Genomic DNA, 69,839 nt, shown 5'->3' with positions numbered 1-69,839 from the left:
GCAACTGCCCGAGTCCTGGGCCTGAGTCCAGGTTGTCCCAACCCGCTGCACTTACGCAGCGGAATGATGATTATTCTGCTCGTTAATCCCACTCTGCTTGTCTCGTTTCACGGCACCAAACCAACAAAAAAAATAAAAACGGGAAACAAAACAAGACACCAAACCCCTAGACTAAGGTCCCGGGACAAGAATTCGTTTCTCATTCGTTCGCTCCTTTAAAAACTGTGTTTTCCCCCCCCCCCCGGATCTCCAATGCCCAATCTGCAACTCTTTTCAGACCTTGGCCAATTGTTTAGGCGCAGGTCGTCTCAACCGTTGCTCAACCATACTCCAGGCGAGATGTTCGCTGGACGCGTTACCGAGGGCCTTTAAAAGCGTGATTAAACGCAACGGTAGCAGAAGCCGAATGCTAATGCTAAACCATACAAATAGACGCGGCTGGACCATCAATTCTAGATCATCAGCACCTTTTTCTTTTTCTCCAGAAGACATCTTTTGTGTCCCAGATGCTAAATGCTAAAAAGGCAGCTCCCAGAAAACCATATTTACTAGCACGGTTTGGAAATGAATGCAAATCTAGACAATCAACGAGCTCCAACTCCAATATCCAACTCTCCCCCCCTCCTGGGTGAGCTTCCAGAGCTCAGAACTCTGGAGAACATCGTCGTCCAAGATGGCGTCGGTACCGCATAATACAATCGCAACAGCACCGTGAAGCTCAGCTCTAGCGCCCTCCCGCCACAACCATTTGGCAACAGTTCGGCCAAATTTATGCTTATGAAAATCAATAAACTCTGCCGGCGTCTTCCTCCACCGTCCTGGAGCTTCCGTTTGGTCTGTCACGAAGCAGAGGAACGATTCAGTTGATTACAGGCCACTGTGTTCAACGCTCTGACATTTACCATTGTCATCTACCATTGGCTGTTGACACAGGAGGGAAAACGCCATTCGGGGGGGACCAAGTTCTGGGAGTTTCGCGTGGTGGGTTGTGCGCCTTGCGCGATGCTATATTTGTGGAGCAGTTTACCCGTAGATACGGTTCCAGGTTCCGGCATTCCAACGTTTCATGTTTAAAGATCGCAGTAGAAAGATGACTGATGCGGCACAAACTGCTTGGATGGCACAACTTGTGATGGTTTGACGGAACGCAACCTCCCAAAAAAAAAAAAAAACTACGAAGTAAAACCCAAAACCTCACAACAGCTCACCACAGTTGAGCACAGAGCCCCATAAAAGCGATAAGACGTCTGGAGGGCCTTCACGGGTAAACTCGGGGCGCGCCGTGTAACATGTTTTCAACTTAAACCTTTTTAAATATTTACAAGCCCTCGACTGGTTGGAAGAAGTCTTTACATTTCCCCTTCACCTGCTGCCTTACAGCTCCCTATTTCCCCCCTCGGGTTCACCAGATTCCTCGCATCGCATCCTGGCAGCATCCCGCAAAAAGGGACAAACGAAATGAAAGAAATATAAGCTGCCACTTCTGTACTTCAAGCCTTGCGATTGCCTTTGTTGTGCTCGTGGAGGGAAGAGAGGGGGGGGGGGGGGTGGGTGTTGTGGGGAGGTTTGTTGAGAACATCCCCCGCCTCTCCCTCCGCCCCACCTCAAAACCTCACCTTCAGGCGGTAAGTAAACCAGGGCCTGGTAGGATATCTGTAGTAGCTCAGTAGATACCGCAAGAGTATCCGAGGACTGCTCAGGACTTCAGTGAAACTAGGCGAACGACAGCATGCGGGAAAGAAACGCCATCCACACAAAGTTCGCGCAGCTTCAGCGCATCTCTCCCTTACGCACGCACCGTTTTCCAACCCCCCCCCCCCCCCTCCCAAGGGGGAGTTCAGTTTTCCCTCGCCGAACCAATGGGAAACGCCTTTCCGAAAACACCCCTCCCAAGGAAGGAGGAGCTAAGTTCCGTGGAACCGGATTCGTTCGGATTCGGGAGTTTGGTGTGCCGTTTCGCTTCATCCTGCTCAAACGGGTGCTTCAAAGATTCAAAGTGAAGCGAATGGTTCGAAAAAAAAATCCAACCCCACACACACACACACACACGCGCGCGCGCACGCACTAACCGTTTCTTTGTGTCTCGGGCATAAGTCGGGACCGACTGGAAACAATCGGGCATTTCAAGGGGTGACTGAGGAGGGGCAACAGGGGGTACCGTGTGTTTTCACCCCAACTGCCACTGCCGAATTCAAACACAGCTGGTATTACCATGCCGTGTGTGAGAATATATGTGTGTGCGTGTGTATCGCCACTACCCCGGGCCAGCGACTTTTGCGAGTCATTGTGCGAGACCATGTTTTCCCAAGTTTTCTGCTACGAAATAGCAGAAATGTGCGGAAAATTTTCCATCAAATCAAGGCAAACATTTGCCAAACTTTTCTTCACTTTTGGGGAAAAGTTTTTCGTTTGGGGCCTTTTTTTGTGTACGTGTTACTACTGTTCACAACGTCGTCAAAGTGATACAATATTACACCATTGAAGCAGCATCAAATAGCATCCCGCAAATGATGAAGTTGAAGGGAATATTCCTGATGTTGTTAGATTTTACTGTCAGTTGAAGGAAAGTCCAGTCCACAAAACAAATGTCCACATGTTTAAAACACTAAACGATTTTGGCTTAACACACATCACTAAGCAATCTTCATCTTATTGTTGTGTGGGTGATATATACATAAGAAACTCTTTAAAGCTTAAAAAGATCCAAAATTTCTAGGAAAGTCTTAAAAATCTGGATAAAATTGAATAGGCTTAGCCAAATTCAAAATAATCCTAGAGCGGTTGACGTAACAGTAGCTTAGTAGGAATCTAAATGCGCCTATTCTTAGGCAACGTGCATTACATGGCTTTAAGTACATCATGGTATATTATTAGTATCAAGATGAGAGAAGAATTGTTTAAATGTAATTGCAGCGTATCAATATAGCAAATGTCAAACGAGGAGCTCATCTATTTTGAAAAGAGCTAAGGGAAATTCTGGCAAGGCTAAGTAAATTATAATTATTATTATTTTCTCTACGAGAGCTAGCTGTACGGAGCTCAGCGCATTGAGTTTGTAGTTGTAATTACTTGCTTAAAAAAAGTCCTATGTGAGAATCTCTTCTCTCAACTCCATAGCAACTTCAAAGTATAGAATTCTTGTTAAGATAGGTATTAGATACATCATAATATCGGATTTTAAAAGAAACATCATGTACAATGAAGAAGAATATCTTAAATGAATTTCTCTCCTAAAATAGTAAACTTTGAAGTACTGCTGACGGAAACCTTGCTCCAGAAGTCGTACGTTGTTCGATTGACGGCCCCCTACTTAACGTTCCATTAAACTGATGATGTTTTGTCCTGCGGAGGCTCACCGGGTTTTCCTGAGCTAGCGATTAGCAACCGATCGGTTGCCAAAAACCCTCAAGAAACGTTGGCAGCGAGCTTTGGTTCCAATATCATTACCCAGTCTCAGCACTTACACGAAAATGTTTTCCCTGTTGCACAATAAACACCAGCGAATGGGAAAATCTTGTACACCCGCTAGTGCTGGTGTACAGTTTTGTCCCATCGAATTTGCATCCACCAAACTGCAGTCGTCGTCGTCGTCGTGGTGGTGGCGTTCTCTGACAGAAGTATCTCGTTAACCTTACGAACCTGCTACCAATTCTGCGCCACACACCATTATCCTGCTAGTCGGCTAATTATGCCGTAAAGGAACGGTGGGTTCTGCCCTCCCACTCACCAGCAAATTGCCGACAACTGCACCGACGGCGATAAAGGCGATAAACATCATTAGCTGCCAGGGCGAGCACACTCGCTCTCTGTGTCTCACTTGCTCACTACCTCGATGAAGTAACAGCAAGGATCACTGGATACGATGCGTCGGCATGATAAGACAGTTGGTCCGGGGGCCCACTGTGCCTCCTTTGATGTGTGTGCCGGTTTACCATTTTCCCGGGACTGGTTCACGCCGTAAGGGGCGATTGTTTCGCTACCTGCTTGGTTGGCCATGGGGACTTAGCCTAGTTATTAAGCGCAGTTTAATAACGTAAATGATGTTGTGCCGTTTGGTACATGCGGGAAAATTAATTTATACAAATGACTAGCTCGCCCAGCGACCGAGCAACGAAATTGAATCGTTTCAGCTCAAACAATTGAAACGGAGTATGTTTCAATAATTGTGATATTAATATTGAAATCCAGTACATCTAAGGATTCTGAAGAATTTATTCTTACTTTAATAATTTTATTTTTTTCACCTACTCCTTTTGAGTGTTCATTATAGTTCATTTGATAATGAATCTTTATAATATCTTACAGCACATATCTTCAGGGTTCTTCTAAGGCTCAACAGAGGCGGCCTGGCCTGCCATTTCTGGCTTTTTGTGACTTGATTTTACCCGTTGCAAGGTAGTCAGGCCTGCGTACCCGTGAGGTGGTCTGGATGGGATTTGAACCCCGGTCCTGCAGTGTGAAGACTGGAGTCGCTATCGTCTCGTCCACCGGGCTGCCACAGAGACAAGAAATTCTGTTTAGTTTTATCATTAAAACAAATTATAAATTTTGAATCCAAAGTGAACTAGAGCTTAATCAGTCTGTAACGCTGTAGTTCACTATAGAAAATCAACAGCTATTACCCCAAATTGAACTTCGTTGAAGACTGATAGCAGGCTACGGAACTAGAATAGAGTAGATCAACTATAACGAACATTAAGGAGTGTAGGAGCGCTCGGTAAATAAAAGTAGCTAGTTGCTAGTTGAGCATCAAGAATATTCCATGCCATGTTTGAGGTCCAACAGTCAGGAAACGACTTTAACAGCTATAACTCGCGACAAGAAATGGCATATGGTTAATCCTTTGCTATGGACTGCAAAATATTTTTCTTAATTCAAATTGCTCATAAGCGACGGCCATGTATGACGTAACACTCATCTTGGTAAACACTCGTAATCATATATTTATAGAGGCTTTGAGCCCTTATTAGCCTCTTTAAACGCTCGTCCAACAACCAGAACCAAAGATAGCCGAAACTAGTCTTTTGCTACCTGACAAAGCTCCCGAAGTGCAATTCACTAAAGCCATTGCTATCATCAACATCCATTATCAAATGAGCTGGTGGCGCTCAGGAACATTTTCTATCAGTTCTTCAGTCATCAGTCATCAGTTTTTGGTGTCCTGAGGTATTCAATGCGTGATTCAGCTTCTATGCCTGTACAAGTACGAAATACTGATCTGCCTACAAATATCTCACCAGACAGTGATGCTTGGAGCTCCAAATCTCACTTTATTTCGTACAATTTATTTCCAGTACAAAGAAAAAGCGCTTAGAACATCCACTACACGTCTCAGTTTACTGCCTGCCAGAAGCTAATAAACTCACCATTGTGGATCAAAATGGAAAAAAGTTTTAAATAAGAACTATATACCGATAAAACGTTAAGCATTAAGTGATGTTTATCGGCTGGACAGCACTGTTGAATCACCAATGTTCTTCCATAGTACCCAGAGCTCAAGAGACTGTTTGACTTGCCCTGGCTTTTACTGTACTGTAGAACAAATCAAACCAGAATAACGCAATACCTCAACATCTCGTTAAATAGATCAATTTCAATATGCCTTAGCAAATAAATATCTCAGCAATACGGGTTCTATTAGAATAATGCCATCAACGTCTCGATAAACTTGCCAATTAAGCGCTCGAAAACTCTCCAGACTAGTCTCCAGAACAAGGTACTATATAGGACACACTTTTTTAACTTTTGTCCTATTTTTGCTGGGTTTCCAATGAAGTTCTTTGGCGCTTATAATCAAATCAAATCGATTTGAGTTACACAATAAATGGACTTAACCAGCTCAACATATCAGCTTGAATTTTTTTTAAAAAGATATTTCTCAAACATTCTATAGATTTCTACATTCCTGAAGAGCTGAGCCGAAATAATGCGAACCGTATCACTTTAATTAAGATATCCCTTAACTCGATCCGCCACCGTCCCCGGCATCACCCATTAACAAAGAGCCAACCAGTGTTGAGCCAAAACGGTAGTCTCGTGTGAAGAAGAAAACACGTAGATTATCTGCAAATAAAATATAAATCAACCATTCGGAAGGGATGGGTAGCCCTGCCGTCCAACCGAAGACGTCTCGCACCCGGGTCTCGTTCTTGGCCACTACTAGCCAGCAAACCGATTCGCTTATCGTACTCTCGCCCGCACGAACGCGTAATTGATATTAACAAGCCGGGCTAACAAATGCACCCTGCGGTGCGAGCAAAAGCAAAAAAAAACCGAGGGGGCCTGCTACTCCAGCCATGGGCGCGTGGACCATATGGTCACAAAAGTCTCGAAGTGCGCTGCTGTTTGCTCATTTACGATTCATTTATTCGGGTACTTTGGGGTGGCGCACATATTTTCACTATCAAATCAAAGGTCTCCTGCTTGGGTGGGCGGTTTGGCACGGGAAAGCAAACAGGGCCGAAGTCCTCGAGAGTCGAGTGTCCTGTAGCAGCGTGCAAACAACCGACTTGGACACAAATACCCATTCGTGCGCTTCCGTCCCCTGAAAACGGCCGTGAAAAGTGACGCGAGCGAGAGTGATTTGCTCCCAATCAAACATTTGTTCATTTAACTTTGATATCCGATGTGTGTGTGTGAGTGTTTTTTTCCTGAAGTCAGCCTGAAGTAGTAAATCGATACCGTCCAACACTCCGGAGGGTACTCACTCAGCCACCGGGGAAAACAATGGGCACGCGCGTGAGTCTGTTGAAACAGTGACGTTTCTTTCCGCTGTTCCAAATATTCCTTCGGTTTTTAAGGCCGCCACCAACTGAAACTGCTTCCGATTCCGAAGAGTTTGTTTCACCGGCAATTGCTTTCCTTCCCCGACAACCCGATACCCGCGCACACAGCAGGGACAGACCCCCCAACCACACTGCACACCGACGCGAAAGCGTGTGTAATATGAGCCGTGTGAGTGGCACACTTCGCTCACCGGGTGGTGTGGTTCGGTTTCCTCTTCGCTTTTTTTGCTTTCTGCTCTTGGCCGGTACTCACACTCGAGGGCCCACTCGTCCGCAAAAGGACTGCAAACAATCGCGCAATAATACGCGAATCGGCAGGTTCTTTCGCGCGGCCCAAGGACATTCGCCCACATGGGGCGAAAAATATTGCGGCTCGGGACGTCCCTTTCCACAGGCTGGTCAACACTTGACTACCGCGACTCGAGCAGGTTTGCGACGTTCGGTTATTGCGATCCAAAGAGGTCCTTTCCAGAGAACAAGGACTGGCACCAAATTGTCCTGGCCCTGGTGGCCCGGGCTGGCACTAAGCTGCTAAGCAGCTAACCTGTTCCTTGCCCGCTTTTCGCTGTGCTAAACAACCGTTTTAAAGCCCCAGTTTTATGGCTGTGCTGAGCAGGAGGTACTTTAAACCTTGGCACAGCACTTGGCACAGTTGGCTATTCTAATGTCGCTTCTAGTTTTCTACCGTCTATAAAACCGATTTGCGTCTTCGGCCCAGTAGGCCCGCTCTTTAACACACCACAAATGTCACATTTATCTTCGGACAGCAGGTTCCACATTCCTGGTGCGTTGCTCTAAACCCACCGCCGTTCGAATGCTTCCGTCACGTATGATGAAGCTTCCGGGCGCAAAGCGTTTTACTAATTTATGTTCGTTTTGGATTTTAATGATCGGATCGTAAAAACGTTAGCAGCACACGCGCCAAATGCACTTTGATGCACAGCGTGCTGCTGCCGTGCGACGGGGCTCGTAAAACTGGGCAACCCGGTATAATTGAGGCTGAGTAAAGCGACGGCAAACGATCGATTTGACTGTGGGACAAGTTATTTAGGATGCGAGGGAAGAAATATGTTAAGCACGCCCGGTAATAGCACGGTATACACGGTATGCGGTGGCTTAAGAAATGAAGGAACAATTTTGCAGGGTTTTTCGCCTGGAAATTAGGGATGTCGGTTGACCAGTTTTTTATGTAGATAAGAGTCATGTATATTAACTATAATAGAAACACACCAAATTACAGCAAATAATAAAATAAATTTAATAGTGATTTAGTTATTTATACAAAAAAATATTATTTTTTTATAATTTTAGATTCAATGGTTTTGCTGGAAAAAAATCGGAGCATTTATCAAATGACAAGAAGAAACATAAAAAACAATCTGTCAACGATTGCATTCAATGCCTTTCATAGTTTGTACCAGCCGAGTATAACCACTGAGTATGCGGAAGAGAGATGATTCTATACCGTTGGTGTCGTTGTCCTTGTCAAGAACAGATTTTAACTTGCTTGCTCATTTTGACATGCCGAATGCTGTACATTTGTACAATCACCTCACTTACTCAAAAGAGACTTACTATCTGATTACAAACCACTTGTTGCGAAATTGAGATACGAAATATTATTAGAATAAGACAAAATTTTAAAAAATGAGCCCTTATCATCGATGCTTCTTCTTCTTCTGCCTCTGCCATTTCCGGCTTTCTGTGACTTTGCTTGTAGCTGGATAGTCAGTTTTGCGAACGCGGAGGTGGTCTGGATGGGATTTGAACCTCGATGCTTACCATCACCAATATTCAGTTAAAGTGGCTTTTAACTACCTTTAAAGATCGAAGATGTGATAGTGAATGAATCTGGATGTTTCAAAAGGACAATCCTCAAGTACAGGGTAAACGACTATCGATTTATTTTACGTTTATTTTCAAATATTTTTAATTCGTTATCTTACATGTAATAGTTTGCTTATAATGTGGTCCAAAATAAGTATGTTTGATAAATAAATCAGAAATTGAGTGAAAAAAAATCTAGTTATATGAATCAGTTTGCCTACTTTTAAGTATACATATAAGTTTTTTTCAACAGGGATCTGAATTAATCTATATAAAATATAAAGACCTGGGGGTACCTTATGTCAATTTATTCTCTTTATTTGATCCGGAAGAAATACACAACATTTATTGATTTTGACAGATTATATTATAACAATTTATTTATTGCGATGTTAAACAAAAATTAAAAAAAAAATAATAGAATAAAGTACATGTACCCACGGTTATGAATAAATTATTTTATTGATTTTCAGTCGATAATTAATCAGGACGTCGAACCCTGTTATTTTTATGTTCACTGAAACCGGTAGTTTGTTTTTTTTTTTTCGAACATGTTGCTGCCTTACTAATGCGGGATGGCATATGAAATGAGCCTAGTCTAGTTTAGTTGGTCAAATATTTACTATAGTTTATTTTAATTGAATAAATTATTAGGTATATTGAGTTTTTTTTTATTCATAAAGAACGGCCTGGCCGTATTGCTATATTGAGTATTATAAACGATTAAAATATTTAAGTGAAGTTGATTTAAAAAACCATTTAATATTAGTTTTTACAGTAACGAAAGAGTTCTAAATTTGTGATTGATTTGTTGAATAATTATAATTTGCTTATTTTTTATTTGCTTTCACTGTTTCCAATAATTTCTCTAAAGAACTAGTGTAAAATATTGCGTAAAACTTGAAAACTTCGTAAATAACTTTCAATTTCTTACGAATGAGCTTTAATAACATTCTCAAAGCTTTCTGAAACTCTCTCTTTGAATGTGGAAATTTAACAAATCATTCGTCAAATTAATTGCTTTCTTAAAAATATTTCATGTAAATTGATTTTTTGTAATAATTTAAAATAGTTCTTTACATTATAAAAGGAAAATTTGATTTTTTTATACGATTGTTACGAAATCTCCTTCTGTCGTGCAGCGCCATCTATTGCACCCTATCCCTACTACTTGCACACAATTTCTTACACAATGTTGAATGCAAGAGTGTGGTGAGCACAGGGTATCGTGGATTTTTATTTCGATTTCTGATTTTTTTGAGGATTTCGGTTTTAATTTTTCGAATATGGGTTTCAACATCTTCTTTTTGACATTGCATTTTTTGCGGATTTATGTTTGGATACCATAAGTTTTGTTCTATATTTTAAGAAATATTTCTGTGATTCGATGAGCGGATTGGTGGCCGAGATGGTAGTTCTTCTTCGAAAGAAAACCAAAACTTCGGGTAATGGGTGATGTTGTAGGTAAACATGATGTTGTAGTAGGTGGACAAAAATAAAATAGCACGTTTGTTAACTATTTTTGCATACATTTAAATAAAATGTTGAACAAAATTCCGCGATGCTCTGAATGCCTGCTGATGACATAACATTGACCAAAAGTTAAGGAACTATTTATTTCTGTTCCAACTCAAATTAATTCTTTCTAAATCAAGACCTTCTGTATAACTGTAAAAAAAATCTGTAGAATGAAATTAAATTATTTTGAAAAACTTCAAACAGGAACGGGGTGAAATTAAAAGTTCATGGAAAACCATTAAAAAAAACCTTGGTGCGTATACCAACACTGTGAGAAAAATAGAAGCTGAGACGTCAAAAATCATTGGAATACCCTGTATTTCACCAATGCTCAAATTTCGTTTAAATATACATCGAATACGTTCAAGAGACACAATAAATACAAAAGCGCTACGATATATTTACATGAAGCTTCAAGCTTCAAAGCGTGCAAGCATAAAGCTTTATGTCACTTTTTGAAACTTTGAAAACAATGGACTCATATTTTCATTTTTGTTTTCATTTCCACAGCTTCATTTTTTCCCGAGAGAAAAAGTTCATGCTGTGGCTTACCAAAACTTTATTACTTCTCAGAAATAGCTCCATCTATGTAAGGCTTTACCAACAAATGCTTTAAATTTTTTTTAACACGGATTATTGGCTTACTTTAGTCAGCCACCAGGCGCCTCCATGGACTGATAGCAAACCTTTTGAGTTACCTCAATTATGCTCTCTTATTATGCTCTAATTATTTTCCTTCTGCCTCTTCTTATTTTTCTTATTTTTCTTTTTCTTCTTTTTCGTCTTTCTCTGCTGGGAATTCTCAGATGTGATCAGCTTGTAGTAATATAGTCAGGTCGTCAATTCTTCATCAGGAAACTGCAGACCTCTCTGCATTTGATCTTCGGCAGATTGGACTTGATACAGCCATAGAGTTCACTATGATCGTCTGTGTCTTGTATCGAATTCGTCCCAGATGAGAATTTTTCTAGTGGAGTGTGAACAGCTCAGCTCGAAGATGGTGAGTGGAGTAGCGTCCTCTGTCAGCATAGTCCAGGACTTGTGCCCAAAGAAGACCACCAGACCACATCTATGTGCGACGCATCGTGTGCTGTTGAAGTCTTCTTGATCTCAAGAGTTTGTCGCGTCCCTATTATAAACAATTCTCCTAAGATCTTCAGATTTTGTTCTTACCGTAATATCCGAAGTTTAGATCGTACCAAGATAGTAGACTCTTCAAGATTGTCGCCAACTACAGCTACTCTGCCTCTATCACAGTCAGAACCTCTGATCAGCAGTTACCTCGCCCTTCGGTCAAAGTTACATTTCAAACTCCAAACCCGAACTCGACAGATATCCGTCCGAGAATAATGCCATATTTAGTATCGATCCACATTTTTGTTATATGGCATTTAGTCAAATGTATTATTTTAAAACACTTTGAAAAAAGGATAATTGCATCGAACCATCAATATTGCTGTACTAAAACGAAAAAAATCACCAGTGAAATATTTAAAGCGCCGTTACCCATTAGCAAGTAACTCTTTAAACAAAATCCTTCAGACATCCCTGTATAACAGTTTCACAAGGGATATTCTACAATCCTCATATGTCCTGCGAATAAAAAAATATACTGGCGCCCTCTATTGCTCGGTCCCAGTACTTCAAGAGCAGCAGATATCATCGACAGGATAAAATATCCTTTAGCAAGGACAACCGCCTTTCATCGACGAACGATTGTTCAACGTTCAAAGCTTTCCGCGAATTGATGTACCCCTCGGCATCTCTCTCTCGCACAGTTTTCCCACCGCTTCGAAAGCTCGCTCCCGGGGGTTCTCTCGTGCGGTTCTATTTTCTCTCGTGCTTCACACCACGACAGAAGCGCAGGAAAAGTGAGAAAAAGCGCGTTATCCCGAAAAAACGGCCAAACAGCCGAACGAACACCTTAAAACGGTTCACTTTTACAACCGACCACCAGTCAGTGTCGGGAGCGCAAACACATCGGAAGCGGTAGTACGGTAGCGATACGCAACACGCCACACACACCAAACCAAATCGATCCGCTCGATTTGCAGCCTCTCGTTCTACCACCCTCACACACACACACTCGCTCTCTCTCCCTCACGGGGGTGTTTTTTTGAACAGGAAGATTGAAGCACAGAAAACAGAAGGCGAAACAGTGTTTCTAGCTAACGCGTGTACTATTATGTTGCAAACGTTCGGCCGATTACTTACCTTAGGGCAGTGCTGAATGCGAGTGTATTGTATCGTTTACTTGGTGCGTGATTGATGCTGCTACGTGTATGTGTGTGTTTTGTTGTATTTCATCCATTAGAAGTCCTGTGTGTATAGTACTCTTCCTTCAAGCTTCAACACAACACAACACCCTCCAAGAACAACACGCTCGCTGGAGTTGTTCGCCAACTTCGGCAACAAGAACAAGCGGGATCGGTAGAACCTTTACCACGCAGCATCACTGCTTTGAACACACGATTGTCTGCCGATTCCACTCCAACCTCGGGGTGGTTTCGCAGAATCGCAAAGCACCCATCGCTGCCGCCCTGCAGCATCCACCGCTTTCTTCGATCCAGCGAACCCAACGGCCAGAGACTCTTAAGCTCGCTTAGCTCGTGAAGACACCTTCAGCTCGGGATGAAAGCGGAAAGTCACCAAAACATGAAGCCGAGTCGGGACAACATTGGACGAGTGGTGGTGGTGTGAAGCGCGAAGCGGTGGGAAAAACAGTGGACAAAAGGCCAGCAAGAACCCAGTGCGATGGGTAGATAGTGTGATACAGCTTCAGGTCGGGAACAGTCTGCGAAACGTTTCATCAGCTCCACTGCGCGCACAAGTTTCGGGGGGGGGGGGGGATAAAAATCGAATCATGTGGACACGTTCGGGAGAATCACCAAAATAGATTAGACAGCACTATTTGCTTGCAGTGCGTGCAGCGGACATATAGGCGAGCAATATCTTCAGTGGAAATCGTTTTTCTTGTTGTTTCTTCGCCAAGGAACAAAATCGCACCAAACGTTTATTACAGCTAAATCTCCTCGCCTGTGGATTAGTGGCACCCTGGGGCGCACGTCAATCAACACCCAAGCAAACCGAACCGAGACCAGGTAGCGAGATACTTCGCTGAGCCTGAAGCTGTATCGCAGCGCTGTGAAGAACGCGAACTAAACGTCCTGCGAGCTAGTCTGCGTGCTAAGGCATAACAGTTTTTTTTCTTTGGGTGGTGTACAATATCCGGAGATATTCGGGATTATCTTTTAGAATCTTGGGAGGAGGTGTTGCTGTGTTTGTTCCTTGAAGGAAGAATCGGTTCTCCCACAACCTCCACTGCGAGGTACCTGACTTCCGGCAAGTTTCGGGTGTATTCGGTGGGCGGTTAATCAACGCCTGCTCGGTTTTAAACTTGGCAGATGGTAGGGTGCTTCCAAGGGTGGGTCACCGTTAGGGAAGTGGGGTGTGTCTAGAAGGAAATTACAAAAAAATGGGCAAGGAAATGAGTCTACTTCCTCCCGTCACCGCCGGACCGTTCAAACGAAAGCAGGTCACGGAGCGTATCGGGCACACGATCAACGAGCACCCCCGGAACTCCGATGAATTGCCGATTCTAGCCCATGAGCGCTCGTCCATCAACTCGAACGCAATCAATATGGAGATACATCCGTATCTACGGCCGTGTGTGAAGATGTGAAGTTGAGGTCTTGGTAGAGGGTACCTTCACACACACTCACCCACGGTGTATCTCATTGTCGGTGGATGTCGTTTTGTTACGGGTGATAGATCGATCGACCATTAGTACTATCCGGTGGGGTCGTCACCACCACCACCACCACCAGGTCGACAGTTTGTGACGGGAGATGTTGTGCACCGAAGCATATAGAGGGACGACTAAAACGGCTTACAGCACACCCGCTGTTTTGTGCAGTGTGCATCGAGAATCGCGGACAGGTGAATCGATAGACAGGTTCGCGTTGTCCGCGCGGTGAAGCCGGTTGAGTAACGGCGTGGTGGACTCGCTGGAAAGAAAACACCCTCCCCCGCTGACACTAATGCGCCTATCGGACCAGCAGTAGTATGTAAACAGTAGTGTATCCGCGTTTTGGCAGGCACCTGCTGGTACCGTTGTACCAGCACCTAGGCTAACCGTTGCGCTTTTGTACTTTGTGCCCCATGCCCATACTACTTCACACAGGACACACGCAGATCAATCAAATTAACTCACCGCACTCTGTCTCTGTCCCCAGTCCGTGGAGCGTCGTCGTCCTATACAATGGTGTTTGATCAGTGAAAAAAAAGAAAACAACAACGCAAGAGTCGTCGTCAGTAACACTAGCACAAGAGCCTACACAGTTGACACAGTGCCGTCGAGTACCATCCCCACCGCTTCCTAGAAGGCGGAACGCAGGTCAGGTTTCGCCGTACAGTGTACAGGCAACCAGGTGTCCGCCATAGATGTACGCAATCCGCACACGACAGCAACGTTGCTGCAGCAAGGCAGAGAACTGGTCGTCGTACTGCGTCCGCCGACAATCTATCGGATAGATGACCCACGCGTCAGTGTGAGTAGCGGCGTGCAATCGTATTTTTGTCGCCAACACCTGGTGGCAGATAGGGCAAGTCCAGCGCGAGAAACAACAGCGAGAACGAGAACGACCAATTGTCTCCAACACACACACACGCAGCGACGCAAATTAACGCCAGCCAAAATGGTAAGCATACCCGGTACGTCGCCCGGTACGATGATTGAGCGACGGCGCTCCCGCAGCCAATAGATGTCAAGATAGTGATGTCGACGGTCGTCAGCGGGCGCCCCATTAATCCAAACGGCCTTTTTTACACAAAAAACCTTTTGCTCCCACGACGCCGCCCGACATCGCTTTCACTGATAACGCAGTGTGTCCGCGTATGTGTCCGCGAGCCTTACCTACCTGCTCTCTCTCTCTCTCTCTCTCTTTTCTCCCTTCTCTCCTGTGCTTTCGGCCGCGACCTCGATGCAAACACCCGTCCACGCGCACTAGTACGGATTCGTGAACTACGCGCTTGAGCTACTAGTTTTAAAAAACTTCGGTCTAAATATATGGGAACAAATAAAGTAAGTGCAAGGCAGCAGGTCGGTACGTTTTGCGGAGACGACCCGCGGGTCGGTTTTGTCGAAGTCCATTGTTAGATAACACTTCATTTTCCGCGTTCCTCACACTTTCTGTGCTCCCGGCACACGGAAAGCGCAAACTTTTCAATTGAATGCCGAACGCTGGATGCGTTTCTGGAGGAGTTTTCTTTTTGTGTTTCGTCGTTGTTCCTCTTTCATCCCAATCGAAGCGTACTTTCGTAGTGGATGTCTCGGTGTTCCTTCTTAAAGTTCAACTTGCTGACTAACTTGAGCTTGCGTTGCTAGCGTTGCTACACGGTCAAACGTGCCTGTAAAGGATGGCTGCTAACTGAATTCTGACGCTGGGAATCAGGTTTTTTCTTGCTGGGAGAGGAAGCTGATCCGAGACAGATGTACAGAAGTTTGAGTCAAAAAAAAGTAAATTGGTTAAAATCAGTTCTCCTCTACCTGCGCCTCTCTCGCTGTCTCCCTCTCTTCTGTATGTTGTTCTTTACCATCAAGAATTAATTGGATTCCTTGCAGATCCAGCTGACCTAGTTTGCCTTTTTATTTTCAAAGCCATCCTCAGTCATTTGCTTTCGCTTCATCGTATATCCCCAGTTTTTTTCTCTTCTTTACTGCACTAAAATCCAAAATCCTTCCTTTCTCCAGTACTTGGGAGGGAATAGCCAAACTCCCCCCAAAACAGTGCATGCACAATATTCTGATCGCTGCCCTAAAGGATTGGCAGTGGTTCCGTTTAGCTAGGCCGCCTGAAAATGGTATCCACATACCCACAAAGCTGCAATACTTGGCAGACATCCAAACCGGATTCTTGGATGGTGATGGTTGATGAGTTGCACAAAACTTCTCCGAGCGCCAAACCAACAACAGCAACAATAGAACGTGTGGACAAACTCAAGTCGACGCGCTGGTGCCACTCAGCTAGCAGCACATGTTGGCAGCCGAGTCGATTTCATAGTCGCTGGCAACGCATCAAAATTGTTCCGTGCCGCTCGATGCAGTACATTTAAGATATTAATCGTTGCCGGACCGGTGACCTGCCCGTCTCAACCGAAGGTGACGCAAACGAAGGCTTCGTGTTCTACCACGATTCGATGTAATTCATTAAACGGTTGTGATCGAATCGCTGCAGCATGTCACGATCGAAGTGCTGATAAGTTACGGCTCTTCCTGGCAGCGGTCGCCATTAATTAAACAAGCACGCTTCGCGACGACGAAATGTGCAAATGAACACGTACACGGCTACAGTGCACGGGCACGTTGTTTACTACTATTTCACAGTACTACAGTTCATTTGTGGTCAATTATAACATCATTTCGTTTTGTTTAATTATACCTCTCCCAGACGGGACGGCCAGATTTCCCTTCACCGCGCCCACCGCCCTTTGCCTGCGCGTTTTAATGTTATTGTACTGCCCCTAAAGCTCATTACTTGAATTATACCTGTCTTACCGCCCGCTCGTAATTAAACAACGAGCAGCCAATTTGCAGTAAAACATAATTCCAGATATTATTTTATTATTACCACCGGTCGCGAATGAGCTGCCGGAGCGTGAAATAGGTTTTGGGTAGTTACGATGGTCTCGCGAAAGGAAACGGGCCAGCGATTTTAATGCGCCTGTAAACTATAACATTTTCCTGGATGCAGAGATCTTTCTCCTCCCCCCCGCAAAAGGGACAGTGGTTTTTGCGATGATGTTGAAAGCACAATGTACAGGAATGTGACTTAATAATATTATTATTGAAATCAGATGGAATTATTCCTGATGAGGTGTTCTGTAGCAGTTTGATCGTGTAAGTGGGATTTATTTGGAGTAGGTCCTACCTGAAAGTAGTTATTGAAGTTTCATCTGGATCGACAGTTCCCTTCAGCGTATCATGCTAAGAGTCGGCGATAGCGGTGGCGGTCTTCACACGGCAGGACCGGGGATCAAATCCCCTCCAGATAACCTCTTTGTACGCAGGACTTGACTATATCCAGCAACGAGTAAAATCAAGTCTCAGGATGTCAGAAATGGCAGGACGAGATATTGTAGATATCTTCCTTGTAGGCTGTACTATCAAAGAAGAAGGCATCTATCTACTCTATATACAGTAAATGATCCAGGTAGTTAAGTCTCATCACTACCCTTGAAGGTTTCTTTTAGATAACTTATAGGCTGTAGTGCCGTACAAGAAGGCATCTATCTACTCTACCTCATCTCATACCCGCAATTTATGACTTACTAGACTTATTATTACCGCGTAGTTGGATGGTCATTCCTCACTATTTGGGCCTAGATGAGATTTGAACCCCGATCCTGGCGTTTGAAGACCTGCGCCGCTGTTGCATCTTCCACCGGGTCGCCGACTGTCTATCTTCTCTATATATAGTAAAGGTCCCAGATAATCAGGTTTCATCAGATTCAGAAAACGGCCTAGATTAAATTTAAATTACTTCCTTCGGTGCTACAGTCCGAATGCAGAAGCTCAATTCTACATGACTCTGCATAGACTAGACCAACTGATCTAAGTTTATACATCCATTCAACCTCATTCCTTACGCATTGCTTCAGAAGTCAAAATCTAAAACGTCGTTTTACTCATCACCAGGAAAAAGGCGCAGGTAAATATGGAAGGCCAATTTTTGGTACGACAGATCTACGAAGATGACATTACGTACAACCTGATAGAGGCCGCCGTAGATATACTTAGTAAGTGTATAGCTGCATACCGTGCTCAGCAAATCTGGATACAACCTGATCGTCCACTGTTCTTCTGATCACACCTCCCGTAGACATACCGGCCGGTGACATCCTGGAACTGTTCGGCAAAACATTCTTCGAGTTTTGTCAAGACTCCGGCTACGACAAGATACTGCAGGTGCTTGGTGCAACGCCGCGCGATTTCCTGCAAAATCTAGACGCCCTGCACGACCATCTCGGTACACTCTATCCCGGCATGCGGGCACCATCGTTCCGCTGTACCGAAACGAACGGCCAGCTGGTGCTGCACTACTATTCCGAACGTCCGGGGCTAGAACACATCGTGATCGGGATCGTAAAGGCGGTCGCGTCCAAGCTGCACGGTGTCGATGTGGAGATCAAAATCATCCGCCGCAAGGGTGATCCGATCGAGGTGGAGCAAAGCAAACCGGCCACTGAGCCGGCAGCGGCCGCGAAACCTCGGCACTCGCTTCCGGTCCTAACGCCGGTAAAATCAGTTCCTATAACGTCCCTCGATCCGGCCGTGCCGGAACTAGCCAACCTGGGACTGTGCAAGCGAATTCTAGCCTCCAAAACGTACGGTGAATCTTATTTTTCGAATAGACTTAATAGTAGGTTTCAAGCAAAGGGTTGCCACCCGCTAGTGTTTACCGCCTTGCCCCGGAAGAAACACCCATTAATGCGTAGCCCACTCTTCGTTCTTTTCATTCTCGTGCCCTTCCCCACATACCCGTTCACATCTGCCCCACCGCACGCGCTCATCGCTAGATCTAGCCACCTCCAAGAGCAACTCCGCGCTCAAGCAACCTACCGAAACGGCGTCCAGCAATGGCAATAAACTTAGCATTAGCAGTAGTCAAAATGGAAGCAATAGCATACCGCTCTGCAGTGAGGTTAGCAAAGCTAGTAACGACACCAATACCAATTGTGATAGCAGCCAAACGCACGGTGACGACTGGAAGAAGACGAACAAGGGTACGGGCGCGGCCGTCGAGCGGTCGGACCACTTTCAGTTTCTAATAACGGAGATCTCGGGCCCGAAGACGCCGACCCGCCGTTCGGACGAGAAGGATCAGCAAGCGGTATGCCAGCTGGTAGCAAAAGGTAACCTACCTTTCGTTGGTGGTTTGATCATCGTGGTGTCAGCTCTCGCTTACTCACCTCATTCTTGGACTCGTACTTCCAGAACCAATGATCTCGCCGATGACGTTTTGCAAAATCTTTCCATTCCACCTGATGTTCGACCGTAACATGCACATTGTGCAGGCAGGACGATCGGTTTCAAGAGTTATTCCCAGGTAAGGTGCTCGGATAGCCAGCAACATGTTGCAAACAATCATACGTGAGTAACGTGGAACCTATACCCCTGCACGCTCTCTGTAGAATCTACGAAAAGAATTGTCCGCTGCTAGCACTGTTCGAAGCAGTTCGGCCTCATCTGCAGCTGAGCTTTGAAAACATTTTGGCCCATATTAACACAATCTACGTTCTAAAGACGAAGGCAGGAGTTATGTCCAAAAGCGAGAGATATCTAAGACTGAAGGTAGGTGTGGTTTTGTTCGGGGAATAGGGGCCTTGAATCTGAATCTTATCTGTGAATCTACATGTTTAGGGACAAATGATGTACATTCCGGGATCTGATCTGATACTGTTCCAATGTTATCCTAGCGTAATGAATCTCGACGATTTAACCAAGTAAGTATGGAGGATCCGATCATCAACCATCAAACTTTACCGATCTCACGCATTGCCTCTCGCGCATTACAGAAAGGGTCTTCACATCTCCGACATCCCACTACACGATGCCTCGCGTGATCTGGTGCTGCTGAGTGAAAAATTCGAAGCGGAGTACAAGCTGACCACCAACCTGGAAATACTGACCGACCGACTGCAGCAGACGTACCGGGATCTGGAGAGCGAGAAGCAGAAGACGGACCGGCTGCTCTACTCCGTCCTGCCGAAGACGGTGGCGAACGAGCTGCGGCACCAGCGGCCAGTCGCACCGAAACGGTACGACTCGGTAACGCTCATGTTTTCCGGCATCGTCGGGTTCGGGCAGTACTGTGCGGCAAACACCGATCCCGAGGGTGCGATGAAGATTGTAAAGATGCTGAACGAACTGTACACGATCTTCGACGAGCTGACGGACTCGAAGAGTAACTCGAACATCTACAAGGTGGAAACGGTCGGTGACAAGTATATGGCCGTGTCCGGGTTGCCGGATGAGTGTGAGAATCATGCCAAATGTATTGCACGGCTGGCACTGGACATGCTGGATATGGCTAAGAACGTCATGATGGGCACTGAAGCGATGGTAAGAAGATGGGATGCAGTACTGTGCGGCAAACCGGTTACAGGATAGCGAAACGTGCAATCGCTCTCTTTTTTTCATTCACTCGCTCTCCCTCTCTCTCTCGCTTGCTCTCTTCTCTTTGTACAGAAAATCACAATTGGCATCCATTCTGGTGAGGTCGTGACCGGTGTTATCGGTAATCGGATGCCTCGCTACTGCCTGTTTGGCAACACCGTTAACCTAACAAGCCGAACGGAAACGACGGGTGTCCCCGGTCACATCAATATCAGCGAAACCACGTACAAGTAAGTGCATCAGTCAAGCAAATCTATATATTTCTGAAGTTTACGTGGAAGCGGTAGTTTCACAACGCTATCGGGTAGTTGGAAGTTTTCGCGCAACACCTCGCGTATGGTGCAGCGGCTCATATGCTTCAGCGACGGTATACCGTACACCTGGTCCGATTGCAGTAGACCATCCTCCAGCAATGCCGTGTACTTGCTCTCGAACATCTCCTTCCGTACGGCGTACACGTGCGGCTTGTACGGCAACTCCACCATTACGATCGTGCGCATCAGCAACTTCAGGCAGGACACGAGCTGAAACGGATAGCAGCGGTTCTCGCATTCGGCCAGCTTCTCCAACAAGCTAAGCACCGGACTAGCTCCACCATCGTCCGGACAAGGATTAGCACCGTGCCGCAGCAATATCAACACAATGTCCGGTGCTGATGCCTGTAGAGCGACACGCAACGGTGACGCCTTGCCACAAGACTCGATGGGAACGTCGATAAATCTATCGAACAAGATAATCTGTGTGTATTACTAGGCACCGGAGACTCAAACCATCAGCCGTACTTACTTCGTTTGACGCAACCGCTGGTACGCGTACGAGTAGGTCGGATAGAGTGCCCGCGCTTTCGCCGAGTGGTGCAGAAAGAACACTACCGCACGCAGGTTTTCATCCTGATCGTTGAAGTCACTCTTCCAGCCGGCGATAAAGTGTGGCGCATTGCACCCGAACAGTGCGCCCAGAAACAGCCGCTCGAACGTTTTTTCACACTTGAAGATTTCGTCCAGCAAGTTGCGCACTATGGCCGAATCCTCCAAACCCCAGTCCCAGGTGATGCGTAGCGCGATGTACAGCACGTTGTGATACTTGCCCATCATGCACACCTCATAGTTGTCGCCCTTCATCCGGTTGTGGTAATCGATCGCGGACGTGACAGCCAACCCGACCGCCAGCTGCGTGGACGCCGTTTGCCGGCCCTGGATGCAGCCCGATATGACGGAGTTCAGGTGGCTGATGATATCACGCCGGCCGGCACGCGACATCAGCCCGCTGCGCTCCATCTTGTTGAAGCACTCGTCGAAGAAAACATCAAACACGTACTCCATCGTGCGGTGCTCGAATCAATAATGCATTCAGAGGTGCGCGCGTGAGAAAAAGAAAACCTTCAGATGAAATGTGCACCGTGCAGTGCTAGAATTTTGACTGCACAAAACCGCCGACCGGTATCGTACAGACGGTTCCAACGACTAGTGACAATGGCACGGCGAAGCCCTCCAAACTATCGAACGGTGCAACAAAGCGGAAGTCGCTCTATCCCTCAGGAAAACTTTCCGAAGAACGGTGAAGAATGCCTAGGCAACTTTATGGCTTCGTCACAGGTGTTACTTATGCGCCAGCGCAACCGAACGGTACGTCGCGGATATCCCCCAGGAGTTCCAGGGCTTGCAGGGCTAAACTATTGATCTCTACCACCGCATGTCTGGTAGGTGTAGTTGATGCCTAGAAATATTCCTATGGAACACACCTTCCTTACGTCATCGTGCGAGGATGGCCTTCGAATGGAAAATCAATTCCAAAAAAGCCTTGACGCACAACCGTGTCCAGAGATTGCGTAATGTCTTGTCATAGAGATGTCATCGATATCCCCATACTTTGTGTTTCGCTGTATATGGTCGTCCTACTTAGGACGGTCCGGTGGTAGATGCGAAAGCGGCGCCGGTCTTCACACGGTAGGACCGGGGTTCAAATCCCATCCGGACCGTTCCCCCGCAGTGAGGACTGAATATCTAACTACGTGTTATCATTAAGCCTTGTAAGCCATAAATGGCATGACCTAAGAGGTCGTTAGGCAAAGAAAGAAGAAGAAGAGAGTCTTCCTACTTCTACTACAACTCTTCGTCAATGTGTTAAACTAATGTTGTTCCATTCTCCGCCATTCGTTGCAGGCTACTTTGCGATCCGGTCAATCACGATCCCTCGTTTAATCTGGAGTACCGTGGACCGGTAGTGATGAAGGGCAAACCGGAACCGATGGACTGCTGGTTTTTAACACGCAAAGGAACACCGGCAACGAAATAATTACCATGACCCATGCAAAAACACGGCAAGCGAACACAAACACACAAACAAACGTGCTAGAACCAACCAAACTTAAGATGTAAAAGATCGCCGGCAGCGAAACCTGATAGCTTTTTACTTCTCAGCGGTGTGTTTATAGATGTTTGATAAACCACAATAATGCCCGTGTCTCTATCACTTTCTCTATCTCTCGCTCTCTCGCTCTACCGGGTCACCCGGGACCCGGTTTGTTGTAATGATCGTGACAAAATTGTGTAAAGGAAAAACAAAAAAAGTAAACAAACGGCATAGGAATGCTTCGGTGTGTGCTGTACTGTAGGAATGTATGTTTTATACCTTCTGCCAAAAGCAATCAGCTAGATTTTTGTGTGTCCCATCTCCCTTTGGCCACTTGATTCTATCGACAGCACTATGGTACACGGTACGGACATTCTTTGGTGGGAAAAAACATAAAACAAAGCCACGCAAACAACTCTTTCAAGGAGGACGGAATTCTCATACCGCGTCATTGTTACAGTTTGGTTTCCTTTAATTCTTTCACCCCATTACGTGTTAAAACGAACGGACATCGTTAACAAACTTTCCGCCATAGACGGTCCAGTCGATGTTTCGTTCACGTCGTCCTTCCTATTCCACAGCCTTGGTGCGTACTTTTGTAGCCTTTTTAGATAGCTGTACAATGAGAGTATTTATATAAAACAAACGGTATCGTTTTGACAGTGTTTGACAGTGTAGTGTGTAGGGGTACAATGGTAGTCTTCTAAAGATTTAGTAGAACAGTGAAAAAAAAAAAACAGAACATTTAGCTAATAGAATTTTTGGGCCAATCGTGATAGATGTACAACTTAGTGGAATGCAACATCGGTGCCAACCCGAAACAAAAAACCAAAAACTAACATGCGCGCGCGTCAAATAAATGAAAATGAAAAAATTATCTAACGCAACCTAACGAAAAATAATAACCCCCTCCCAACACATACAAACACACACACATAAACACAAGTAAATCTGACGTGTCTAGATATACAATGCATTAAACAGTCATTCCGCCAGAATTTGGCATTCATCCTCCATTTCTCTCTCGCATAAACACACGAACACAAACATTTAAAAAACACTGATAAATACGCTATAGCGAAATTGACAAAAACTGGGTAAGCGGCGAACAAGCACGCTGTAACGAAAACTAAAAACTACGTCGAATCACGCTTCTTTGCGGGCTGATTCCTAACGCAAAAGCAAACAAGATGTTATGACCAGAGCAAAACAAATAAAGTCTAAATAACCTCTCTACATTCTTTGATGGTGTAGCACCGGACGGATTGTATGTTAGCACAAGATGTCATTGATAATATAACCAACGTACCAAACTAACCCCAAAACCCGATAGCGTCGAATCGGATTTTTTTTGGATTATTCTTTTTATCCCTTTAAAGCGCTTACCTTTAACGATGTGTTGATATCCGTGTTTCTAACATTTTTTAATGGGCTTTAAATCAATAAAAAAAGATTAATCTAATTTTAACCTTTGCCGCTCCATAGTGAATCTGTGAACCATCGTCAAAAGCTCATGCGTAAACTTTTGTTGCGTCAGAGCTTTTTCAACGAAATTGAAGCTTTCGTGCAGCTTTTTGACGAAGTTCATAAGGACATGCTTCCTTCGTCCAGTAGTCGAGCGAATCAAATCTTCGTAGAGCAGACCTTACTAAGTGCTTCATAAATTATTAAAATGTACATATATTAGAATAACTAAACAGCACTTATTCTGCATGTACTCTTCTCCAGCATAAAAATCTTATGGGTCCATTCTAGTTTATTAAAATGCAGAATAACTAAACAAAATGGCGTCGGTACCTCACTATGTACAGTATTCACTTTTAAACTCGTTCTCCTGATCAGCCCGCACCGGTGCATGATTAAGCGGACACACCACGAAGCTAACCCGCTTCTCCATCATCTGCACCACGATCCGCTGTACGTAGACGCGCGGTACGACCAGCAAACGCCACGTCAACGGATTCAGCGGATTTGTCCGATACTCCCAGGTGAGCATCACCTTGAGCGGCTTGTTGACGTGCATACCCGCCAGAATCGCCGAATAGTTACCGCCCGGTTCGAAGTACACCGGATTCTTGGAGAAGTCCATCTTGCCCGACCGTACACCACCTTCACCGTGCAGCTCGATCGCCATTTTGCCCATCTCTCCACCGTGTATAAGACTCTCCTCGTCATCGGAAACACTCATCGTGACACGGAAATGTGATCCTGCAACAGATAAGCTACTATTTGTAGTACTATGCTTACCTCGTCGCTCAGCTACTACTCACGGCAATATGGTGGATCAGCTCCGGTAATCATGTACACACTAAGCGGTGCGTTAGGATTTTTCAGCACACCGTTCTCTATCAATCTGTTGTAGCTCTCCTGTGCCTTCAGCCCGAACTCGATGCAATAGTGCCCGTGCCGGTCACACTCGAAACATTCACCGCGCAGAAAATGGGAGTACGATTCGCACGCAATCCCCACGAACGGACACTTGTGCAGTATGCTGTCGGTGAAGAATTGATGGCACCGCAGATGATTGCAGCCGAAGAATTCCTGGAAGCCCCAGAAAAATGAATCCTCGTGCTTGCTGATGAACTTGTTCATCGGATCACTACATCCCGGCTGATTGTAGCCACCGTTCGGGTAGAAGTCAACGTGCCCGATCGGTTGATACATCCCAAGCCCACCCTTGCTAACCCACTCGGAAGCGTCCGAGTGTATCACGTCCACAAACTTGGCATCGCTCTGATCCAGCCGCACCAGCGGATCCGTGTCGGAAAACAGTGGTTCGGCCGGATCTAGGCCCGTGATACGGCCCAACTTTAGCCCAAACACGCTCTGCAGATGGTGGCCGGCGTATCCGCACAGATGGGACCCGAGCGAATGGCCCAAGAGATGCACCTTGTCCAAGTTCTTCAGGTTAAGCTCTTCCTGCAAACAGACGAAGTAAACGTAGCGCATGACGCTCAACAACTACAGAAAACCCCCTAGAGAAGTCTACAGCCTACATATAGCAAGTAGATGACATGCGCCGTAATCGCACCGATCAGCCGAATGTTAGCGCAGGTCTGTGTGTACGGTGGGTTGGATGCTTTCCGCCAGTCGATCACTACGCAGCTTGCCGTACGGTCCGGATCATTGTCGATCAAAGCGTTCACCATTTGCTGAATCTGTAGGAAATATAAATGAAGTTCAAGCTATTCGCAGCACAGAGCAGCTCAGAACCAAGCTCCACACATACCCAGGGTCGATCACCCGACTCCACGTAACCGTGCGTGATGAAGTAGATGCGTCCGTTAGGATTAATACCAAGATGGCGTACGCTTGCCGGATTGTTGACATCGATGAACTTTGGATAATCGGTGTTAGACTTCACGAACACCGGATACCGTACGTCTACCTGTGCCGGTGACCATGGATGGTAGGCAACCGGTCGCTTCTCGTCTATCCAGGGATAGGTTATCGGGAAGCATCCATATACACCGTAACATCGCGTATGCTCGGGCCGAGAGAATTCACCTGCGATTGAACGAATTTACGGCGATGAGAGGATGTATTCTGCCACACATGACACCAGGCTTTACTATCTCGACATCACCTACCGCTAGTCATGTTACTTTCCGCACTGAGCGATTTATTGTGGATAACGTTGATAAGCGAATTGTTGTACTCATGATGCATCATGTACAGCACTGTTTGTAGCCAAAAGCCTGTAATATTGCTAGCTGCAGGTTGCATCTCCATGGTTGATTGTGTTGTGTGGTTGTTCACTTCACTGGCACACACCTGGGGCCGGTACGAACCGACTGACAAACCGACTTGTCCTTGCTTTGGTTGATCGATGTACAATGTTCAAGTCGCGCACCGCAAATCACGCACACGTCTACTATACCGAGCTGACGAATGGCCTCCGGCCGACTAAAGGCGAAGGGCACATACCACACCGGCAACTGTTCATCGGATGCTAGCATTAGTGAAGTCGCAGCGCCGGAGCAAAACGAATAAACAGGCATTAAAACGAGCTGCTTCGATTCCGAGAAATTACATCTGACCGAGAGATTCACACACGTAGAAAATACATACAAGAATCCGCATCAGTCGATGTTTCGGAGACAAAGACCCACTGATAAGGGAGGTAGATTCAGCGAACTGTAGTAACGACGGAGTTGCAAGTCCTAGAAACAGCCACTAGATTTCAACGAGAGAGAGAGAGAGAGAGAGAGACCGTCTGGCAAATGGAAGAGACGAGAGCAAGGACTCAACAACTGATCCTCTTAACACCGTATTGTTAAGAAAAGTAATGCAATATTGTGCAACCTCAGCATAACCTATTCCGGCATAAGGAATGTCTTTAAGGTTGTGTACTTCCGTTAAAAATTCCAACACTCTTACAATTGTTCCTAATCTAGAAGCTTTGACGATGACAACAACGATGTCAAGTGCACTCGCAACAACATCACCACATCATGCCACTATGCGATGAGAGCCTTACGTCTGCTGTACATTTCTTATCGATTTTGAAAGTGAGTTTTTTTGCCGTTTCGACCATCGGTCAGTTCTGGAAGGGCCTTGTGCAGCGTGGACCATTCACGGTACTTCTAAAAATATCTCTACAGTGGTGAACAAGATGTTGCCTTCAAACGGACACATAGTAATTTGATAGGTATATGTTGGGACATAGGGACATGGACTGACATCAGACTGACCAGTCCAAACCAAGTCAAGAAATACTCAGTTCTGAAGAAACGGAGTCCGAATCCGACTCTGTCGGAATCTATATTCGTTAGAATGTACATAGACAAACCACCAAACGATTGTTGGCTTGTGCACTACTGTATTTACTCCCATTATAATCTCTACCTTACCACGATGACCAGATCAACCATCCAGGGCGATAGTTGACTAATAGTTGATTAAAACACCATTAAAAAGCATGTAACCCCATTACGACCAGCTGCTAATCACAGACCGGCTCATCCATAGCAGCATCGCTCGCAACACCAGCAGTCGACCGGCCACCAGCATTATCGGGGATCCAGCGACGGATGGATGTGCTCTGTGTGAGCAAGGTAACGATGACGCGTTCCGCACGTTTCACGCAAATCCCAAGAACATCTGTACTCAAACACGGGGGCCTCATGTACCCGGGTTCGCGTGTCTCCTGAATGTACGCATCCCGGTCCGACGTCATTCCGATCACTGATAGTGTCTGTGTGGCAGGCATCCTGAAGACACAAAGTTCAAACCCGCTGCTGGAAGGATGATTCGTAAACACGGGCTTTACGGATAAGCGTTGCCCTTCGTACCCGTGGGGTGCGATGCGCGACAAACCAGGGCGCAGCAGCCGGATTTTGACATATGTCCGCCTCGTGTGTTGCTGCGCTTATCAAGTGCGCAACTACCCCGCGATTACCTTGAAACGCGCCGACACGCTACAAATAAAGGGATCCGGCCACCGTGTTCGGTTAGATGGAGCTTCTTGATATACGTGTATGTATTTATACGTGTTGTTTTACATACATTCCTTAATTACAATACATTGCATTGATAAGGCGGACTGGCAGCGATTGCCTGGGATGAACAAGCATGTGCAGGTCTGTTTTATATAAGTGAGATATTTAAATTAACATTAACGTAGATGATGCGGTGCGTAGGGTACGGACCAGTCAGTCGACAGCTATCCATGGCTCTGCCTGTGTTTGCAGTTATCCTCGGTAAATACGCCCAATTCGTTGGTGGAGATGCCCGTCCCGCTCGCTGGGCACATCTGCAGTGTCGTCTGTTGTGTTAAGAACTGTAGCTGTACCTGCTTGATGAACACTCGCGGTGCGGACAGCAGCCGCCAGGTGAGCGGATTCAGCAAGTTCGTCTCATACTTCCAACCGATCTTTACCGTCATCGGCTTGGTGTTACTGTGTACTGCGATGACACTGGAGTAGTTAAGTCCCGGTTCAAACAACCTGTTGGAATCCAAATCGAGAACTCATAAATGACCTGCCAGAAAGTGGTACGTACACGCGCACAAACTTACCTCGGTTCTTCGTTGAAATCGATCCGCTTAGGTTCGGCACCATCTTGTCCAGCAATGTACAAAAAGATTTTACCTATCTCCGCCCCATACTGTCTGCTTTCTCGCGTATCGGCAATCTTAATCGTTATCTTCACATTCGGCATCAGGAACGGATCGTACGAGTTTGTCTTGAAGAAGAACTGTAACGGCGTATTCTTCCGTGGGACAAGCTTCTGTTGCTTCACCAACTGTTCATAGCTGGCAAAACTATTTAGCCCAAACTCGACGCAATGCGCATTGCCCGCACTACAGTCAAAACATTCGCCCGCGTTATAGCTCTCGTACGACCCGCAGGACACAACCTTAAGCGGTGTCGTAATACTTTCCGTGAAATACATGTACGAGCGCGAATGGCTGCAGCTGAAGTACTGGAACACGCTCGAGACAAATCGATTCTGTTCCTTCCAGAACGTCACCGGACAGTTGGGTTGATTGAAGCCGCCGTTCGGGTAGAAGTCTACGTGCCCGATCGGTGCGTACAGGCCGAGCCCGATGTTCGATACGAACGGTGTGGCGTCACTGTGCACCACGTCCACGAACTTGGCATCGCTTGGGTCGAGCCGTACCATCTCGTCCGTGTCGGCGAACGCTAGCTCGGCCGGGTCCAGGCCAGTTATTCTGCCCAGTGTAACGTTGTACTCTTTGCGCAGTGTGTAACCCGTGTATCCGGACAGATGTGAGCCCAGCGAATGTCCGATCATGTGTACGTTATCCAGATTCTTCAAACCTACTTGTTGCTGTGCGGAGAGAAAGGTTTGACCATGAGCAAAATGGGTAGTTGAAGCCTCCAGAATTTCCCGTCCAAACTTACCGCGATCTCGATGATGACGTGCGCAGTGATAGTCCCGACCAGTCTTATGTTAGCACACGCCTGATTGTACGGAGGATCGGACCCTGGACCCCAGTCGATAACAATAACCGTAGATTCCGGTTCTCGATCCAGTAACCGATTCATCATTTTTTCGATCTACAAATACCGCAAAAAATAGAAGCACCGTACATTGAAAGCCCTCCTTGCTGGACTTGTACTCCTCACACCCTAATACTTACCCATTTCGTAGCACCCTTTTCCAAAAATCCGTGCGTTATGAAGTAGATCATTTTATCCGGATTAATATTCGTTGCATCCACCAGATCTGGCACGTCTATGTAGTTCGAGTATCGGTTCTGTTCCTTGGGATATTGGCGATGCTGTGCGTTGAAGAACACAAATCGCACACCAATCTCCTCGGGTGACTTTGGATACAATGCTATTGGACGCCGTTCGCTAATCCACGGTGGTTCGATCGGATAGCAGCCAAACATAGCGAAACATCCTGGACCTGCAGATGCGTTGTAGAAGACATCATTAGAATAGCTCACTTCGAGTGGCTTAGAGATTTATTGCTGTCAGGTTTTACCGTTTACCGTGTTGTTGTACGTGAACTTGGAAAGCGCTAAAAAGGCGCTCAAGAATACTTCCGACGCCATCGTTCCAATGTGGCCGTGGCTCTAATGATCATACACAGCCTTGCCTCCGACAAATTACTCGCTCACTAATCAAATTCTCACAGAGCATCAAGCGTTTACTTTAGCGAAACGAAGTGTCACGTAAATCGTACGCCGTTGATTTTCTTTTCACTGTTCTTCTAGTCTGCTAGAACTTGTTCCTCGAACGCCTGATTGATAAGTATTTCACAACGGTCTGATTGATGAGAAATGGCTCAAAAAATTGGAAAATTGGTTTGCTTTTCGGACGAAGTAACACAGATATCTAGTTTCTACACCACACTGATCGAAGCCTTATAGACTTCCACCGACTCGAAGTTACGTAGTGATTCGAACACTTCCGCGTTGCTTGAACAGTTTCTTGACGGACCCCTTCCGACAGGGGTATTGCACTGAGACGGAGATGATTGCTGCTGCTGTCGATCCGTCCGTCTACGAGAGCGATTTAAATAGCTTTCAACGCCGCACGTCTTTAGAGGCACGCGGAGAATTTATACTCACGCTCCCCCAAATCGTTGGTGCGCCCGCTAGAAAGAGACGCAGCCAAAGACAAACGGAGAGAGCAGCATACAAGCTGCATACGGCGAAATGAAGATTCCCTTGCCATGAGATGATGCTGTCGAAGTTAAACATATTGCTGAACAATGCGCAGCAGTCTGCCTTTGCTGCTTAACCAGATCTCCCTCGCTCGCTCTATGTGATCGTTTTAATTGGAAGAAATTGTTTAATAATACGTTAGCCTAATTATGACACTCTGGTCGCAGTACAGTGTCCAGAACTCTGGACCAGCCCAGAGCAGCGTACAAGCCGGTCACGAATTGGAAGAGTTCAATAGTTTATCCGTTCTAAGGCTTGCACTTGAAGCTGGAATAGTTACACCAAGAATTTGTAATGCATTTGATAGATTTGATAAGAAAGTCCCATCACACACACCCCCCATTTGAGAGAGTGTGACGTCAATAGAACTATTATGGTGCACAGTACCTTTGCACATCCGGTACGTAGCGTCGCAATGCACTTTGAACAGAGAACGGTTCTCGAATAATAAACAAACAACAACACACCACATCAGCAGCAGTAGTAGTAGTTTAAACTGTTTCTGTTCTGTTTTATTGTCAATTGTTGTGTTTGGTTTGTTAAATTAAATTGTTACGCTAATACGTTAGTGGTGTGGCATTAATGAGACTTTCCTTTTTTTTCTAATAAATACGCCATATTAGTCCGAAGCTGAATGTATTTGTTTGGTTGTTTGGTTTTTAGTTAAATGGAACAGTTACAAATGGAGTGAGTAAAGAAATAGTATGGGAGAGAGAGAGTAAGAGAGAAAGAGAGAGAGAGACGGGAAGAGTGAGAAAGAAGTATGTGAGAGAGAAGGAGAGTGATATGGAAGGACAAAAAGGAAGCAAAACTGGCTACAGCTCTAGTGGTGAACCACGCAGGTGGCGTACAAGTGTTTGTTCCCATCCATGTTCTAGCCCCACATCCGAGGAGCCTACTCTGAGAGGGTACGCTGTATGACAAGCTCTATCTTGTCACCAGCCGCAGCTATCAATGGCACCGTTAGACAGCAGTCAAAGTCCTGCGTTTTCGTTCCGTTCACCTGTGGAGGATAGCACAGAGTTAATGCTATGTCAGAGGTTACAGGATGAGACGGCAGACGGCTACCTGTATAATACGATCAAACGGTCTCAGTAGACCAGCTAGATCAGCTGGACCACCGGAGCGTATGCGGTTGATGTAGACTCCACGCTCGTACAGTCCATCGGACACAGAAAAACCATAGTCGTCGTACACCCGATCCTTGAACAGTGTCACATGCATCGTCTGGAAGTTACCGGGGGTACCGCCCTGACCGTACGAGTTGTTCGAGGCAGCATCATTAATCGACGGACTGCGTGGTCTACGCTGTACCTTGGCGTACACTGCCCCCGTCAATCCATCTGCCGCCGGTTCGGACCGTGCGATCTGTAAATCTACCACGTTCTCGAACTTCTGCAGCAGCTTGGTGGCGGTGGTGAGCGGTAACCCACTGACGCTTTCCCCATTGATGGCGAGCAGACAGTCACCCACCTGCAGCTGTCCAACGCTCGCCGCCACACCGCCCTCCGCCACCGCACTGATCTTGATGGGTTTCTGCAGATCTTCGCTGGCCGCAAGCGTAATACCCAGCGGCCCACCGTTCGGCTCTAATCGCACGTTAAAAACATGTTGTCGTGCGTCCTCTGCTGGTACTGCCTGTGCCGGTAGTGGTTGTGGTGGTAGCGGAGGTGGTGGCTGTTGTTGATCGTTAACGTACGCGATCGTGTTATCAGGTGACGCAGTGGAGGCACTACCGAACCCGACATAGTTGGTGTTGCTGATATTCATCGACACCATCTTGTAGTGCATAATGTCGTCGTACCGGTCCTCGGCAGGTTCACTCTCCACGGTGAGCAGATGGGCCGGTGGTAGTGGCAGGTGTTCTGTGCTGCCGCCGGATTGTGCGGGAGCTTTCAGCGTTCCGGTACTTTGGCTCGTCCCAACTCCATCGTACGAAGGTGTATTGGACCACATTGGACGCCGAAGTTGATCCTCTATCGGGTATGATTCTGAGTTGTTGTTCATCTTCAACATTGTCGATGCATCAGTATATCTGTGAAATCGAAAACATGAAACAAGCGTTAGAAGCGTCTATTAATGGAGAACCGAAACGCTCTCCTCCACATTAATCACCTGTTCCCATACGTAAAAGCACTATCCTCTGCGCTGCCATAGATGCCGGACGATTTTTGCTGCGCATCAAACAAAAAGTCTGGCAACGAGTTTCGCTTTACCGTCAGTGTGATAAACTCGTTCTTGCTCTCTTTCAACAGTAGATCCAAATTGTAGTGCTGCAGCGGACGGTTGTCGACGGCCATCAGCAGATCGCCCGCCCGCAACGATCCCGTCCGATGGGCCGCACTGCCCGGTTTCACCTCCGAGATGATGAACGAACCGTGCGCATTACCGTTCACGGTAATGCCGAGCCCACACCGGCTCTGCTTCAGCAGCTTGATGTTAAACACTCCACTCGCCGGCACCACCGCGTCTGCCATATCGAACTCAATCTCCAGCTCCACCCAGTTCGAGGTTTGCGCCTGGTTGTGATAATGGTTTGCCACCGTCACCGGTCCAAAGTCTCCCAGTATCTGGCGGACCGCGTTCACGTCCAGGTTGCACATTTTGTTGATCGCGATAATGCGATCACCTTTCTGGAGGCAACCGGAACGTTCCGCAACCGAATCTGGCAGTATTTGCGCGATAACGAAACCACGGCCGCACGGTGTTTTTGACCCGAGACAGATGCCGGAACCCTGCGAGCAGTCCAGTATGATGTGGATCTTTTCCGCCCGGCAGAGACCGACGGTCGGATGGAGCAGTCCATCTTCGGACGTTTGCGGCAGTGAGCTTTTCCGCAACAGTCGTCTGTGTTTGTTGTTGCTGGTGAGATTTTTGCGTGAGTCTACCGTGTTGAAACCGTACCGTGGGCTGGAGCACGAAATACCTGGAATCAAAAATATCCACTTAGTCTCCAGGATTGATAATGGTGGTTTAAGAGGTCCAGAGTGAATGTACATCGGGATCAAAATTCTCTTTCGTTGTGACTTCAGTCTCTTGCAATTGTTGGCTATATGGAACTCGGGTATCCTTGGATATTTTGGAATGCATTTTAAAATATAGCCCAAGATAGGATCAATCGCCAGAAAATAACCCACCAAATTTTCAAGGACTTTGAGCTCCAGGTTTTGGTGGATGGATTAAATACGTCGCTTAGGATTGAATCAAAATCGGACTTACTCAAGACTTAAGCTCAGGAAGCCAAAAATGTAAGGTCACGACGGTCCTGACGTTGTAGTTTCAAAGATCAGAATATAGACATTAAACAGTCTGGAGTCTTTTAAGCCCATCAACATGGTCAGAGGTGACGTAGAATGCGCGACTTGAGATGAAGTAATGGAGTTCACCTGAAAAGCTAGGATATTGGTTTGGCAGACAACGATAGTCGATCGTCAGCTTTCCTGAGGACTTCGGTAGCAGACTTTGACTGAGCAGTTGTTGACCTACCAGATATGCATCTAAGCAATACCAGTTTGAAGATTTCGTCCAAAACACTCTAATCCAAGAACAATCATTAAAATTTAGATGTTCCTACAAACCGCAAACTTTGTTGCCCACTAATGTGTGGACTTGTCTAGACAACATTCACCAACAAAATTCTAAAACCGCTTCACCTCAATCGTCCACGCTAGTTAGAAACACCACCAACGAAAAAAGAAAACCTCGATGTGAATCTGTCACGCAAAGGAAAACCGGCGACAGTGTATTAAATCAACCCTGGCAGCATTAACTTTCTAACGCCAAAGTTAATGCCATCGGGTGCGCGCGCGTCTACTAATTAATAGCAAATAATTAATAACATTCGAAGGCGAACGAAGGCATTCGCCACAGTGTGCGCACCTTTAAAAGAACCCGCCCGGATTCACCCTCGCCCAGCGGGTGCCGCACAACCAGTGCACATGGAGCAGTGTGTCTCGGGCAATACACCGACCAAAAAGATAAAATTAGCAGCAATATACCGAATACGAACGTCGTAACGTGCTACCGTGGTGATCGCTCGCGCGTAGCCCCCTTTTGCTAACGCACACACATAGGTACACACTTGGAAGCGTTTTATTGCCCATCGGGATCCCGCCGAGAGACGCCTTCATAAAGGAGCCCTTAACCGTGCAGCTGTCACTCCAAGTGATCTCTTCGTCATATGACGCAGCGCGTCGTTGCGCCCTCACATTCGCCTGCTGCTGCTATGGGCGAGATGCGATTAGTGGTTCATGGGTACACAGACACACGACTTTTTTCTTTCAATTTCGCAGCTCTGTTTTCCCTTTTTCCAACACACACACACACACACACACACACACACACGCGAGGAGTTCGGTGCGCAATACCAATCGCGCTGGCGTTCTCGGAAAATGTCGGGCTAAATGAAAGGTCCCAGGCAGTGACGCAGCATCAACAACATAATGCGGGCGCGCTCCCCCAAGTGTGTGTGTGTGTGGTGAGTGTGGGTCTCGTTCCCTTTTATGCTTTCCCGACATCTCCCCCCCCCCCCCCCATCCCTTCACATGCTCCCCATCCAATTGCGGATTTTGTCTTGGCGTTTGTCTACCGCCGCGAAATCATTCAACGACGAAGATGGTGGCGACTCCTACATCCACTGCTTGACAGTCCCGGCAGTAGCATCCCCAGTAGCATCCAAGAGAGAGAGTGAGCATAAGAACAGAAAGGAAAAGCGACACCTCAAAGACGGAGTGGAAAGAAAATATCACGCCCGCAGTGGAAGAAAACAAATTATAATGAGTCTAAAAATAACACCCCACCGGTGGCGGCGTGCTGTGTCTCCGAAGAGACCAACAGCAAGAAGCAACAACAGAAAAAAAAACACTCCGACACCGAAGAGGAAAGTGCGTGCGCGACATCCTACACGCGGATGTCACGTTTGTTCTGCGCTGTTTACCTTTTTTTCCCCCTCCCAGGTTAGCTTAAATATGGCCAAACCAAACAGTTCTGGACATTTCCATGGTGGCCCGTGCTCGCACCAGCCGACGTGCGGCATCACAAATCCTGTATTGAGTAATAACAACAACCGGTATTAAATAATAACCGAACGTCATCGATCCCGAGCAACATCCATTGACCCTGATCGGGTTTCATCCGCTTTTGCACGACTTCAATATCTGAACCGGCGAGTCTTGTCCTCCCCGCCCCGAGAAAACACGTCTGGCTCGTAAAATCGAGCCATTAAACCTCATCCAACACGCGCATACGCCGAGATGTTTTGCAGCGGTTTTCACTTTCTAATGAGCCGTTTTACGTTTTTTAATTGCGTAATATACTGCCGCTCGGACTCCGGCTTTATGGGTCATAAACGGCGGGCACGTTGGAAGATTGTGCTCAATAAAGCTGCTGATGTCTTTTCGATTCGCTTGCCTCGCGCATCCAAAACTTTTACTTCGTTTGGAATGGTTTTTTTTCCGAACAGGATATCAACATGAGGGGCAAGATTGTGACTTCCGTGGACTTTGGAGAACGCTGTTCAATGTTGAGGTACATCAAACTTAAAAAAACAAAAATCATCCCTGAACGATGCGCAGGAAACTAGCTACATATGGCAAATTATAAGTGTCATCATATCTTTATATTTCCGGTCGTGCATCTCCTCTGGCAGCCGGGAATGCACACGCAAGTCACATACGCGGCAGTAAAACGATCGTTTTTTTTTTGCCTTTCTTTCTTCCTGCTCCATCCCACCGTAAACACCGAAGCGAGGGCAAAAACAGACCGAGAACGTGATGAAACGTGACTCGTACTGTCAAGAGGATGAGGATCACTGGGAAGCGTCCACCATAACCCGTGGATCTGCAGACGGCATCTAGCATCAAAAGCGTGGTGAAGATTTGTAAGAGAATCTCGGAGTTTCGTTAATTAAAATCGCTTCTTTTGATTTTCCCAGGATGCATAAAAACCCCGTCCGGAACCAAGCACAACTTCTCGCTACTTCTTCCAACGCTTTTTTTTACAGAATATCTCATCATACGTACCTCGACGCCGTACAAACATATGGGCAGGAAGTATGTGCAACTGCGTGTAGCCTTTTACACAGTTTGCATCCAGCAGTGCGGTAGCCTCCTCCAGTGAGCATACACCATTGTCAACTACATTCTCGTCTATGGACAGGATTTGATCTCCAACGGACAGGGCTCCACATCTACCGATAAAGATCAATTTTAGCTCCCTCTTGTAAGCGATGCTGTGACCGCACCTTGCAGCGTTCCAGCCAACTTACCGATCGGCAATGCTGGCGGGCAGTATGCTTGCGATGAATATTCCGTCCGGTTGCACCTCATTTAGCTTGTAGCTGCTGTGGTAGATATCGTTCAGGTTGACCGCGCTGGAGTAATTGCTCAGGATCAGACCGAGCTTTTCGTTGAGCGGTCGCTCAATCTCCAGCAGCAGCGGTCCCATGCTCAGCTCGACCGTTTGCATCACCGACACGTCATACTCGATCGTGAGGTTCGTGTAGCCGGATACGTGCACATCCTTCAGTATGTGTTGCGCCTCGGCAAGGCTCTTGTTGAGAAGCGATACCTACCGGAAAAAACAAAGCGACAAAGCGTGTTAAGCGAAAGCGAAAACCCTCCCTCCCCCCAAATGGAAAACATCGTTCCGGAAACATTACATTGTCAACGCGCAGCACACGATCGCCCGGTTTGATTTGGCCCGTCTTAAACACGGGCCCGTTCATGCGTACGTTCGTCACGACCAGCGGGTACTCGCCGCCACCGCGCAGCGTTAACCCGAGGCAACCGTTTTCCCGCTCGACCGTGATCTGTGCGATCTTTGTCGTCACGCAGAGACTGTTCTGTGAAACTGGGAAGTGAAGACGGCGGTGAGCAATTGACGTTCGATAGGGTGACATTAACCAACTCACTGTACTCGGGGAACGAATATTCGATCTCGATGATTGCTGGACCCTCGCCGTGGCACAATATGCTGAAGATGTGCTGGTTCGTCAACCCGATCGTTGATACACCGTCGACCTGATGGATGCGATCACCGGGTGCTAGCAGATCGGCGACGGGACCATTGATAGATTCCACCATCGGGGGAAAGGAGAGATCGCTTCGCTCTGTAAGATATGCAAGATGTTGGAGTGAATTCCGTAGTTTCCTTGGATTCAAGCAAAACGCTAATTCACTTAGGCTGCTATCTCATCTTGTCCTCAGAATCTTTGGAGAATGTGTCAGAGTAACGAGACCTTACTGTTGACAACAGCTGCTGTTTCTGAGTCCGCTTCCCAAACTAAGACGAACTTGGGATTTTATGCAATTTGTCCCGGATCTTCTTCGTCAGTTGGAAAGCTACTCCGACAACTACTCCTAATATACCCTAAATGATCTTCTAGTCTGGATATGATCTGGACCTTCTCCAGAGTTGATGAGATATAGCTTAGTCGTCTATAATAAACTAGCAGTAACTCATAAACTTCAACTTCCACAATTTTCATCTTGTCCAGGATATTCTTCATCGCTTAAAAAGAGTAAAGCTACTCCGAATACTACTGCTAATATACCCTAAATGACCTTCCACTCAGGACATAATCTGGACCTTCTCCAGTTCTCCAGTCGTCTGTAATAAGCTAAAACTAACTCAAAAAACTTTAACTTCAACTCTCGAGAGTGAAGTCCTCAATTATGATTTTTTGACAGTTTATGCTAGAATCATAAGGACAATCCGTATTTTACATTCATATGTTAAGAGTCATTCCGTACCTGCCAACACGATTCCAATCTGTCCATTGTCGCGTGGGACCGAGATTGTTGCGTACGTTGTGCCACGATCTGCTGCCAATCCAGAGTCTTCCGATTGTGCTGGACTCATTGCGCGATCACTTGCTGCAAATGGAACATAAAACGAAACATGCGATTAAATAAAGGTAAACATTCGATGGGGCGGTCCGGTGGCCGAGGCGACAGCGGCGCCGGTCTTCACACGGCAGGGCCGGGGTTCAAATCCCATCCAGACCGCCTCCCCGTACGAAAGGCTGACTACTTTTCTACGGGTAAAATTAAGTCACAGAAAGCCAGCAATGGCAGGCCGAGACCTCTCGAGGTTGTAGTGCCACAGAAGAAGAAGAAGAACATTAAATTTAGACCGAAGCAAGGTTTGAATGAGATTTGCAACAAGAGCTTGCTGCCAACTGCGTACTACGTATCTGAGTGGCCACGAAAACTAAACATCAGATAATTAAGAACTCTTGTGGTTAAAGGAACCAAGCAAAAACTGTGTTATTTACATAAACACTCACACACAAAGGCGCTTTTGTCTCGCTGGATCTGTCTGGTTATGGGTTATTATTTATCCAACCATCGTTGGATATCCGCGTTCTTGGACAGCTAGACATCGAGATGAAATGTATCAAATCGGGCACCTCCCCAACAGAGACGATAGACACAGTCTGTGTGTGTGCACTTGCTTGCCCGAGTTGCAGCTTCAACACACAGTCGTAACGACTTCAACAATTTCCTGGTTTAACGCTTGATTCGTGACTTGGGCCTGGGAGATATTGAGGCCACACTTTAATGGCTTTATGGATCTTGGCATTCTTGCACGCCCGTCAAAACAAATCAATAGCGAGGGCACTGAATGTCGGAACCGATAGTATGGCGCACCGTGCATTAGTCTGCTCACGAAGGGGAAATCCTCATCAAATTCAAGACTTCTTGAGGAAGAAGGAACAAAATTCTACAAAACTGTTGACTACATGATTTAAGCGCTAGCTGACGTTAAATGCAGTTTTATGTTAAGGGCGGATATTACACTCGTCTTCTGCACATCGTATGCACCTCCTCCTGCTGATGCAGCTCAGCCCATCCGACTGCTCTTCGAATTCGTTCGAGTAAATAAGAATCAAGATAACAGCGCTGCAGTCAGCACCGACAAAAAATAACTCCAGTAGCTGCTACCACACGACTTCCTTCTTTTGCTGTTGTGGTTTTTTCCTTTATATCATTAGATCGGTGATTAATGGCAGATCATTGACCTGGTCCCGAGGCAGCAGCTGCCGGGCTGCTGCAGTAGATTCTGCAACGCACAACGTCATTTATTTATAATTATGCATCCTCCCATTACTCAGCACCCAAAGTGACGAACGCGCGACGTCTCGGCACTGGAACCCAGGCACGCCACGCCGAGTCCCGCTACTCCTTATTCGGCGGCGGGACATTACCCGTAATTTCTCTAGTCCCGGCCGGAGCCAAGAAGAGCATAAATTGCTGGATGGTGCTGTACTCTCACTCCAACACCCTCTGCAAGCCGCAAAGCCAGTATACCAAGTAAAACAGCATTTGCTTGATGTGGAGAGAACGGAAGCAACCCTTTTTGCGCTTGCCGACTCGGTGTAATACTTGGCCGGTTATGAAAGAGTTTAGCCTCCGTGCAGCCGCGGAATCGGAACGAGGACAACGAAATGTATGTGTCGCCATTCCGGTTCGGTCATTGCTGTTTGTTTTTTTTTTTGGTTTTGTTTGCTGTTTTGAAAAACAGCTATCTAGCGATGGAGGATGAGGAGCGACCGAACGGGAAACCGTCCAGCTGGCGACACTGGAAAGCGCATAAGGCATACTACGCTGGGCAATGGCATTGGCGCCATGCCTTCTAGGAGCCACAGCAGGCGACGCCGGCCGAGATCAAATGGAAATGTGCCAAGATTAGTTATTTGTCAGAAAACCGTCTTCTCTCTCTCTCGCTGTGTGTGTGTGTGCGTGCGATGTTATCACTCTCAGCGATACTGAGCTTCTGTTTCCCCAAAATCATTCAAACTAGCGTGTTATAGCAGTATCTAATCAAAATGTTGATTAACCCTAATGTCTACAACCGGCTGTCCGAGAAGGTTTTGGATCTTGATTCTTAAATAGCTTTAGATATGGAAGGCTAAAAGAAAATTGCTGCATCCATTATATTTTGGAAGTAATTTACAAACAAATGAAGCATATGGAATAATTGCCCTACACAAGTAGTGGTGAGACCAGCCCATCTGATATCTTAATAACTAAATGTCTGAGCCCTAATGTATAGCTTATCTCCTATCGTTATTAATAATCTCCAAAGTTCAAAGTAGGTTTCTCCAAAGTTCAATAATATGAGTCAAATCCGTTTATAATCAGTCCTTGTGAGGTGAAAGTCGAAATACTCAGCACAGTGTACAATGTGCGTCTTTTGTGACTGACAAAAGAATCACACCACCTAGATAAGTAATCCTGTAAAAATGAGGATATGGAGTAAATATTCAGCAAAAGGACTTGATACAAACGAAGCTGGGACTGTATAGAACATTTATAGTCCTAGTACACACATACGCCTCAGAGACATAGACTCTGTCCAAGTCTGAGAAAATCTTCTTCGTCGCAATCATGAAGAACACAGTAACTAAGAGGGATTTTTGGGCCCCATACGTGCGGAAGGATAATGAAGGAGCCACTACAAGAACTGTCCCTATGACATGTACGTTGATCTCACCATCAAGCTACTAATTAGAATCGCTGGGCTCCGGTGAGCTCTTCATGTCAGGAAAATGGCACCGGACGATCCAGCATCAACTTAAATGCGCATTTTGAAATTATGGGGAAAATTCTGACAAAATACATTAGACAATAAAATGAAACTATTTATCATAGAAAACTATAAAACAATGTGTGTGTGTGTGGGTGTTTTTTTTTTTTTTTTGGTGCCTCACTTTTAATTTTGAACTTCAAGACGAGCCAATAGGTAGGATATAAAATATGTTTTTCAAGTCTCTATATTTTTGGGTGTTGTTAAAGATTTTGGTTTTCTTCAATTTTTGGTATCAAGAAGATGATTTGATGGGATTTGAACCCCGGTCCTGTCGTATGTAGACCGGCGCCGTTGTCACCTCACCCCGGGCCAAAGGAATAAGTTGGAAAAGGTTCAGGTTATCTTCTACCAAGTTTAACGACCTGCTTAACCTGGCCATACAATGGCTCACTAGACTTCATGGTACTACGTGGATGTATAGTGTATGGACTATGAAAGAACGGTCCGGATAGAATTTAATCATCGGTCCTGGTGTATTTTTTACAAGTTTGGAAATCACAATTTTCAAATGTTCAATAATTAATAAGAATTATTTATTGCTCTTTTTTTTTTTTTAAATAATGAGAGCAAACACTTAAATCTATACGAAAATTCTGCTGCCTGACTAACAAGTTCTTCTTCCTCTATGGCACTTCTTGGACGTCTTTGGGCACTACAACCTCTAAAGGGCTCGGCTTGCCATTTTTGGCTTTCCTGAACTTAATTTTATTTGTAGCTCGATAGTCAGTGTTGCGTACGAGGAAGCGATCCCGATGGGACTTGAACACCGCTCCTGCCGTGTGAAGACCAGCGTCGCTGGCGCTTTGTCACTATTGCATCGAAAAGTTTCGACCGACCAATTCTGGATTTCGTTGACTTGAGTACTGAGAGACGTTCGGGATGGGATGTGATCCCCGGTGTCACCTGGTCCAACGGTACAGGTTCATCCTAGTTCATCCAAAAAAAACCTTGCAGAGTCCCGTTTTAAGTACAGATTTCTGATAGAGTATTGCTTAACAAGGCGTTTCGGTACTCACTTACTTGGGGGCCTAGAGATCGTGAAGATACTTGATCTCACTATAAATTGCCGTAATGAGCTAGACTCGCTGGCGAATACAGGCGCAAATGAAAGGTGCCCGTCCAATATCTGCTCAAGGGCTCCTTCGTTGTCTTGAACTTGGATGGACTTTCAACTTATTGTCGAATAATACTATTGACTGCTCCTCTATAGCGCATTGGGTTGTGAACATTACCACAACGATCTGGATGATCATATTTGCTGCTTCGTGGAGTTCGAAGCCGAGGGGCCCTCTTAGTTGCGTAGCGTAGACATCTGCCTCTTAAAACAACCGACTCTCGACAATGAGGCTGCTTTCAATTTTTCTAGACCAAGAATATTCTTTTAATCCTAGAGAGGACGCTATACAGTTTTATCAGGAGTTAATGTGAAAGTCAACTCTCACACCACAATATAGGCATTCGTGATAGGAATTCTTGAACTAATGAAAGGAAACGATATAAGAAAAATTGTCATTACACATACTTTTGCTGGTCGTAGTCACAATGGTTAATATGGAGTATCATCGGACCCAGTAAAGACTCCAAGTGATCTGCTAGAGGATATACTTGTTTTTCTATTTTCTTTGTACCAATGCGGAGAGAATAAGAATTCGGACCCATTATTTCACGCAACCCAGCACAAATGTATTATAATTATGTAACATTGGAAATAAATTTAAATAACTAACTAACTAACTCTATTTTCTTTGAAGTAAAAAGAATATTTTTAAAGAAAATAACCTACACTACTCGTTCGTCTTTGAAGTTCTCGCCTTGGATCCCTTGCCGTATCAGCCGGACCGACTTGGCAGCCGAATCGCCGACCCTGACGACAACTGGCAACACCAACCAACCAACAACAACAAAAAAAGCCATTTGACTCATCCTTCTCTTACTCACCCAGCACGGTTGCAAACAGTGTTTCGAACCGATAAATTATTGCTCAGCACCCATTACCCCGGGAAGGATCGTCTCTGCGCCAACAGCCACAACACACACACACACGCGGCTCTGATCTACACACCGCAAACGTCTCACAAACAGGGGTGTAAAAATACTTCACAACCCAATTTAACGTTAGGTGCGCGTCGAATTCAATCTTCGGTCGGTCACAGATTCATCAGACGCGCGCTACTCTTGGAGCCGAGTGGAGTGCTGGCCGTCGTCGCCAGTTGGCTGGTATTTGTTTTACGGGGTTTTTCCTTGCCGGATTTTCTTCCCCCCCCCCCCCCCAACATCGCGCTTTCGATGATATTATTTATAATGTGACATTAGCGCACAGGACGACTCTGGGTGCTGCCGGTTCCAATCCCCATGCCGACGAACGAACGTGTGGTGTACGGTCTAGCAGATAGAGCGTGGGTAGTAGTGCCCTACACCTACGCACCGCATGAACGACGCCCGGCTGTCGCAAGGGATCCGCGGAAGAACGTTATGCTTGAGGGTCTCTGGGGTGTTTTCTCGATGCATCGAACGTTGTTTTTATGATGGGTTTGTCTTTCAATTCAATGGGTACACGCTTGGCGTACGTCGATTTGTTGCGCCCCCTCGGCTTGGTTGGCTCAATTAACTTCCCTTTGCTTTATAATGTGCACATTAGTATGTTAGAATCTGTTTGCGGATGCGGGCAGTGAAGCAAAATTATTCTCCTAACTGATCGTTTCAATTGTATCAACAATCGTAATCGAGTGACACGAAATGGGCAGCAAATGTTTTATTTTTAACCATTATCGTTAAGAGCCAACGGCACATGACAGTTGGCGTGTTTCATTACTCATCACTCACGTTTTGTTTATTTCTCTTGTTGTTGTGGGAAAGCCATGAAAAACTTGATATTGTGGCCAATTAATCTACGTTCAAAGATAGTAGTTGAAGAGAAGCGTAAAATATAAGTAAGCAGTTTTGTCGGCTGCTTCTAATCGGATATCCCCAATTTTTTATTGGCCCTCGCGACATTCCATGCTCTGAGGGAAGTAAGTACAAGTAGATAAGTAAGCCTCTTCGGAATGCTTTCCATTCGTAAAATCTGCATATCTGCAAATCTGCATCTGCATCTGCATTCGTTGTAATTCATAAAAAGGAAGAGAGATCTGAAGCTTGGTATCTCCCTAAACATTTGAGCTCTGGCCAAGATTTTCTGAATCTTTATATCAGAAATGTGCTCATCCTATCTCTTATCGTCTCATTTCGTTTTTGTGTATGACTATGTCGACTGACCATCATCTGGGTATTGTGTGCAGTCTAATGACAGTAATTTGAATAACTATTTCTGGTCCAAACTGGATAAAGACATGACTTGAGGGATTCTACCCTATCTTCATGGTCGAGCCAATTATGTTAAAATTTTGGACTCAGGTAATTGCCATGAAGAGATTTCACTGAGTCCTCTTGTTAGCCAATACCTGTGTAAATGTTCTTTCTCTCTGTAAATTTGCGTCTTTTGAGTGTTGTTGTCACGAAAAGAAATTCTCGGAATATTCTCTGATGGCTGATCTTTAAATGAAATACAAGCTTTACACCTACTTCAACTTATATCTTTAGGATTCCTTGAAGAATGCTTCTTATAGGGAACATCGTAATATATCATATATCATTCATCAAGAATCTTACAAGACAAGAATGCATAAGAAACTAATGTTTCAGGAACATTTAGGTTACAATTTCGGCAAAGGCTGTCCGGTAGCTGAGGTGATAGTGGCATCGGTCTTTACCCAACCGGACTGGATATCAAATCCCAAAAATTCTTGGTAAAGCCTAACCCATACCTTGATTCTCATTGCTCGTCGTTGATCGAATATCCGAGTCGATCAGCATGTGTCAAATGTCCGAATCGATCCTCCACGGTTGAACTCTCTTGTTTCTGTTGCCTGTATTCGACCCTCAAATATAGTAATGTATTTTTTACTATGGAAGGACAATGGAGGATCCGCAACAACGACAAGCTCTGCGTGCTGTACGATGATCTCACCATCGTGCAGTGAATTAGACCGGTGGGCTGGTCATGTCAGGAGAACGACTCCGGACGATCCAGCCTGTAAAATCCTTTGAGGCTGTCGATACGGACAGAGGAGGCGTGGTAGGCCCAAACTGAGATGGAGTGATGGTGCTGATGCGTCCGCCAGAACGGTTGGGATATTAGGTTGGCAGACGAAGGAACTGAAACATGAGCGGTATCGAGGAATGTAGCAGAAAGCCAAGACCGCGATAAGTTTCGATGCCAGTAGGAAAAGACAAGTTTCAGCGTTAGTTTCTGTGAAATGATCTAGATTTCTAAGCTCATTGAAACTTTGATGGACCTCACTCCTTTGAAGAGACCCCTTATATGTAACCCTATATACGAGGCCCTCAATACGATGCCTCCTATGCGAAGCCCGTTGTACGAGTCTTCCTAAACGAGACTCCCTATACTAGGCCCTTCTAGTGAGACTCCTCTAGCAGACCAAACCTAAACGTCTGCCCACTATGGCTGCCGTTAGATTCGCCTTTGCAAAGAAATCAGTTTTTGATCCCAGCATATTTGTACCCAGTGACAGATTAAGGGAATTCGGGGATATAAAATGATGACATTAAAGGGACCCAACGAAAGTATTTCTATAAACCAGTATTTCTTCTATGCCTCTCTAAAACCTCGAGAGATCTCGGCCAGTCATTTTTGGCTTCATGGACAGGATGTTAACAATCATTAGGTTCCCGGAGGATCCCGGATTTGAAGCCTTGCTTAGTACTTGGACATGTTTAGTACATCAAGACATGTTGGACAACGAGCCGCTTAGCAACGGTAAGGTCCGTTAGACGTCGAAACTTCTTGAAACCATCGTATATGTATGCTGAATGTCCTCTTACCAATTTTCTCTACATTCACAGTACTGATTCGAAGGTGCTTCAATTTATTCAGATAATATTTAACGTATTTTCTTAGCTGTGAATTACACAAATCTAGAAGAACGGAGACCTTCCAATCTAGAGGTCTCAAAAATCTATTTAGTTTGCTCACTGCAAGTTCCACGAATTTAACAACCCGTAGTGATTTGATGAGTTCGTTGTTTATTAAAATTAGTTTAGCTTGATAGTTAGACTAGTATCGTAATATCCTGTAGGTTCTAGCTCTGTGATCAGTTTTTGTTGTCTTCTACTTGACTTAACGACCTATGAGGTTTTGTCGACCATACAATGGCTTTCAAGACTTAATGATACTACGTAGATGGAAAATCAGTCCTCACTACAATGAAATGGTTCGGATGGGATTTTATCCTCGACCCTGGCGTGTGAAGCCTAGCGCCTGGAGGATTTTGCTGTTGTAGTTGCGAAAACGTTGGATAAAGCTTTAAAAACTTTTTCGTATGTCCTATAAATTCTGTAGATAGAGTCACTAGTTTTTAGTATCGATCGTCTCAGGAGCGAGAGATATTAACGCATAGTATTCTGCAAACAATACTCAAACTGATAAAGCAAAAAAAAAAAAAACAAATTTCGGGGATTGTTTTACAACGAACTATAAAGAATGAAATAAAAATTGATGCCACATTAACGCAATCATAACCATCTACCCACCGACAAACATTAAACAACATCAAGCGGACTTGGTCGTGCGGCACGATATGTAAATCGCCGATAGCTGTCTTGGCATACACACACACACACATCATGCATGCTCTATTCAATTTGTCTTCAACTTACCCGAAAACATGTTTCCGGTTGAGTGCTGAACCATGGCGGAAACCACACCACCACCACCACCACCGCCACTACCCATCCCCGATTCACCCGCAGTCGGTATGTTGGTGCCCTGGTTGATGAAGGATGTTTCGGCACTGCTGTCATCGAGCGCACTGCTGCTGTGACCGTTGCTGCTACCGTTGCTGCTACTGCTGCTGCTGCTGTTGCTTTGATTGCTGCCGCTGTTGTTACTGTTGCTAAACTTGCACGTCTTCGAAAGCATGCTGCCACCATTCTTGAGCGTGCTGCCCGAGCTCGATACGCAGCTGGTCGTACCGTTGCTGCTGGAGCCCATGCCGGCACCTTTCTTCGACTTCCACAGCTTCATCGCAGCTTGGCACGTTTGCAAACTGACTGTGGTCTCTCACTATGCCCGAAACACACACACACACTTTTCTATGGAGCAGTTCTTGGTGACTCACTCAATGACTTTATCTCATTTTGTACACTGCCGCGTTTCACAATCATTCGAACTGGTTAGAAAGAGTGCAAAGGACATAATTTATCGATCATCTCAAGCCCCAATTCTACGAGGTGGAATTAGAAGAAACGCCAGTAACGCTAATCTCTGCCACCGTAAAGTCGTGAGAGTCTCACGAATGTGTACGATACACGCATCTTTTGCCAATACGCAATACGCAACATTTCAACATATTTATCTTACCACCACACTAGGCTGGTGATGAAAACTTCGCATCGTCTACGGACTAGCTCAGAATAGCCGGACGAGCATCGGAAGAATGGATATAGCTCAGGAGTATCTCAAGAATAGAACAAAATGAGATGTTATTTGGGATTTCTGTAACTACACAAGACTAGAATTTTCAATATCTCTTCTTCCTCTTAATGTCCCATGAAGTTCTCAGTCCTGCTTTACCTGCAAATGTTCGTACGAAGTTCATGATTCGTATCTGAAGATTATGTGAGTGCCTTTGTTTACTTAAGCGTAACATTGACCTGCGCATAACTTCCTCTTCTCTGCTTGCTACATAGATATCCCCACCGATACCATCTAGACCAAGTGCGCAATTCCACCATACACGCACACACAAACTCAGTTTGCTATCTGCGGCGGAAAATTCGATTCCTGGTTTCGTTTTTTTCTCTGTCGGGGTAACGATTCAACGCCCCAAACCTTAACTCCAACGCAAACAAACGCATTACGCACGGGCGTCACGCACGCCTAGCACGCGCACTGCCCCGTCCGAGCTGGGTGTGGGAGTTGGCGCACTGCACGGTTCTGGTTGATCGAGGTGACTTTGATTGTGCCAACATTGTTCTGCCAGCTGGCCTAGCTACTGCTTATATCGGGGGCCCGCCCGTGTCTTCCTCACCGGCTTCCCATCAACATCAACACTTAATCGATCGATCACTGGTGCACGCTACACTTATAACCACGCACGCACACCCACAATTTACAATTAATTAATTCTCACCCAAGCCAATTAACGAATCGTAATATTGGCGATGGTCGTAGTCCAAGTGGTTGTTGTTGCTGTATTTCGAGCTGTTTTGTTTGTGGATCAAAAAAAAAGATGAAACTTTCGGAGAACACCGGTAAGTTATCAACCCATGCTAGCCGAGATCGCGCGCGTGTTACCGAACGGTGGCAAACGAAACCAGACGTCCGCCAGTCTTCGTAGTTTTGCTTCGAATGACTCCCAAGCCGGCTCCGGCTTGTTTCATTCATCAAGCGCGCTTTGTGTGTGAGCAGCAATTTTGGGAGAGAATGAGCGACCGGGAGCAATGCGTTGCGAGAGATGAAGCTGCGGAAGGTTATTTTTGGATGAAGAAGCCAAATGGCCCAAGACGTTCCTCGTAGTGAGTGTGATGTGCAATAGCAGTGGTTAGCAACGATTAGTGTAAATAAAAAAAAAATAAAAATAATGTTTGTAAAAATATGGCAAAACGGTGTCAGGCCCTTATACTAAAAATGTATAAAAAAAATTTATAAAAAAAAAATATAGGTTTGATGACTTATGCAAAGAAACTCGAGAATTTACAAGCAGTTTCCGTCAAACATCCGAGAAATCATACTCGCCTTTTATAGGATTATTCCGTGTTAACAAAATGTTAAGCGAGAGGCTGACAAATCTGAGGCTGACAGGATGAAATAAACGTTGTCTAGAAGTGATGATGCATCAATTGCGCTTTACATCAAGACTGTTATACATTAAACCTTTGGATTTTTTTTTCATTCGTTTTTTTTCAATGACTGTATTTTAAAGGAATAAATGATAGTTTTGTTTCTGGTAGTCCCGTTCGGTCCGAACCTAGTGAGTTGCTACTCGTAGTGGTTCGAGTCATATTTTCAGTTCCAACGATTTCGGGTCGACCCGTGAGAGCAACGAGCCCGAATCTATTTGTAGCCCGATGGATTGATACAAACTCCTTGTACCCACGAGATGACCCGAATCTTCCGGTCAAACACGCAAATACTTTGCCACACCCCCGAGTCAACCTGATTCCCTTGATTCTCTTAAGGACAAACTCGACTCCTGATAGATCCGTGAAAAAAATGCATGAGTCAGCACTACTGGATAGTCAGTCTTGCTTATGATAGCAGCCTCCTGCCTTTTTAATTTTAAACACATTTTGTATACGTACCAAAACATTCTCCGACAATCCTGCGGTCAACTATTGCTCTTTTTGTCATAAATATTTTCAAGTCAACAGCAAAGCAGTTGTCAGAAAGAATTGCTTCATCATATTTTATATATCACTGGAAAGGTATCTTCTAAGGTGCTTCCCTATAAGAATTCAGAGCAGTTTGCCAAATAAACAACAATAGTACATGAAACAACTGTTAACATAAAAGATCACAATTCCCCGACTATGAGAAGCTTCGAGAAACAAATATGTTCCAGCTCATATTAAAAATAGAACACTGTAGGGTATCCGTCATCATTTTGATGGTGGATTTTTGTCAATTTCTTCATCCAACACTGTTCATAAAAATCAACGCAATCACGCCCGAAAAAGGAAGATTCCAATCAACGATAACCGCTTTGTATATTCAGATATGATGGATTCGAATCACTTAGATAAGAATTGTAATAACGTTGAGGCTTAGATTAGCAATACGACCAGGCCATCCCTTAAGAATAAAAAAAATGGAAATATGGGAGGATATACTAACAAGCTATCTTGTCTCCTGGGGCGGTCCGGTGGCCGAGGAGACAGCTTCTTCACACGGCAGGGCCGGGGTTCAAATTCCATCCAGACCGCCTCTCCGTACGTAGGACTGACTGCTTTACTACGGGTAAAAGCAAGTCACAGAAAGCCAGAAATGGCAGGCCGAGACTTCTCGAGGTTGTAGTGCCAAGGAAGAAGAAGAAGATATCAGACAAGCTCACACATACACAAAGGCTAGTTTAGAATCTTCAATCAACAAAATGTGGTTGTGTTCTTGAACTGAACTTTGTAATGAAAAATTTTTTCATTGAAAATTAAATAAAATTATTTTAAAATTTAAATTAAAGTCCTTCAAATTGAGGTTAGTCTGAGACCATTGGAGGTCCACGTTCCATTTCAGATCACGAAACACAAAACACTTTGATGCTTATTTTGAGACACAGACGAGCTAGCTCTCTTGATACTCCAGCCATTTAAAAATCCTTACAAACATGTTCTTTGAGCACCACTGCCAAAAACGACGAGCACTTCTTTTCTCACGCATATCTATTGAGACTACAGGGTTATAGCCATAACAGTACACAATTGCACAACGAATGGTTAACAAAACATAGAGGCTGTGTTTATACATACTCATGACAATTCACCGCCCGACGAATCTAGAAGCAATTAGGGTGATTTACAAATATTATAATTAGATACTCTCACATGTTGCATGTGACTGTGGTAACCCTGTAATTTGGCTGAGCACGCAACAAAGAGAACAGTGAAACAAACCCCGCGAGAGAGCGAATGGAGGGAACATATTTGAACATAGAACATAAAAAAAAAGTTTAAAATGTTGAGTTTTATTTAACAAACCAGCATAATGTGTCGTAAACAGAACGATTTCCAGACCGACTACGGTGAGCCCTTGAATGTGCTCTGTCATGCGTTCCCTTTAAACAATGAGCCGAATAATTTAATGATGAATTAATTAGTAATTACATAACATGTTCTCTTTTTGGAAAGCTAATTTGTTTGTCTGCTCGCTAGGCTTTTTGTTTTGTCATCTTGGCAATGAATGAATAATGAAAAGTGTATCTTTTTCACAAACTCTTGTTAACAATGAAGCATGAAGTTTGCGCTACATACCAAACAGAACACAGACGATATCCTAGATAAAAAGGTTTTGCAACTAGGGATATTACTTAAAAATAAAAGGTATAAACGATTAATGTGTCAGCGAAGAATGAGTCTCGGTGCCGAAATGTAACTATTTGGTAAGGGTAGCCTGGTGTCTTAGATTCACGAACGCCGCTTGTTAGCTCCTGAAGATAATGATATCTTGACGACGTATAGAGTTATTCGATTGGATCTACGAATAAGATGTAACTGGGCTTAATAGACGTGAGGATTTGGATCAGGAAAGCGAACGAATCTTATGGTGACCATGTATAATTGAAGCTGACCATCTATATTATAATATATAAGGGCGTCCGGTGGCCGAGATGATGCCTCCGCGTACGCAGGGCCCGACTACTTTACTACGGGTAAAAGCAAGTCACAGAAAGCCAGAAATCGCAGGCCGAGACCTCTCGAGGTTGTCGAGTGCCAAGGAAGAAGATCTATAAAATAATTGAATAATTGAACACATTATATTCATTTTTAGCTGTCAGAATATTAAAACTCGAGATCGAGGTCCTCAGTTTGAGGACCATGTCTTCAAGGACTTCTTGGCTTGTTGAAGGTTTGTTGTCAGGCAAGAGGATTTTAGAATCAAACCCAAATTTTTCCGAACAAAATTCAGTAATTAGGAAAGAATGGTGGATTTCCTATTAAAAACTGGGTATCAAACGAATCAAGCAGCCATCAGCAAGTATCGAGCTGGACTATTTTAGCAGCGAGTCCATTTACGAACCACGACAACGGAGGAGCATTTGGCTACACTTGGACTAGTCAGAATAATTATGCCGGATGCTTGTGAAACCATCATACAAACGAATATTCTCTCTCATAAACCGTATTTCAAGATGCGAATAAGTTTTCAAAGACTCAAAGCCTCTATAAATAAAAAAATTAAAAAACATAAACCGCATAGCTCGACATCATCGTTCTTGACAGCGCATTGCATACCATTCGGGCGCAAATCTTCTTCATAACCATATTCACTAGACGAATCGTGGGGCAAACTCAAGGTTTTTCACCCGTATTGATCTCTAAAAAGAAATAAAGTTAATAAACTCATGCATTCAACAAATTGTAGAAGGATTAAGAAAATAATGACGAATGAAAAAAGCAGCATAGGTTGAGATGCTGTACATACCGAACCTGGCATCGATTCGTGTGGCGCCATCTATAAGTGAGAATAAAAAGCTTTTACCGAACAGCTAGGTGTTGTTTGCTTATGTTGACATGTAGGTGGCGCTACAATGCTGTTTTCTCGTTCGTTGTGAGGACTCGAACGAAATCAAAATCTGCCCGTGTTCTTAGATGACATAATTAACGGATGGTTTTAAAATAATAATTATTATCCAAGAGGATTCTCTGACTGAAAACCCTTCATGTGATATTGCTCACAGAATCTTCCTCTTATCATCCAGATCTAAGGCTACTAGATTTCCTCAAAGTTACTCAATTCTATTTGTTGTGTCAAAAGTCAATGATTCTGCTGACCTATCGGCTTTTTCCTTCTTCTCAGCATGGTTTTATGCCTGGACACTCCACCCTGTCGAGTTGGATGACTCGTTGACGGACATGTGGACTTGATCGACGCGGCAGGTCATCGCTTTTCGGTGATCCATTTCCAAGATTGGGGTGGCCCGGCGACCGGTCTTCACACGACAGGACCGGGGTTCAAATCCCATCCAGACCGCCTCACCGTACGCAGGGCTGACTACTTTGCTATGGGTGAAAACCAAGTCCCAGAAAGCCTGAAATGGCAAGGCCGGGACCTCTCGGCGTTGCAGTGCTAATGGCAAGGAAGAAGAAGAAGAAGAATTCCAAGATGCACAGCCAAATAGTGAGTTCTGGTGACTTGGTGAACGCCATGTAGATTGGTCTCGTCCGAGTATCCTATTGTCTAATTTTACTTGATTACGCTCCTTATTATATTGGGTCTTATTAAGTCTTGGGCAAGGGTCTCAAGCAAATTTTAGGTTTGTTTATTACTGGCAGGTTGTCTCTCCGTTCGTAGGACTGGCTATCCCACTACAGGTAAGCTATGCGGAGGACACCAATAATGGTAACCTCTTGATATCTTCTGAAAAGTCCTCAGTAGTTGACGCGAGGGCCGCATCATGTTTGAAATGCCGATGGCCTAAGGTCATCGGAATAGAGTAGACGCCCAAAGTGACGTCGTTTATAAAGTGAGAGAATAGCAAAAATCTCAATCATACTAGGATTATTAACGGACAAAGTAACCGATGGCAGCTTTGGCTATTGTAACATATAATTAAGTGGGCGACACACAAGAGTTGATAAAAAAACAAATTGTTATCCTCCTGTACATGAACCGCTGTATTTGAATTCTTCTAGAAACTGCCTGTTCTAGCTTGTTTTTCTCTAACCGAGACCTATCTCAAGAGAACGCTATTGGTATGAGTGAAAGGTACAACGAATATTCCCTTTCACTCCTTCTTGTAAAGTCTGCATCGCCGTCTTCTCCACAATCGCGATCGCGTTTGTTGTTGGGGGAGCAGCGATGACACTTCCGGTTTGCTGTTGGATGGGGGACACGTTGTGTATCGTCTTGTTGGAAGATCAAGTGGCGAACACTTTTTCAACTAACGAGGGCTGGGGTTCGTCTGGGCGGATGTTTTGAAGATCAAACTTCCGACTGCTGCTCGTGTAATAATATCCATGGCTGGCATAGTTCAGCAATTTTCTATGCAATACAAAATCAGAAGCCAGGCAAAACATCACACAAACACACGCACACGTCACATAAGTGATGTCGCAGCATAAAGGATCACGAAACCAAGCATAAAGAACACGGACCAAACCACACCCCAAAAAAGGCGAAAACATCATTTTACACACGCAAAGGGATTATTAAACATCCTGTACACCAGGTACCAGCTCAGCATAACGAGGAGGGTTGAGACGGGAATTGAATAGTGTGCAAGGAAATTGGAGCGCACGAAAAAGGAAAATAAAGAGCAGGAACCAAATAAAAGGAAAAAATGGTTGAATAAAGCAAACTATACAAAAGGGTCACAAGAGCCACAGCATGTGCGTGTAGGACGATACGTAGGGCAAGCGAGAAGGGAACGAGAAGAAACCGTATAAAGGAATACGTGAGAGGAGTGATGGGATGACAGAAGCACCGATAAGGAACCCACCAATAAAATGGGCTTGAGCATGACTCCGTCTACTTTCTGAACATTCCAAAACAAATATTTGATAAAGCACTTCGTTACAAGACAGCGGGGTGGGATTCAGACATCGGGAAACCCTTGCAGAGAATCTGTGTAAAACATCGCTAGGCTTGTTTGATTTTCGGACACTAGATCGGAGAATTTCCAGGAAAACAACGCGAAAAAAGTTGTCTGCTACCGATGTGCATGTATAAGACTATAGTGCTTTAGCAGCTTAAAAACTTTAACGGCTTTTCCCGGTGTCTTCAGGAGAACGTTTCAGCACTACATAGACTCCGGCCACTTCCCCGATGCATGGAAGAGGTAACGGTTAGTGCTGTTCTCCAAGGCAGGGAAACCACCCGGGGAACCATGATTGTACCGGCCAATCTGTCTGCTGAGCGTCTTAGGGAAAGTACTGGTGCGGCTTATACAACGTAGACTCACGGAGCATCTGGATGTGACGGGGGGCTTGTCTGATGCTCAGTACGGATTCCGGAAGGGACGCTCTACCATGGACGCCATCAACAGGGTCATCGCGAAAGGGAGAGTAGCGCTAAACAAGAAGGGCAAGGGCGATGGTGACAATCGACGTAAAGAATGCGTTGAACACGGAGAACTGGACAGCGATTGCGGAAGCGCTGCAGAGAAGCAACACGGTACGGTTCCGGTTCAGGCGATGCTGCGGAACTACTACGAGACGGATGAAGGATTGGTCTCGCTACCGGTGCCGGCTGGTGTTCCGCAGGGTTCGGTCCTAGGGTTAACACTGTGAAACGTCATGTACGACGACCTTCTTCGTCTTTATCTGTTCGGGACGACGTTGCGTTCACCCTCATCAAAAGCTGGCCCGTCAAAAGCATGGCCAACTACGAGCGGATGTACACACGATCGCCTCTACGAAGTCGCTGAAGTACCTCGGGCTTGAGCTCTGCCGCAAACCAAGACGGTATGTCGCAAGGCATCCCGTACCACGAATGCCTTGACCGCCCTCATGCCGAACAAGTGTGGTCCGAAGAGCAGCAGCAGGAAGCCCCTGGTAATCGCCGGCAACAGCATCGTCCGTTACGCAGCCCCGGCGTGGGGACGGAAGCTTCTACAGAGGGACACCCATCGCACCACCATCCAGAGGACTCACCGCACAGGAGTACTCCGGATAGCCAGCGACTTCACAAACTGTTTCCTACGATGCCGTCTGCATGGTTGCAGGTATCATCCCGCTAGTCCTTCTCCTAGAGAATTGATTTCTTTATCACCCAACTCTTTGACACGGGATTCTCCGGAGCTTTTTCGTCGACAAAGGCATCCTGGACGGCTCGCTAAACTGCCCGGTGTGTGAATCCACCGTGGAGGACGTCGAGCACGCAATGTTCCACTGTCCACGGCTCGCTCGGTTACAGCAGCAGAGCACAACCCGCCTGACGATGAAAAATCTTCCAGCGGAAATGTGTACCAACCGCGCCACATGGGAAGCATTCAGGACAGCCGTGCGGACCATCTTCAAAACCTCCGAAAAAGCGAATCGGCATGGTTCGGATCAGATCGAGGAGTGATTTAGTGAATAGGCATCGGCTTCTTAGTCCGCTTCACGGGCCATGTGTCACGATGAATCACACAGTCTTATTCAGCCGCGATAACATCCTTGAGCTGGATATCCTTTGAAAGGTTCTTTCCCCGTTAGTACAAAAAGGGGACCTAAGCGGAATAAAAGTTTCGGCCCTGTCTTCATTGAATTCGATGGCCAGGGAAGAGATCATTGTGCGTTCTAGGCCGGTCAGTCTGCGTACCTGTCCATTAGAATAATTCTAACGTCATCACGCGGTCGATCCTGTCCGCATCCCTCTCCGCTCACATCAAATCATCATGTGCTTGATGTTTTTATTCCTTGAACAAATGTCATGCAGAGGAGTTCGGTTCTGTTACTGTTCGGTTACTAAAATGACATTTAGAGACAATTTAGATATTCACAGATATTCAACATCCAAAAGGGCCCGGCTATTGATATGGGTTTTGAAGCAGTTAGAAGCAAACTTCAAATTTGATCGTCTCGAGCGACTCCATTGTCTGGATGAAAAAGTTAGCATGTTGTACATAGAATATCCAATTCACCCGAGCTTCCCTAGCTTCAAACTCTGAAGGCAATTATTTGTTGAGCATTTTGGAAGATTTGCTCATCGATCAAGGGATGGCTTTCCACTGATCGTTGTCTAGGAGCACGGCAGCGATGACAATTGACCACCAGGAGGATGTTGTGGTTTAACTCTGTGAGACATTTAAGTATAGGGGTTATGGTTAATCCTAGGGCCGTGCGCATTATTTGTGTGTATTTTTTCAAGACACCAACGAGATTCAGATCGCTTTATACGACGGGAAAAGTTGTCTCGTATCAGAGCGCCCCACAGGCAAGGTCTTGTGGTTTCAAATTCCACACAGGACCAGAGTGACTACATTTTCACCGTTGCCAGATTGATTCGCGTTCGGTGTGAATCCAGTTGCAATATGATTCGACCAGCGTATAAGCTCACGATCAACAGAGAGCCCACCGAAGCAGGGAAACGCAGGGAGACATACGGAGAGATCGAGAAGGCAAACCTCCCTAATGCATTCCACATATTCTCGCCGAGCACGTGAGGAAAAGGTGCTGTAAAGATCGGTCGATCATAAAACGCGTCTTCGTTCCGCGTCGAAGGTATGCCGGTGCGTCTGTCTTTTCATTGCCGAAAATTCCACGACGCGACGGGACCCACACTAACGATATTCGTAACGCCTTTGCAAACGCTGAGACAAACAATTCACTGAATTGTATAATAATAAAATCTCGATTCTCAAAAAACTTTGGAGATCTCGGGTATAGAAGGGCGTTTAAGGCTATCTGTAAATATAACTTTCTCCGGTCCAGAAGACTCGCAGAATGATTCCCCGCAGAATGATGATTCGAAACGAAAATACTCTGGCAGAGCAGAACTAAACGTCCGCAACAGACGGGATCCCGAACGTGGCAAGCACAGATACACTGATCGTGTTGCTTCGCGCCCTTCAATGGTGTGGGTAGAGTGTTGGATGCGCTTGTGTGGGATACCAAGGTCAAGCCGAGCTCTGCTGACCACGGTTAGCCAGCGGATGCAAAAGTCGGAAAGGGCCTGCGGAGCTAGAAAACTGTAAGCCGATTTTAGTCGCATTTAGAAAAAAAATCCACTAAATGTGTGCAAAATTCCATAATATGGATGCAAAGTGTCACAAACGGATATTGCAATAGTTCAATCTCTATTATTATTATAATTATTTTATTAGTATTATTACACAAGTATTATTATTATTATTTAACCGAGCATGCCCGGGATAAGGCTAAATATCAGGGAGGAAATGCCTTGGTAATTTCTTGTAATTTTTTTGTTTTTGACATTTGTATTTCGTCAGCACATAATACGGCTTCAAAGCTGACAATACGGCTTCTAGCCGTCATAATTAATAAATAAATAAAAATAAATAAATATTATTATTATTACTTTTATTTTTATTATTATTATTTATATTATTATTATTATTAATTATTTTATTTATTTTTAAATTTTCCACCAACTTGCTGAACCCATCATCTTTTATCGATCTCATCAAGAGATCCCTCTCGCGACCAAAAACATACAATAAAAAATCCTCGATTGCTCGTGCAGTTGTGTGTGTAGCGCGACTACATTACGCGAACACGCCACCGCTCGCAGACTGCCCGCTGGAGATGATCACGAAAGTGTTAAGCTATGCGCTCGGTGCAATAACAACAACTTTTATGCTTCAACGCAGCGAATCTCTTCAGTCGGTCCCAGTCGTTTACGGTGCATGGTGGTGTGCAGTGGTTCCTGTGGCGCTCGCGTACGTTTTCTCGCTTTCGAACACCGGTGATAAGTGATTCGCTGTACAGTTTTTTTCCCAACAGTTCTTCAACGCGTCAGAATGTACCCAGGTAAGAGTGGTTCATGGGCGTGTGTTCGTTAGGCACTAGTGGCGGTGCATTAGTCATCGACAGTGAGAAGAAGTTGTGGTGTTAGTCGCGGGGGTGTCTTTTCCCTTTGTCCGGTCGATGGTGTGTTCTGTGTTGTTATTGGATGTAATTATCGGGATGCAGAAGTTTTGATGGCAAATCGATCGGCTTAACGTGTTGCCTTGCACTCTGTAATAAACCATCCATCCAACGGTCTAACGGCACGATCGTCGTAGGGATGTCATAAAGAAGCTGGACGGGTGTGAGTAAAAGTGAGCTACGGTGGAGAAGAAAAGGGCTTCTGATTGGGGTCAATAAACGCACAGCTGACGGTGCTGTCGGTGAAGTTTGTTTACAAAGAAGTTAATTTTTTTGTTTTGCTCATCGAGTGCTCGATACCGTTTTTTTAATTATCGTTGCAGAGGCCAAATGAGGTCAGACATTTAGTGACGGAAGAGGCACGTACGGGTTGTTCCCTGAAAATCTTCTTCTTCTTCCTATGCACTACAAGCTCAAGAGGTCTCGGCCAGCCATTTCTGGCTTTCTGTGACTTTATTTTAACCCTTAGCAAAGTAGTCAGCCCTTCGTACTGGATGAAGTGGGTTGCTATGTACGTACTTCTGGCCGAATAGTGAAAATTTCAATATTTATTTGTGCGATCTTTGCTAAGGGATGGAACCGGGGGCTTTCGAATCCCATTGACTCATTTGGCCCTCCCACGCAGTCGAGATGGGTTCAATCTGCCCATTCCCGCCATCACCACTAGTGAACAGGGATGCTTTAAAGTCGGGGCCCCACTCATTGCTTGTGCTGGGAATCCAACGAATGTAGGCTCCATTTTTTTTTTCAACGAATCCGTGCCTTCATACGATCATCCAGCACCTGGCACATCTTCCAAAAATTAACATCACCACCAAAAGCCTACAACGGAAGATAATCGAAAGACTTCCGGATACCCTGTGCTATAGGGTATCTAGTCTTTGGAGCATACTGATTCATGGTTAGTCTGCTTCAAGAAGTCATGGGGGGCCAAGTATGGGGTGCAAAGGGCAATGGTTCATCGTTTCGGAAAAAAAGTGATAGTTTCAGCCGATGTGTGAGAGCTCGCATTGTCAAGGATCGCATTTCGAATTTCTCCAGCCGAAACTTCAGGTTAATAGACCGTCAAGCTTCATTGCGGAAGCGTCCAGCTTTGGCGAAGGAACAGATGTCTCTTTTGCTTCAACGTGTTTCTTCCACGGACAATTTTCGTTGGATTTGGCACGTCTCCGAAGACCCACAGGGTCGATTCTTGTTCTGTTTTCGACACGCCCTTGCCGACACATTAATATTAGGATCTTGCATAATTAGTTCATACACGGTATCAATATTCTTAGTAGCGGTGGGAGTGGAAGATATTTGGAGGCCCCGTTGCGGATTGACAGTCGAGGACCCTCTAATTGTGATTTTAAAGGGAAACAACAGGACTTCTTTCGCCGACGAGGCCCCCCGTGATCGATGAGGCCCCAAGCGGCCGCTCCTTCCGCTCCTAGGTTGATCCGCCCCCTGGTACATAGGTACCTTTTTAGGACTACCTTCACAATTTTCGTCACTGAGCGAGAAAGTTAAACTCTTTCGAATGAAAATGTTAGATAGCATCTGGCAACACATCTGTTGGCCTAGGTCAGATGTACAGCAACGTAACACGCACCGACGCAGCACCAGCAGTAGGCGGAAGTTTGATCTTCAAAACATCCGCCCAGACGAACCCCAGCCCTCGTTAGTCGAAATAGGGTTCGCCACTTGATCTTCCAACAAGACGATACACAACGTGTCCCCCATCCAACAGCTAATCGAAAGTTTCATCGCTGCTCCCCCAAAACCTAACGCGATCGCGATTGCGAAGAGGACGGCGATTCAGACTTAACAAGAAGGAGTGAAAGGGAATATTCGTTGTACCTTTCACTCATACCAATAGCGTTCCCTTGAGTTAGGCCTTGGTTAGCGAAAAAAAAAGCTTTATTATCAACTCTTGTGTTACAGTCTACGTATCCCATCACCGCTCCTCTCGCTTCTTTGCTGTCGAAAGTGGCAAATGAGGCTTCAGAGACCCTACGCCTCTATAAATATACGATATTAAAAAAACTTCTTTGTTGATTGTATCATGCGATCTATATAGAAGCTCGCACACTTGCACCGTGTTGCATTTCAAGAGGCGAATGTGATGGCCATTAAGTCCACGGTCCACCATTCAAACATTAAGCTAAGTGCGTGCGTTGTTTGAATGGCATCATAGGGTAAATTATTCACGCAAGAGATGAGTAGAACACCATTCGCAAAAAAGGGGAACTGATTTTGAACGATCCCAAAAACAATTGGAACCAATGCCAAAAGGAAAGGTAAACAAACCGTCGGGGCTGCTGGAACCTTCAGAACCTTCTGAAGTGTTTCTGGAAGTGTCGGAACGTTTGTGGAAGCAAACCAACTCAAAACAGTGTGGAAAAACACTAGGCGATACACTTTCATTCTTCGGCATCGCCCAAGCGATACAGTTCTGCATCGTCCCCAACGTCAACGTGAAGCGTCATTAAAATCATTGAAACTTTAAAAATCCTCTGAAATTTTACTAAAGAAAAGCTGGTTCTCAATAATATTGGCCACCTACCATACCGATTGGTTTCGACGGTTCCGAGCGTTTCCCGATGGCTCCGAGGGTTCTGACAGTTCCGGAGATTCCGGTCAGTTCCGAGCGATTGCCGATTGCTTCCGTATGCTGTTGATGCGTTACATGCACCCTGGTCTAGCCCACTCTTGAGTGAGCTGCGAACCAAGTCATATGACTAAAAGTCTCAAAGTTATCAAACAATTCAACCGATCGAAATCGAGCAGATTTGATGGAGCAGTCTTTCGGAACTCAGTTTAAGCATCACTTTCACTGAATCGAAACAGATGTGCACTGAGCATATCTCGATCACATTGAGGATAACATGCTGGATCCCAAAAGCTCATGTAGAGCAATAACCTATGAAGATTTGATCCAATGGCCCCATGGTAGATTGAAGAACATTTTGTAGATTGCATCCAGATCAGCGAAAGCCAGGGCAGAAATTTGCTGGAGAAATCTGTAATTAACTTTGAGACGATGATTTGATTTTCTAGAATTTACGTGATCAGTCTCACGATAACGGAAGTACAGTCAATACAAGTGCTGCTGTTAGAAGTTAAAGAGCTGGCTAGATCTGTGATCCAGCAAGCCCAGCAAGATCTAGATATCTGTAGGAATTTTTTTCAATAATGTATATACATGTTATCGCACGTATTCAGGTTCATCCAACAGCTACGATAATCAAGGATGGAATCCCATCCCATTGAAGGAATCGGAATGGAACAGGCAGCTGTACCAGACCCAGGAGACCGAAGAACAGATGATCGTTCAGCAAAACGAACCGTCCGGTACTGCCATTGCCAATCCTTCGGACCTTACAACTCCAGGTAAGGTTTTAGTGTAATCCAGACGCATATATTCTAGACATCGGTTCGATTTGTTCGATGTTCATTTAAGGACCATCGAAAGACCGCGATCCCTATGGGTGGGATGAGATCCAATGGAAACCTACGAAGCCAGGAGAGTTACAGTTCCAGTTCTTCGAAGATCAGGAGCTCCGCCTAGACGAAGAGGCCAAGAAAAAATCGATCACAAAGCAAAACAACCCGAAGTCCCACAAAAAGTTTGGTAAGGCATTAGTGTAACATTGCTGTAATCGCTTTGGTGTATGGCTGATTTGGGTACGTATTTAGGTTCATCCAAAAGCAAAGATGCTCTGAGATGGGGTATCATTCAAAGGAAGTTGGAGGAACGAGCAGAGCAGCTGTACCAGATGGCGGATGATCAGGTTCAGCTTATACCCGAGCAGTATGAAGATGCAAACAACCAAGTGATCGAACAGCCAAAAGAACCGTCTAGTGTTGCCGTTTCTGAAAGTCCGGAACACAGCACGCCAGGTAAGGCTTCCGTGGCCCGAGAATGAATGTGCTCTGTTGGTATTGATGAATGTACGGTTCATTCTTTACTTTTCGCTCTAGGTCTGTGTGTGATTTTGTGAAATGGAGATAAATCGGTTGTTTAGATAATAAGGCTGCTATTGTCGGATGAGAGTGGTTGGAGTTTTTAGCTGTGATTATTGAATTTATTCATCCGTAAACTAACACCGATTGCCGTTATGGAATGTTACACGGAAATATGTATGTGTCCTTTAGTTTGATATCATGAACCGACAGTACGTGCAGTGTTTCCTATGAGATATGCGAAGAAATCATCACATCACTTGGCATAGCTTATCTCGTTATTTTGGTCAATTTTTTATTCCTTTCTTTCCTAACCTTTCCGATACTTTGATTAATCTTCAACTATATGCTGAGGTCCAAATAATATATCAGCTTCCTGTAATCTCCTACTTCTCGGTCACTTCCCTCATGCAGTCTCAACATTGAAACGAAGTTCAGAGTTCGGGTCAGGAACTTTCTCGTATCAGAATTTCCTTAGTCAATAAGCTATTGCTTTTGCTATTAACTAAGCCACGTTATGAACAGGAAAAGCTTCACAAGTAAAGGGATAAATGTAGCAGGTCTGGTGCAAATGGCCCCGGAAGGGAACAAAAAGTAGGATAAACACTAGAAAATCAGGATGCTCTGATGCTCTTTGATTCGTTTAAATTACAGTTACAAAATGATGTTTAATCTTCAAAAGATGTAAGGGCCATTACGATCGCCAAGAATTTTACAATCGGAAAACCTGGTGAAGGATCTCTGGAGGAACCCGCTCGATACAATCGATGTGAACTTTTAGCCGACGAAGACCAAATCAAGGAATAATCCTCCAGCAATAATCTAACGACCGAGTAGAACAATGACTTCAGGCATAAGAGGTTCTTTGGATAGCAAATTAAGTGAGGAGTTATGTTCAAAATTAAATCATAGATCAAAAGCGGTCATGAAATCAGTTACTAATGGTAACAATCTAGGCAATCGTTTCAAGTTGTGGAAGGTGAAGGAGGTGGTGGGCATATGGTTTGTGGAGGTGAATCTTTCGTGCATCGGTCCATGATGTTGAGGAATAATGGAAGTACGAGTAACATCAAGCAAAAAAGGAGCGGATAATTTTCCACATAATATGGAAAAGCCTCAGTGACAAACGTCCTATCAGCTATTTTGTGAAAAGGGTTAAGCTAGGCCAAGTTTCCACCGAGCTCTTCTCTAGAGCATGTACACAATTATAGAAGATTATTATTATTTTTTGCCATGAAGAGCTTATTATAGTTCACCTTCGTCACATATTTCCCAACAAGTTGTCTAACGTTAATAAGAAAAAATTAATAACAACTCAGGTAATTAACTCATCTGGTCAAACAGGACTTCCTTAAATCACATACGAAATTATTGTTCTCCACAACAACAAAGGAATTTTTTTTTAACCGAAAAGCGAATGACGATAGCATAACGTTCCCATTAAACCTGTAGAATAAATTTCTATAAAAAGAGCATTTGGTAATCCGAAAAGAGAGAGTCCGAGAATCGAAGTCCTGTAGTCAAAAATATGTATTCCAAAAGACGAACAAAGTCAAAAATACTAAGTCCCAGCAAATTGAATCTTCGAAGTACTAAGACTTTGAATTGACTTTGTAGAAAAATCGATTGTGTTTTAAACGGAGAATAAATTATGTATTTAATATAGACTAAAAACATCAGCAATCAAACCTTCTATCACGAGCTGAGAAGTCCTCACCATTTCTCACCTAAATCCCTTTCTCGCGCTCAGCTTGGCCTAACGACCTCTTACGTCAGGCCTTCGATTTCTGGTTGCCTAAACTCCATGATAGCATGTAGTTGAGCTGTCAGCACTAACTACGGGAGACTGTCCAGATAGGATTTGAACCCTGGACCAACCGTGTGAAGAACGGCGCCGCTCACCTAAACCCGGAAACTCCATTATCTCCAACAAGGTGGACTTTTGGTGAAACGTTGTGAAACTCATTTATTATCTATCCCATCCCTCTCAACGCTTTGTTGTGCTTGTTGGTTAGATAATTTCAGAAAAGCACGACTAGCTGGAAAATTAAACTAGTCCATCACCGTTCGCCCATTCTGCCAAGCTACGAGAACAGATGCTGGCTGCGGTTGGTCTTTCAACTCGCCACTTGAGGTACTACGTGAGCAATACTCTCGCTTACTATTTCCATTCCGCCTATACAAGCACCATTACCGGAAACAATAAAACAACCACCCACAAGCCTTCTCGGAACGAGAAAGCGGGTAGCGAGCGAAAGGAAAACAACGCGCTCGACGCCGATGCACATGGATCATCAGTACATCGCATCAGAAGAAAATCCGTTCATCGTTCTCGGGCTGCAAGATAATGCAACACATGTTCTACTTGCATCGCCAACTATCGCTTCAGCAGTGGCAGTATCGCAAATGATTTTTGATTGAAAGAACACGTCTAAACCATAGCGAACTGTAGTGTTGTGTAGTTTAATGAGTTGTTTGCCAATCAATTCAAAGAAGATCAATCTTTCTCGCCACTAGCTATCAAGAAGGTATCTTGCTAACAAGTAATTTTTCCAAGTAATTACTTAAGGTTCAAATGCTTGATTGGCTAAGTAAGCTCACCAAATAATCCATCATTGGTACAACGGATATGAAACATTTTGCTTTGGCACTACATAACCTCCTATATATGTTCGAAAGATAATAAACTTCGGCGGTCTATCTGCTTAGGTAAGAAGTACCTGTAATCAGGCAAGATAACGTCGTGGCAGATACCTTGTTAGCCTATAATATGAAACCATTTTTAACACGTTGTACACCACTACCAACTCTGTAAACGGTTCGATCATTTTGGACATAAAGAGATGCTCAGCTCCCATAAAAAGAGGCTGATAAAGAGGTTGAACCGACATCAGCAGTCTCCACCTATAATAACTCCTGCTGTTTGGCGACTTTTTGAGCGGTCTTTAAAACACTACGCTCCTCCGACTATCTAAAATGTACCATGGATGATACTTCTTTACATCTATCATGAGAGATTTGGTTACTCCAAATCCGGTCCGATGTCCCCAAGGTTAGCAACATGGGTCCTTTTTCCTTCCTACAGAATAGACTTATTATCAAACGAGTTAATTCCTGAATCCTTCGTCATTAACATAAAACATCACAGATCCAACCTCTATCTACAGCTGCATCACTACCATCAGAAACACGTGCCAACCACAATGAGATGTGATTATGTAAAAAAGCGCAATTCAAACGAAACTTATGTGTTCGAAATTAACCACATTGAACGACATTTTATTTTTAATTTTGCTATCACTAAGAATAATATAATGCCAATTGATGTTACAGGCGTACGGTTGGAAATAAATAGAGTGATGCTTGTAAGGATGCCGATCGATTGTCTTTAGGCCAGAAATGTGTAGCAACCGTACTACAAGAAACGTGACTATGATGTTGCGAGGGTACGATGATGTCCTGCAGTGATTTCTGCCTACAACAGCAATGAAAGAATGCAATTAGATCAGAGGATCATCAACCAGGACGATTCTTCAAAAGCAGATCAAAAATTACTTACATCGTCTCCCTAAGCCCGTTTCTGCTGTGCGTCTAGTGGCCGTATGTAATGCGTTTATGATGATTTATTGTGAGCTCAATCTCGTGAGAATGCTTTGGTGGTGTTGGAAGACGAACTGAAATTATAATTTAAAGAAAACATAATTGAGTTTTTTTTTAAGTAGCCGTTTGGTTCAAAATACGTTCATATGTTTGCTGCCGTAAGCGTAAATAGTCAACATATGAACAACTTCGTAAGAGGTCGCCAACTCAACACTTTCAACTTTTTGGCAGCAAACGATCAGACGGTCAAACTGTTTTGCAGTGAGCCTTAGACATCGGTATACTTTAACTGAGCACTTCGCTAAATAGAACAAATAATAATTCCTCTCCATTAGTCCTTAGGAGCTGAAATGTTAAGCGTCAAGCTAAAGTATCAAATGCATAAAATATGCTGATTGTCTGATTGAAGAAGTTAAAGTGAGCTAGGAGCCAATCGGCCCAACAATAGTGGAGGAATCCCTACGATGCAACAAATCTGTACTCTTGGGCTCCCTACCATATACTTACTAACTCAGATAAGCTCAGCATTACTTAGAAGCCTTAATCCTCATTCCTGTGGTTACTTGAAACCGACTGAGGACATCTCGATCACTTTGGCCTTCTGATCAAGATCTCTATAGGCAAGTAAAGCTATTAAACTAAGTATTATATCCAGGACGATAGTTACTGCATCAAAGGATGAAAGACAAATATTGCTGATCCCTACATACTTGACTTAGATTCGGTCCCTGAGCTGCTGTCTTTATCCTCTACCTAACAACCTACTAGAGCTCAGGTCTTGTTCACCTTACCGGGACGCTAACCGTGCTAACCGAAATATCACCGTGAGTAATTACCTGAAGGAACAGAGCCAAATGTCTTATGAGGCAGCAGTTCTCCCGCGAAAGAATCTCACAAACAACAGCATGGCGTATTATACATAGGTACCGACTGCAAGGCGTTGCTTGCGCCGTTTGTTAATGGTGGCTCGACGCTTTGCGGTTAAAAACCGTGGACGCAGCGCGCGTCCATCGCTTAGCTGACGGTTTAGAAAAATACGATAGAAGATGTGCAGCCGACTCTGTGGATGTCCATTTTCATAATCATAATTTAGACCTGGAATGATGCGAAGTAGAGAATAGGGTAAGAAATTGAGTGTGCAATACGCTTCAGACACACACACATGTGCACAGAGGCCAAAAAGATTTCGCCCATTTCCAGCTGAAATCGCGAAAAGATTTCGCTTCTCTCTGGCCCTCTCTGTCACTTTCCATGCGTTGCCATGGTAGTCCCGACTGAGCACTGACTCCAGCCTACTTGTCCCATTACGCCACACAAACACCAATCGGAAGTCAATGAAGATATTCCCCCGTTGAAACAAAAATCACACATAATCACAGCCATCACATTCTACTCACGATCAAGTGTCTGTTTCACCAAAAGCGGCACCGGAGTCTCCGGATTCCACATCAGCAGCATGTAATACAGCAGTGGTTCGTCTTGAAAAAATATTTCAGTCTCACTTTCGCTGCTGTTCACTGTAAAAAAAAAATATACGCACACACACACATACCCTGACTATGATGCAAGTTGTACAGTTGTGTGGGGATCTATGGATGTACACTTACCCAGGAGAGTGAATGCTTGCCCGGATGGTTGGTCAGCTCCGGCCGGTTCCGATTGCTACAAAATCAAAAGAACAGTGCATGAAAAGATGTAACCAACTGTTGATTGAGGGGGGGGGGAGGGGGTGGTTGTATTTTCACAAGCGCCGCTGCTTACCTCTTGCGATACCTCCATCGGCTCTTCCATTGGTGTTTCTGGTTCAGCTACCGGTGGTACTGGATCGTAACGGATTCGTTGGGCATCTGGCGAGAGAATGAACGGAAATATTAGCAAACCAAACCCTCTGCGAATCTTAATGGGAAAAGATGGCTTCGGCTTTTCGTCAGCTATCCTATCCTAACACCGGTTTGACAGCTAACAAAGCCGAAAGCCAACACACACACACACACACACACACACACACATCAACACATTTCTTTCCCCCCGGCCGTAGCACATTCAGTCGAACAGATTCCATCCTTTTACTTACGTAGCCTACGCTCAAATGAACGCGCTGCCCGCTCCAGATACGTCCTGATGCGTCGAAACATGGGAGAAAACTATTGTTGAGAGATATTCGCACGGATGGTTATTCAATGTGCGCCTGCTGCTGCAAACTTTCGTCGAACGATTGACTACACACGCATATCAGCAACACCACTGGAAGTCGCCTGCCTTGAGTGTGTGTGTGTGTGTGTGTGTGTGTGTGTGTGTGTGTGTGTGTGTGACTAATCGTCGCTCGTACGTATGAGAATGTGCGTAAGCTGCTGCGTGTGGCGCGACAATTCGCAACAGGTCAACACTGTCCTCCTCAACCCTTATTCTCTCGTTCTCTATCGCACTCGTTTCACTCACCCTTATGTCTCTTTCTCTCTCTCTCGTTGTTTCTGTCGTGAGCTCCCTTGTCAAGGACAGTTGGACGACACTTGTGTGTCGCTTGTGTGAAGCTAGCAGAAGATGCGCAATTGCTGTAGGCTGTATAATGGGAATTGGAATATCGCGCTTGTGGTTAGAAGCGACTTGCACCTGAATATATTCAATCCGCCTAAACGTTGAACTGAAAGCTTTTGCGATAGAACTGTGCGCGAGTTTGTGTGTAAGCAGGGTAAGCAAGGAAGTGGACTTTTTTTTTGTTCTTCAGTCTGTTGATGTGTGCTGGCATTAGCTACGACAGCTGTCACTGTCGGTGTTGCGTCTCTCGCCAGGCGCCAAACAACTCGATCGAATGGAGCAACCACCGCCAGAGGTTGTTCCGTTGGAGTTAGAACCATTTTATCACTCACATACACACTTTCCACCCGATTCGCACCATCAATATGATTCCACCCGGTCTCGAGTTTGATCATCAATATGGACTCAACCAGCACGGCGCTGTACATTTTCTATCGGATCTTTCTTTCCCGCAAGATGAGCAGTCAAGGGGTGATGTGTCCTCGGGTTGTAACTGCCAAGCGTCGGGCCCGTCTGAACCAGCGTTGCATGGAACTTCTAGCAGCCGCTAGAAAGCAGTAATGGATACTGAATATTAATTCTTTGCTGGCTAACGTACTTTAATTTTTTTTTCTGCTGTTCTTTGGTTCTACCTTTCTCTGTGTTTGGAAACGACAATAAATAACGAAATTAGCGTAGCCACACAGTAAGTATGCGCTTAGCGATTTCTGGTGACTGATTTGAGGTAATATTTCGATTGGCTCGGTGCCAACAAGATCTGCGCTCCAGTTGGTAGTAAGGTATAAGAACACCGAAGCTCAGGTTCCGATTCTTAACCAGGTAAGGAGGGATTAATTTGCGAAAATTTCTTTTTATGCCATAGTTATCACCCTCGGTATAATGATATGTCTTGTTTAGTAATTATTATGTTAATAATATTTTTATTAGATCAAGAGAATCGATGGTGAACATGATTCCAGACCTGTTGGCTTATACTACACCTAAGACACCTTGCACGATAAGGACTGTCAGACGATGATGCACCTTCCACTACGAGGTATATCGGTGTAATAAAACTTGGACG

General features: G+C 45.1%; 6 protein-coding genes across 20 annotated transcripts; 1 reads left to right on the top strand and 5 right to left on the bottom strand.

Annotated features, from left to right (window-relative positions):
* The first annotated feature begins 12,046 nt into the window (after positions 1–12,046).
* LOC118506546 (guanylate cyclase soluble subunit beta-1) lies at positions 12,047–23,976 on the top strand. 10 transcript variants are annotated; one of them, XM_036043898.1, is made up of 12 exons: positions 12,047–12,127; positions 14,366–14,830; positions 15,140–15,213; positions 17,827–17,927; positions 18,011–18,550; positions 18,627–19,043; positions 19,126–19,237; positions 19,323–19,482; positions 19,552–19,634; positions 19,707–20,253; positions 20,380–20,537; positions 22,470–23,976. In XM_036043898.1, exons 2-12 carry the CDS (start codon positions 14,828–14,830, stop codon positions 22,600–22,602), a joined length of 2,328 nt encoding a protein of 775 aa, XP_035899791.1. In that variant the 5' UTR covers positions 12,047–12,127; positions 14,366–14,827; the 3' UTR covers positions 22,603–23,976. The 10 variants fall into 10 exon arrangements, with proteins under 10 accessions (XP_035899791.1, XP_035899802.1, XP_035899820.1 ...); XM_036043909.1 differs by having other exon boundaries at positions 18,708–19,043; positions 22,470–23,920; XM_036043927.1 differs by having other exon boundaries at positions 18,011–18,515; positions 18,877–19,043; positions 22,470–23,448.
* On the bottom strand, positions 20,543–21,775 carry LOC118506601. The gene is made up of 2 exons (XM_036043970.1): positions 21,094–21,775; positions 20,543–21,027 (listed from the first exon to the last, which is right to left on the bottom strand). Exons 1-2 carry the CDS (start codon positions 21,627–21,629, stop codon positions 20,547–20,549), a joined length of 1,017 nt encoding a protein of 338 aa, XP_035899863.1. The 5' UTR covers positions 21,630–21,775; the 3' UTR covers positions 20,543–20,546.
* A 386-nt stretch (positions 23,977–24,362) lies between the features above and the next one.
* On the bottom strand, positions 24,363–27,132 carry LOC118506580 (pancreatic triacylglycerol lipase-like). Its single transcript, XM_036043938.1, has 5 exons — positions 26,250–27,132; positions 25,889–26,166; positions 25,656–25,817; positions 24,930–25,578; positions 24,363–24,867 (listed from the first exon to the last, which is right to left on the bottom strand). Exons 1-5 carry the CDS (start codon positions 26,389–26,391, stop codon positions 24,461–24,463), a joined length of 1,638 nt encoding a protein of 545 aa, XP_035899831.1. The 5' UTR covers positions 26,392–27,132; the 3' UTR covers positions 24,363–24,460.
* A 975-nt stretch (positions 27,133–28,107) lies between these two features.
* Positions 28,108–30,680, bottom strand: LOC118506589 (pancreatic lipase-related protein 2-like). Of its 2 annotated transcripts, none has more exons than XM_036043951.1 (5): positions 30,118–30,680; positions 29,768–30,039; positions 29,529–29,684; positions 28,679–29,454; positions 28,108–28,607 (listed from the first exon to the last, which is right to left on the bottom strand). In XM_036043951.1, exons 1-5 carry the CDS (start codon positions 30,185–30,187, stop codon positions 28,325–28,327), a joined length of 1,557 nt encoding a protein of 518 aa, XP_035899844.1. In that variant the 5' UTR covers positions 30,188–30,680; the 3' UTR covers positions 28,108–28,324. The 2 variants fall into 2 exon arrangements, with proteins under 2 accessions (XP_035899844.1, XP_035899851.1); XM_036043958.1 differs by having other exon boundaries at positions 30,125–30,680.
* Positions 30,681–31,283: 603 nt separating this feature from the next.
* LOC118506528 (glutamate receptor-interacting protein 2) lies at positions 31,284–49,220 on the bottom strand. Of its 5 annotated transcripts, none has more exons than XM_036043791.1 (10): positions 48,586–49,220; positions 47,111–47,622; positions 38,554–38,676; positions 37,713–37,910; positions 37,461–37,651; positions 37,068–37,369; positions 36,823–36,989; positions 32,918–33,728; positions 31,871–32,837; positions 31,284–31,805 (listed from the first exon to the last, which is right to left on the bottom strand). In XM_036043791.1, the coding sequence occupies exons 2-10, from the start codon at positions 47,475–47,477 to the stop codon at positions 31,698–31,700; spliced, it is 3,234 nt and encodes a 1,077-aa protein (XP_035899684.1). In that variant the 5' UTR covers positions 47,478–47,622; positions 48,586–49,220; the 3' UTR covers positions 31,284–31,697. The 5 variants fall into 5 exon arrangements, with proteins under 5 accessions (XP_035899684.1, XP_035899694.1, XP_035899702.1 ...); XM_036043801.1 differs by having other exon boundaries at positions 31,293–31,805; positions 48,562–49,220; XM_036043809.1 differs by having other exon boundaries at positions 31,293–31,805; positions 48,569–49,220.
* Positions 49,221–65,885: 16,665 nt separating this feature from the next.
* On the bottom strand, positions 65,886–68,484 carry LOC118506525. Its single transcript, XM_036043777.1, has 7 exons — positions 68,316–68,484; positions 68,003–68,088; positions 67,849–67,903; positions 67,639–67,758; positions 67,078–67,336; positions 66,201–66,315; positions 65,886–66,116 (listed from the first exon to the last, which is right to left on the bottom strand). Exons 1-5 carry the CDS (start codon positions 68,374–68,376, stop codon positions 67,155–67,157), a joined length of 504 nt encoding a protein of 167 aa, XP_035899670.1. The 5' UTR covers positions 68,377–68,484; the 3' UTR covers positions 65,886–66,116; positions 66,201–66,315; positions 67,078–67,154.
* Between the last annotated feature and the right edge of the window lie 1,355 nt (positions 68,485–69,839).

This window comes from Anopheles stephensi, chromosome X, assembly GCF_013141755.1.
Source record: "Anopheles stephensi strain Indian chromosome X, UCI_ANSTEP_V1.0, whole genome shotgun sequence".
In the NCBI taxonomy this organism is placed as follows: domain Eukaryota; kingdom Metazoa; phylum Arthropoda; class Insecta; order Diptera; family Culicidae; genus Anopheles; species Anopheles stephensi.
Note: the sequence above shows the minus strand (reverse complement) of the source record. Positions and strands in the feature narration are given on the sequence as shown.

Bases quoted from the DNA above. Each gene is read 5' to 3' on its own strand.
- LOC118506546 (XM_036043898.1), top strand. The intron at 15,214-17,826 runs GTAAGTGCAAGG...ACTCATCACCAG, and splicing joins AATATATGGGAACAAATAAA to GAAAAAGGCGCAGGTAAATA. The intron at 20,254-20,379 runs GTAAGAAGATGG...CTCTTTGTACAG, and splicing joins TGATGGGCACTGAAGCGATG to AAAATCACAATTGGCATCCA.
- LOC118506601 (XM_036043970.1), bottom strand. From the start codon at position 21,629: ATGGAGTACGTGTTTGATGTTTTCTTCGACGAGTGCTTCAACAAGATG. The intron at 21,028-21,093 runs GTAAGTACGGCT...CTTGTTCGATAG, and splicing joins CAGCGGTTGCGTCAAACGAA to ATTTATCGACGTTCCCATCG.
- LOC118506580 (XM_036043938.1), bottom strand. From the start codon at position 26,391: ATGGAGATGCAACCTGCAGCTAGCAATATTACAGGCTTTTGGCTACAA. The intron at 26,167-26,249 runs GTAGGTGATGTC...GTTCAATCGCAG, and splicing joins GGAAAGTAACATGACTAGCG to GTGAATTCTCTCGGCCCGAG. The intron at 25,579-25,655 runs GTAGGCTGTAGA...GTCTGTTTGCAG, and splicing joins ATGTCATCTACTTGCTATAT to GAAGAGCTTAACCTGAAGAA.
- LOC118506589 (XM_036043951.1), bottom strand. From the start codon at position 30,187: ATGGCGTCGGAAGTATTCTTGAGCGCCTTTTTAGCGCTTTCCAAGTTC. The intron at 29,455-29,528 runs GTAAGTTTGGAC...CTCTCCGCACAG, and splicing joins ACGTCATCATCGAGATCGCG to CAACAAGTAGGTTTGAAGAA. The intron at 28,608-28,678 runs GTAAGTTTGTGC...GGATTCCAACAG, and splicing joins GATTTCAACGAAGAACCGAG to GTTGTTTGAACCGGGACTTA.
- LOC118506528 (XM_036043791.1), bottom strand. From the start codon at position 47,477: ATGAAGCTGTGGAAGTCGAAGAAAGGTGCCGGCATGGGCTCCAGCAGC. The intron at 38,677-47,110 runs GTAAGTTGAAGA...TTCCATTTGCAG, and splicing joins AACCGGAAACATGTTTTCGG to CAAGTGATCGCGCAATGAGT. The intron at 31,806-31,870 runs GTAGCCGTCTGC...TATCCTCCACAG, and splicing joins CGTTTGATCGTATTATACAG to GTGAACGGAACGAAAACGCA.
- LOC118506525 (XM_036043777.1), bottom strand. From the start codon at position 68,376: ATGTTTCGACGCATCAGGACGTATCTGGAGCGGGCAGCGCGTTCATTT. The intron at 67,904-68,002 runs GTAAGCAGCGGC...TTGATTTTGTAG, and splicing joins CGATGGAGGTATCGCAAGAG to CAATCGGAACCGGCCGGAGC. The intron at 67,759-67,848 runs GTAAGTGTACAT...TTTTTTTTACAG, and splicing joins GCAAGCATTCACTCTCCTGG to TGAACAGCAGCGAAAGTGAG.